The sequence below is a fragment of the Saccostrea cucullata genome, unplaced genomic scaffold (genome assembly GCF_032062105.1).
Source record: "Saccostrea cucullata isolate Sc308-1 unplaced genomic scaffold, CSIRO_AGI_Scuc_v1 ctg176, whole genome shotgun sequence".
NCBI lineage: Eukaryota > Metazoa > Mollusca > Bivalvia > Ostreida > Ostreidae > Saccostrea > Saccostrea cuccullata.
Genome location: NW_026939570.1, coordinates 359,428 through 431,516, shown reverse-complemented (window position 1 = coordinate 431,516; position 72,089 = coordinate 359,428). Strand labels below are relative to the sequence as shown.

Genomic DNA, 72,089 nt, shown 5'->3' with positions numbered 1-72,089 from the left:
CCACTTCACCACTCATATGACTAACCTGGAATGTTAGAATCAACTCCTTACTCAGCAACTCTAGAGCCAATGCTTTAACCACTGCATTATATGGGTGACTTTCCAGAGACATTAAGGATCCAACTCCTTACTTCGTGACTATATGCTCTGACCACTGCACCACATGGGAAACTTTAGTCTTCATTAAGAAAGGGCATTTTGTTAAAAGTAATCTCAGAATAAAAACTCATTGTCTCAAAATACTAGAAGTGTAAGAATCAATGAATGTGGGAAAGAAAGGTCTGAGAGTCAATAAAACCTATCTTATGTACCTTCTAGTTCTGGTTTGTTACGGCTAATGTGAACATCAGTTTGGGGTGATTCACTTATGTCAGAGAACATTAAACCACGACAAAGATTTGTTTTTACAGATTTCTGATTAAATATTTTGTGTAGGTTTGGCAGAAATTTATAGAGAGAAAACAATTTCCTGAAGTTATTATGGCTAAATGTCATATGATGGCAATAGGAAAGGACAGTAATATCTGTGTTTCTTCTTATGTGGTCTCCATCATAGAGAAGCGCTTTATGTTTTAACCGTGAGGATAACGACTTACACCAGATATATATTTGCGTAAATCAGTGATACTGATAGAAGACATATTATTCATATTTTGAGAATTCTGAAACCAGTGTCTGAATGTGAATATAAATCAAGAAAAATTGTGAATTCAAATAGCTTCCTAACCAGTTAACGTCATAGACTGGGTATAGGCTGGGATAACATCACAAAATTAATGTTTACAAATTCACTGTCTAACAAAGCAATGGTAAAAGACTGGTACTTTGGCTTTTGGAGAAAAATTGATTTGAACAAAGTTTTGTGGTACTTAGGGACAAAGTTATAAATCATCTAAATGAAGGGATTTATGTATTTCTTAAGGGTATGTATGTAAATAATATCCCAGTATCAAGACTGAACCAGTGTTCACGCACCAGAATCACACTGTACAGTTCAATTTACTTAAAAGCAAGGTTATGTAAGAAGGCATTTAATGGACGTTTTGTGGCCAAAAATAAGACTCCCATTTGTCCAATCAATAAAAGAAAGAAGTCGACTGCGATTCTACAATTTTGCTGATTAAGATGTTGCTCATTTGAATTTGGTAAAAAAAATTATCCAGACTGATTGCAGAGAATTGGTGCATTTGGTTTTCAAATAATTTGGATATCATTTTTAATTAATAATTAACTCATATTTAATTAATAATTAACTCAAGTTACAAATGTCTATTTTTCACTTGTACAGATGATATCAAGGATTCATTTATATACTTAATGGAAATTGTCACTTGTCAGTCTTGAATTTTAATTATGCAGACCATTAATATTTTCAATAAAAAAAATTTCATGACAATTATGCTAAGCATAAGATTCCAAGATAATTTGCTATGTTGGTGACATAAGAATAAAACTGTACTAAAAGATTCAACCAGTGAATAACTTTAATATCTAAATAAATATACATATATTATAGCAGTAGAATGATGGACCAGCAGTCATCATTCTGTGTGTAATCTTAAAACAGATTTAGCATGATATACGAAAGTCTCCGCGGATTTGAGGGTTACTGGAAGTATGGGCCTCAGCTCGACTCAGGAGCAAGCTGGACGTATTGTCTGAGTTTGACTCAGGGGTGGCCTCGTGACTCGGCCGAGATCTATAAGTGCTTCGCGAGCTTAGAGCACTAATACAGTCATCCATGTTAATACTACTGGTATCCTCAATACCAGTTTGACCTTGACCTGGGGTAAACTCACTTTGACCTTGACCTTCACCTTCTTCATGCTGTTCTTGGTGGTTGATTTCAGCTTGTGTCGTTAACCATTCCGCAAGGGCAGCCAGATGTTGTTGTCGGTAACGATCACAGTAAATGTATTTTGCCAAAATGTCAACATGGCGATCAAAGCAGATGTAGAGTATGGGCTGAATTGTGCCTTGTGTCCAAGCAATGAAGCTAAAGGCTTGGTACATCTTTGGTCGTTGTTTGAATTCAGAGTCAACAAGTATGAGCAAAAACAAAGGATACCAACACAAAACAAATGCAATTGTGCTGAGCACAAACATTTTAGCACGCTGACTTGAGTCTTGAATCATACTGCGGATGTTGCACGTGGAATTTAGGGGATTGTCTGTGATTGTGATGGATGAACGGACCAGCATGGAGACGCGATTAGGATGGTTAAGCTGAATCTCTTTGTACAGCTTACAGATAAAGTGGATTACAAACAGTACTGCCAGCGTAATGATGATAATCCACATCACATGGGCCACATAGCCCGTCTGCTTCCCTAACACAAAAGAACAACTCCCAATCTGAGGATGAAAATCAAAGTAGCCTCCTATCAATGTAGGTCCTAGATGTAAAATGGTGCTAGCAATATACACAAGTATAATTCCAAAAATAACACAACACAGAGAACCATGGGAATTTCCACCAATGTTCACCTCTCCAAAAGTGTAGGCTTCCGTGCACACCATAGCCACCATATTAAAGATGGAAGCCGTAATGATAAGCACATAAGAAGCTCCGAAGAAGTCGCAGTCAGAGGGTTTAATTTGTGTGATCAGATTGTTGGCTATTGGAATGCAGTAAGCAGCTTTTAGACTGTCCAAAAAACAGGCATGAACCAGAAAAGCGCTAGTCAGTTTTCTCATAGTCCGTCTGATGAAAATAAAGATGGCCACTAGAATGTTGAGAAGGAGTCCAAGAACAGCGACGAAGTACAAGTAGTAGGCCTCCTGATGGTAAGTCTGTAGTTTGGGGGTGTGATGTTGGTCCCCCTTGAGGAAGGCTGGTTCCCGGTGCTCGATTTTGCCAATGGAATTTCCGACGACAATCTGCTGAAGGCTGTGGTTGTACACCGACCTCTCCATTGCGTTCATTCATTCCGAGGAAAAATCCAAGACCTACAAAAAATATCAACAAAACAATGTAAATAAAAGGAAGCAAACATTCTTTGCTGCATGAATGCTAAGAAGTAGCAGGACATTTTCAGAACTTATTGTATACTGGTACTAACATTGCTAATCAATACTGAGACTAAATAAGACTGAGGTAAATAAGATAAACACAGTACCGCAACAGCTTGAGGTCTGAAACGAATTGACTGGCTTCTCCAATAGCGTATTGTAATTCTCCGTAATAGCTCTCGGGAAGGGAAGAACTTGTAACAGCAGAAAAATTGATTTAAATATTGATTTTGGGTCTGATTTTATCAATACACAACTGGCTCTATTTATTAAAGATTTCTATTCAGACCACACAGACGAAAAAAAACATTATGTATTTATTTGCTCTAATCCAAAATGCAAATACTACTAGAGAAACCATTGTTGTCTCTGAATGGAATATTATACTTAATTCTTGTTCAATGAATATTCTCTCAGTTGTCAAGTACGATTGTCCGAAATCTGAGTAGCTCTCCGGTTAATCAGGACGTTTGGACCGAGAGGAACACAATTGATCAGATTCCGTCATTGTAGTCCGCTGACAATCTTGTTACTGATTTGCTCGAATTTTTTTTTCTGTGGAGAAGGAAGTCTTAAGTAATGATCAGATCTTGATTGCAAGATGAGTTGAAACATGACAGCCAGAAAAAAAGGTTTAGATCTGTTGTTATGGGGTGGCACTGGAAAGTTGATGTGTTATAAACTTCACATCTAATGTGTACAGTTTAACTGGACAAGTTGTGAAATAAGTTTACATTTATCCAGACATGAATTGATCGATTAGATCAATAATCAATTGTAATCAAACACTAATCGATTGAAAAGAAAAAGAAGGAGTGACAATTTAAATTCTGGATGAGTAATTTGTCACATATGTTTATAGAATATGGAATATTAAATATGATGTCCCTGCCCTTGCAGAATTTGAGTTTGTGTTTTGTTTGGAGGATGTTTTCTCAATTATAATATTTTTTCAAAGTTTTATCTAAGTAAATATTTCTCTTTGATTATTATTTAAAGGTAATGCCAAAAGCCTTGAAGATTTAAACCTTAGAAGACAAATTATTTCAGTTTTTAATTCTAATCTCAAAAACTTAAAAGAAATTTTATTTCATCCGAATGGGTTGTTTACTTTTGATCTTGTCTAAACATGCAGTTCTACAAAAAGAATCAGAGAAGAAAAGTAACAGAGGAAAAGTGTGAAGAAGAACTTCTTTATGGAGATTTTTTGTTGTTGTCATTTTTGTATGAAATATAAAAAAACCCAACAGAAATCAAGATAAAAAAATCCATTGAAACAGTAGAGAATGGAAGCAGAGCAAATTTCTGAAAACATTAGAGGTGGGATCAGATGCCATGACAGAGTAAGCAGCCCCTATCAACTGTTACATATGACATGTTCTTCTTGTCATAATTGGCATAAGAGAAAAATATGTGGTCAAATCAGTAAATAATGGTCTAACAATGTTTATGAAAATTTATTACAGTGATGCCAAACACTATGAATGTAAAAATACATGCATTACTCTACTCGTAGTTTGGTCTGGATACAGATTTAGAAAAGTCTGGAATGCAAGGGTGGAGGTTAAATTGAAAGTTCTTTATTGCTATTAATAAGCATTAATATGTTGAAAGAACCTGATTTTGATAAAGATATATAAAGCTAAGACATGAATGTGGGTAAATGATTGACTTATATTCATGGAATTACAGATATTCAGATGCTGTTAGGAAGCAATTATAAGCCAACCTCCGTTAACTTGTTTGTATGATTTTGATAGTGTTTTCTTTCCATCAGCAATATGACTGATATCTCTGCAGAAGAGGCTGTAATGTATGATGACAAGGGCATTTCAGTTCAATTATTGATTCTAATTGGCTGTTAGCTGTAACGACTGTTTGCTTAATTCTGTAACAATGTTCCTGAAATGGGAATCAAAGAGATGGCAGAATCTTTGATGTCAGGTGTCTAATTCAGCCTTTTAGCAAACAGAATTTTGATTAACCTTGAGTGTAAAAGATGAAACATATGGAGCAAGAAAAATATTATATATCATGAATCTATCAAAAAAGATATCGTGAGGAATCTTTTTTGATCAGACAGAGGTTACATTTAGTTAGAAGCAGAGGTCTTCATGGGTCAGAGTTCAGTCATGCATGAAAAGATCATCAAAGCATTAATGGTATTAGTGAGTTGTACCGAGTCTGTCCTGTGTTTTTATAGCCCACTGTGAGATCACAGAGAGAACACTGAATGATCAGGTGTCTGGGTGTGCAGAGTATGTCCGTCATCCATAACGAACCACCAGTCTGACACAGAACATGTGAATACCATCACAAAGTTAACAATGACCTTGTTTCAACATTCAAAGACAATGATCTCAACAGAGCTTTTCATTGGCTGAGACTTAGAAATATTTAAAATGGTTCAGAAGCATAATATTTTTACCCTTACAAATATAATCGATAAAAATTGGGGGGATAATAAGAAAACTTAATATTTGTATGTCCATCATGTCTGCCTCTGCCATATTTGCCTTCAATGCATATTGTCTGGGCATGTTGTATTTGAAAAGAAAATTAGATGCTCATATAAAGGTTCCCTATAGCATATGAGAATGTCCTAATTCAAGGTCATAAAGTTGGGAGAGTAAAATTCTTGACCAGCTAGGCCATGATTTTATGATTAAGAAATGTTAGATCATCTTGCTTTGCAAAAATTTTTTTTAAAAAATACTATAGATTCCTCATTTTTCGTGAGTAATTATATTGCAAATGGGCTCTTCAACGTCAAATCGCGAAAATATTGATTCGCGAATGGACGGTTGATCAAGAGATTTTACATAGATTTCAACTACATAAAAATACAGGCGAGTAATTTTATTTCGCGTGTTGTGCTTCTCGCAAAATTATGCGATAATTAATTCCACGCATATATTTAGGAATCTACAGTAGAGTTTGTCATCAGTGATCAAAGCTTAGCATATTTTAACTCATCATACAATCTGCTTTGGTCTGCTTTGGTCTTATAAACAAGATCTTAACTTTTTTACCAGTGAATTGGATAGACTAAATTGTTCTGCTTTATCTTTGAATATTTGCTTCTTCTTTATCTTTGACTATTTGCTTCTTCTTTATCTTTGACTATTTGCTTTGCTTGACCATTGACTATTTTTTTCTGCTTTAACTTTGACTATTTGCTTTGCTTGACCATTGACTATTTTTTTCTGCTTTAACTTTGACTATTTGCTTTGCTTGACCATTGACTATTTTTATCTGCTTTAACATTTACTATTTACTTTTGCATAACCTTTGACTATTTGTCTCTGATTAACCTTTGACTATTTGCTTTTTCTTTATCTTTGATTATTTGTTTCATCTTATCTTTGACGTTTTGCTTCTGCTTTGCCTTTGACTATCTGCTTCTGCTTGACCATTGACTATTTTTTTGACTTGACATTTAACTATTTGTCTCTGATTAACCTTTGACTGTTTGCTTCTGCTTTATCTTTGACTATTTGCTTTTGCTCAACCTTTAACTTTTTGCTTCTGCTTTGCCTTTGACTATTTGCTTCTGCTTGACCATTGACTATTTTTTCGACTTGACATTTAACTATTTGTCTCTGATTAACCTTTGACTGTTTGCTTCTGTTTTATCTTTGACTATTTGCTTCTATTGACCATTAGCTTGAGTCTCTTTTTGTAACTAGTCAGATATTGATATACATGTAGCAGTGAGTTGAATTTGTCTTACAAAATTGATAGAAGTTAACAAACACATACCAGAAAGCACTAAAATCTCTTATAATTAATATCATATACTACAAATTGTTTGTTGTTTAAAGTGTTTGTAGATTGATAATAAGTATTAAGTTACTTCATTCAGCCTAAGGTAGTAGCTTAATTATTTCCTTGTCAGAATTTAGGCAGGTTGTATTGTCAGTTCCTGTTTTTGTTTGATTTTACAACAGTTAGCTGAATTAGTGGAGTGTGGAAACATTGCTGGCATGCTTGTCTGTGCTAAATGACATACAAACAGCTAAACTGTCTTCCCAACACTCCATGGAATCTCAAAACGTCTACAGCCATAGTTCTGCTCCTCCAAACTGTCATAATGAAACCCTCCTGCTGGGTTTGACAGTTTGTAAAAGCTAATTTGTTAGTAAGATTCCTGAATTCTTTCCTTACAACTTTTTTCCTACTTCTATATCCTCGAGGAGTTTTGAAGAAGCATTTTTAATTTAGCAAAGGAACCATTCAATTATCTTGATAATGGATTCTGCATGATAAACAGGTTTCCATATGACAAGTTAGAATTATGTGATATTTACTTTTACATAAATGAAATAATTACACAGCAGGCAAAGTATATTTTTTGAGTCAATTTAAACTTCAAGCACTTTGTTATTTTTCAACTGGAATATTTAATTTGTACTTACATGGAGGGATGTTTGAAATCAATTAGTAATCCCTGTTTTTAATGATCCCTCTCTGCGGAGATACATAACTAAATGTTTTTCACATCATCAAGAAGACTTTCTAATCTTCGCAGCAAAAGTAAATATTGCCTCAGCTTCAGGAGATAGTCCAGATGTGCAAATCGGATGATAAATTTCAGAAAGAATTTGGTACCAAAAAAAATATGTTGTAAAGAGTATTGATACTGTGCCCACTCGCTACAACATCACAAATTACTGTCCATTAATTAACCCTCTTCCAGAATTTCATTACAAACATATACTTTACAGTCGTAGGGTCGAAGAAAAAAGTGGAGAGCCAAAAAATCAATAACGTGGAAGCAGAACTCTTTTGTGCAAGAAAGCTTAGTTGTGTTTGTGCATTTATTTGTACAACCACGGGATAAATTCACAGCAAACCTTGGGATAATTTACAGCTAGTCTTCACTAGCAATTTCTTAAGGATCACAGGCATGGACAAGAAAAACAGATAATTGGCAGTTTTTGAAGAGGCTGATTAAGACTTTAGGGGCTGAATTTTAAAGAAATATATAAATATTATAATAGTGGTAATACAGCTCTATGTAAATAAAATCTTAATTAAAAGTTTTGTTTACCCTTCCTGCTTTCTGATAATGATGTTTGCCTGCAGAACTTATATGACAGGTTTTGCAGTTGTTACAGCTAACAATTAAGAGAAATCTCTTTTCATATTCATCACCAATTAAATACGTAAGTGATTCTTTAAAGAAAATCAAAGAGATTATTTTTCTTCATTGCATCCACTCACATAATGCTCCAGTTTCAAATGCAATTAAGTTAATAAACAGTAGCAGTGAAAGGACCCTAAAGAAATTGATTGAGTATTTGTATGTAACAGCAGTCGATTCAAACACACTGTCTTAAATACTGGATTGTCATATCCAATATGCCAATATGCTGCTTTACTGTATATTTATCCAAAGCAACCAACTTAATTTGACTTTTTTAGTGAGCAGAATTCGTTTTATATTTTAAATCAGTAGTAAACAGGGTATTGTAGGGATTTGATGTCACAGTGTCATGTGTATGGGGGATCGGTATCTTATTGCTTACCAAGTCCACAGATCATTGTACCCAAATCAATAAGTGAAATCAGGGGAAGAGGCCTCTTTGATTGTTACAATAGATTTCCATTGTAACAGCAGGAGCCCGGCGGTGAATGGAACATTGATTTAAGATGGAGTAGTCCAGACAAAACACGGGCTACCTCAGATGCTGACAGCGCAGTGTGCAGCTGTCACAGTGTGTGACTGTACCCACTAGTCAACTCTCGTCAGTGACCATTCTAAACCTATGTACTTTCATAAGTGGTCATGTCAACTGCATTACTATCTAGAGAGAACTGTACTCTCACAAGTGGTTATGACAACTGCATTCCTATCATCTATTTGTTTGAACATATGACAGTGAAGACATCATTTATCAGTCTGATAAAGTACACGTGACCTCAAGTATTTTAAAGGAATGATGAAGCAATGAATCTAGATATCTTAAGAAGATTTCTACCCCATTAGGTTTCTGAGTATGATTCAATATACATATAACTGCACTCATTAATCAGCTTGAGAAGATTATGGAATTCATTTAAAAGGAGCAATTTCTGCCCAAGTCATAAACAACTTGTTTATTTGGTTGAACATTAATGAGCTAAGTAGTTCTTTGGTTTGCTTTGTTTTAATTAGTTGTATTTTGTTTTTGGAGATGGAAGTATGATTGGAAAGTAGTGAGTAAACATATTATGGCATTTTTCAAAAAAAAAAGTGACTGAATTTTATTTTACCGTATTAAGGGAAGTCTGTCCCTTCCAATTTAAAAGTTTAAAAATCATTTTGTTTTCAAAATTAACTTTGATCCTTTGAAAACATTAAAGATTACATTGATTCTGTCCACTTTATGGATGTCATACATTGAATGCCTTTACTTCTGTTTCAGTAATTTAGAAAATGAAAAGCTATTTGGTGAATTATTCTGCTTGAGAAGCCAATGTGTACTGAAGCCTGATAATTCTTCTGAGAGTTATTTTGTCTAAGTATGAGTTGTTTAAAACTCTAATGGACAAATCTGGAAGGGAGTCAGGAACTCTAGATAATAATCTTATAACAGTTAAATTATCATAGGATAAATTTTCAAAATCAAAACATTAATTAAATCAGGCAATGTAATCAATTTCATGTATTTAACCTTGCAATATATAAGCTAGGTGTTAATTATTTATGAAAGAATGATTGAAAGTTTGTTTAACAAATTAATAATTTGATCAGACATTAATTATTACAGACATATTTTGAAAATTAACTTCATTATTTAACATTGTAAAGTTGAATTTTTTAAGCTTCAAAATAAAAAATTAAGTTAAAAATAAATATTAAACAAAATAAAAAAAGTTCAGAAAAGTTTGATTGAAAACTATTACTTGCAGTCAGTCATAAATGAAAAATAAATGATGGCTCTTTGAATAAGGTGATTTACATAAATGAATATCAGGTAAATAAATTGTGAAATAACTCACCCTTCTGGATTTTAAACCCCGATTTGAATTCTGACAATAATCTCACCTTCCCTCATATTACTGTGTCTGTACACTGGTACCATAGAACTCTTAAGAAGTGAATTGTTGGGGCCCTAGCGGGGGAAATATCACAGTATAACTCGGTATACCACCTGTAAGCTAAATGGACTGGTAAATTTTACAGATATGCTGAGGGATCAGTGTTATCAAAATTTAGTGGCCCATCAAAATTATTATCTTGAGTTTTACTTCTTAAAAATAACCAAGAATATCCCTTTGGTTGCCTCCACAGAAAATATGTGTATCATTGTACAATGCATATATTCATCACATGCAGAAGATACCAGCTGCTGAAACGAGGCCTTCAGAAGGGGGATTTGGACATGCAACACAAACAATAGCTAGACAATCGATGGTATGAATTGCAGTAAATAAACATCTCTGCAGACATTCTCAGCAAGGGAACGATTAAGAGAGGAATCGTCACGGATTTACCCCGTATTTTGTTTGTTTACATGCATGTTCTGTCTATTTAGTCTGAAGTAAGAAAATAAAAGTTTCAATGCAGTTGCATGTAACCTTGAAGACTATACCTTAATGCCTTCGTGTAACAGTACAAAGTGAAGACATTTCTCATTGGTAATGAATTCTTTTGGCATATACATGCATTTAACAGACATATTTCCCAACTATTTTTATGAATTAAACACAGATGAGATACTTTAATTGTGTCACTTATTTCTCGGCTCCCGTAGAAATATTCCCAGATCTCTCCCACTGTTTTAGAATGATAAAAAGATGTTAATAAAAGATTCTCAGGTTCTACAATATGCTGAATCTTGTTTGTTTTAGAAAATGATGGGTACAGTCTCATTTAGCTTGATTACTTCAATATTGTAACATCACAAATGGTGGATTTGTGTAAAAAAAAAATTGCATTTATTGTGATAGAACAGAAGAGTAAAAGGGTGTATCTAATTACCATGTAATCCCTCTTCATTAAATGTTGCTTTAACAGATGCAGGGATACATTTTCTTCCCTTTCAATGGTGTACCTTTAAATGTTACCAGGCCTCATAATTAGCCCATCCCTGATGAATAATTGGACCACTGGCTGATGATGAAAAAAATTAAAGTATTTCCATAGGAATTAAACTCTTAAATGTTTGGTTACCTAATCATCTTCAGAGACAATCTTTGAGTCCTCCACTAGACTTGCATATTGTAGACTACATTTATACTAAATTAAATTTTAAAAAATGTCAAATAAAATAAGAATATACTTTCATTCAGTGTCTTTCCTAGTGAATTGATTGTGAAGTTTTATTATATATGCTGCAACAAAAGGGCACTCACAGTTCTAAAGTCATAATAAGATTGTGTTATCATGATTGTACTGTAGTATTTTATGAAGTGATAACATACAGTGAAAGTTATATTACTTTTTTCTGTCATCTGTTTTACTCCTTTAGTGGTCAAGTGTTCTCTTCTGTTAACTAATCAGGTGTTGACTGTTGTGAGTTTTATTGAGGTTAATATCAACCAAGGGTTCTATAATACTGATTAGGTCACAGGCTATGGTGTAAGAGGTGAAGTCAGAGACATAATACTCATAAAGTAATTAATTTGGCAAAGCAGAAACCATCAGAAAGACTGTGATTGCTGTAGAGATATAAAAAATATTGCCATGTATTTGTTCAAGATGTAACCAAAAAAATTGTAGAAATGAGCTTCCTATTTGTTGAGTAAAACAATAGAGTTGCATGGTAGAGATGAACCCTGTTATTTTAAAGGAGATAACACAGTAATGTTGTAGAGATGAATTCTATCATTTTTAAAGAGATAAAACAGAATATGTTTAGAGATTAACTCTGTTATTGCTTGTAAGATAACTTTAATGTTGTAGAAATTAGCTATGTTATTGTTTCTTAAGATAACATTAATGTTGTTGAGATTAGCTCTGCTATTATTTTTTTAAATATAAATTAATGTTATAGAGATTTGTTCTGTTATTATTTGTTAAGATAACATTAATGTTGTAGAGATTATCTCTGTTATTGTTTGTTAAGATAACATTAATGTTATAGAGATTTGTTCTGTTATTGTTTGTTAAGATAACATTAATGTTGTAGAGATTTGTTCTGTTATTGTTTGTTAAGATAACATTAATGTTATAGAGATTAGCTCTATTATTGCTTCTTAAGATAACATTAATGTTGTAGAGATTTGTTCTGTTATTATTTGTTAATATAACATTAATGTTGTAGAGATTTGTTCTGTTATTGTTTGTTAAGATAACATTAATGTTATAGAGATTAGCTCTGTTCTTATTTGTTAATATAACATTAGTATTGTAGAGATTTGTTCTGTTATTATTTGTTAATATAACATTAATGTTGTAGAGATTTGTTCTGTTATTGTTTGTTAAGATAACATTAATGTTATAGAGATTAGCTCTATTATTGCTTCTTAAGATAACATTAATGTTGTAGAGATTTGTTCTGTTATTATTTGTTAATATAACATTAATGTTGTAGAGATTAGCTCTGTTATTGTTTGCTAAGATAACATTAATGTTGTAGAGATTAGCTCTGTTATTATTTGTTAATATAACATTAATATTGTAGAGATTTGTTCTGTTATTGTTTCTTAAGATAACATTAATGTTGTTGAGATTAGCTCTGCTATTATTTTTTAATATAAATTAATGTTGTAGAGATTATCTCTGTTATTGTTTGTTAAGATAACATTAACATTGTAGAGATTAGCTCTGTTATTGTTTGTTAAGATAATACTAATGTTATAGAGATTTGTTCTGTTATTGTTTGTTAATATAACATTAATATTGTAGAGATTAGCTCTGTTATTATTTGCTAAGATAACATTAATGTTGTAGAGATTAGCTCTGTTATTATTTGTTAATATAACATTAATATTGTAGAGATTTGTTCTGTTATTGTTTGTTAAGATAACATTAATGTTAAAGAGATTAGCTCTGTTATTATTTGTTGATATAACATTAATGTTGTAGAGATTAGCTCTGTTATTGTTTGTTAATATAACATTAATGTTGTAGAGATTAGCTCTGTTATTGTTTGTTACAATAACATTAATGTTGTAGAGATTAGCTCTGTTATTATATGTTAATATAACATTAATGTTGTAGAGATTAGCTCTGTTATTGTTTGTTAATATAACATTAATGTTGTAGAGATTAGCTCTGTTATTGTTTGTTAAGATAACTTTAATGTTATAGAGATTAGCTCTGTTATTGCTTCTTAAGATAACATTAATGTTGTAGAGATTAGCTCTGTTATTGTTTGTTAAGATAACATTAATGTTATAGAGATTAGCTCTGTTATTGTTTGTCAAGATAACATTAATGTTGTAGAGATTAGCTCTGTTATTATTTGTTAATATAACATTAATATTGTTGAGATTAGCTCTGTTATTGTTTGCTAAGATAACATTAATGTTGTAGAGATTAGCTCTGTTATTGTTTGTTAAGATAACATTAATGTTATAGAGATTTGTTCTGTTATTGTTTGTTAAGATAACATTAATGTTGTAGAGATTAGCTCTGTTATTATTTGCTAATATAACATTAATGTTCTAGAGATAAGCTCTGTTAGTTGCAGAGATTATCTCTGTTATTGCTTGTTAAGATAACATTAATGTTGTAGAGATTTGTTCTGTTATTGTTTGTCAAGATAACACTAAAGATGTAGAGATTAGCTCTGTTATTGTTTGTTAAGATAATATTAATGTTATAGAGATTTGTTCTGTTATTGTTTGTTAAGATAACATTAATATTGTAGAGATTAGCTCTGTTATTATTTGCTAAGATAATATGAATGTTATAGAGATTAGCTCTGTTATTGTTTGTTAAGATAACATTAATATTGTAGAGATTAGCTCTGTTAATGCCCATTAGGTAACAAAGAGTTGACTCATTAATCAACTGGTAACTCATCCAATATGTAGAAAGTAATGTATTTGATTTTCTGAACTCTCTTTCAATCATCTCTGTTAAGTTTAATTGCTGAGTATATTTACAATGTTCCCATTCTGAAGCACAAACATTTTCATTCACACGGTGTCATTTGGAGTGTTGCCATTAAATGTGTTGTCTATTATAAACAATCAGATCACTGAATAATTGTACTTCTTGTTTGCTCTCTTCACTGCCAAGGTATACAGTGAAGGATTCCTGGTTTTATAGGATACTAATTGCAATTAGTGTCAAGAACAGCCTCCCACTAACATGGTAATCACACATAGTGGAGAATATAACTTTATTTCAGAGTAAGAACACTATGCTTTTATGCTGCAAGTTTGAGTGATATGTCTTCACAATGAAGACAAATGTCAAAAATTACAAAATGTTGTCATATGTTTTAGATACTGCCCCTCCATTGAATCCAAGGTGCTGCTTTTTAAAGGAAGAAAACATCAGATATGGCTTGAACCAGAAGGTAACTAGCTATTGGGAGATGCCGATTTCTATGTTGTGGTGGTGGTATGTGGTGACGGTGATATTGTGTGTGTAGGGGGGGGGGGGGGGTACTTCTTCAACAGTTTTGGTCCAGTTTCAATAAGGCTTGGTACACAGGAAGGCTTCACCAAAAAACATAATTCTTTACTTATTTGTTTTTATGCCTCCCCATGAATATGGACTGGGCATGTAGTGTTTGCAATGTCCGTCCTTCCATCTAGCTGTCCTTCTGTCCTTCCATCTGCCCTTCCGTCACTCAGTTCAAAGCTCAGTTTCAAAGAAATTATAGAAGATATTTTCATCAAACTTCATATGCTGATAGATATTGATGACAACTGTGCAACTGCATCAAAATTTTTGACCGTGACATTTCTTTTGACCTTGACCTCACTTTTTTAAAACTTAGTTTTAGCTCAGTTTTAAACATACCGTTCAAGATGGTGTTATCAAACTTCACATGTTGATACATACTGATGAGAGCTATTCAAATGCATCACCATTTTTTACCTTGACCTTTCCTTTGACCTTGACCTCACTTTTCTTAAATAAGTGTCTTGCTCAGTTTTAAAGATACCATTTAAGATAGTGTTATCAAACTTCATATGCTGATACATACTGAAGAGAGCTATTCAACTGCATCATTATTTTTGACCTTGACCTTTCCTTTGACCTTGACTACACTTTTCTTTAATTTTTGTTTAGCTCAGTTTTTAAGAAACCATCCAAGATATTTTTATCAAACTTCATTAGCTGATACATACTGATGAGAGCTATTCAACTGCATCAACATTTTGACCTTGACCTTTTATTTGACCTTGACCTCACTTTTCCTTAATCAGTGTCATACTTTACATGCTAATACATATCGATGTAAGCAATTCAGATGTATCAAAATTTTACCTTGACCTTCACTTGACCTTGACCCTCAGTTTTATCAAATTGTGTTTAAGTCAGTTTTAAAGAAATCATACAAGATATTTTTATCAAACTTCATATGTTGATAAAAATTGACAAGAGATATTCAACTGCATCAACATTTTGACCTTCACCTTTCCTTTGACCTTGATCTCACTTTTCCTAAATTAGTGGCAAACTTTATATGCTAATACATATAGATGTAAGTAATTCAAATGCATCAACATTTTTTACCTTGACCTTCATTTGACCTTGACCTTACTTTTATCAAATTGTGTTTAAGTCAGTTTTGAATAATTCATTTATAATTTTTTTTCAAATTCATATGCTGATACATACTGATGAGAGCTTTTCAATTGCATCAACATTTTTTGACCTTGGCATTTTATTTGAACTTGACCTCACTTTAAAGAAATTAGTTCATACACTACTACATTTTCATGTTGCATTACTAATATACCCTCAGTGGGGCATTCATGTCCTATGGACATATTTCTAGTTGATTATGACCATGAGGACTGTCTTATTTCTAGTTGATTATGACCATGAGGACTGTCTTGTGACCCTAGTTACTAAATTGAAATATCTGTTTAACTCCTCCTACAGTTTAAATCAGATTTCAAAAAGACCTGTTACAAAAGTGGAATAAATACTTTTTGATGATGATAATGATTATATTTTGATAATTTGATAATGAAATGTATGGAGATAATGCACAGTAATCAAGCTCAAAAGTCTATTATTAAAACAATACAAAAATAAGAGCAGAGCAAACCCTGACTTCCAAAACATCAGACGGGGATCAGGTGCCATGGAGAAGTGAGCATCCCCTGCTGACCAATCACACCAGCTGTGTGCTCCTTGTCATGATTGGGCAATAACGTAAAATTCATCATCAATTCGATGAGTAAATAATGAACGAACAATTAATATGAAAACATCAGTCAGCATTTGAGTTATTGATAAATTTTAATTGCTGACAAGGTCATTGTATCGACCACAGAACTTAGGAAATGATTACTTTAAACGAGACTGCTGATATTCCTGTTTCATCAACTCTTCTTTTCAAGTACAAGATTTTGGAGAAATTCTGCTTCATATGAATACAAAAGTAGGTCTGCTTATAACGGGGCACAATTGGTACCCATAGGAATTCCAACAGATTGTTGGAAGACCTGGTCTCCAAAAACCACATAGATATTGTCAATCAGAAACTCAAGCATCTTTTTTGATGTCAACTTCAGAGTACTTGTGTTTACAATCAGAATGTTTTCTAACCAAATAATTTTACAAATGTCCAATGACAAAGTATTTTTGAGTTCCATTTTTATTTAAAAAAACACAGTCTTCAGTGATATCAAAAAGCTTGGACTTGAATTTATCATGCGGAATGGTTCTGTATAAAGTTGAAAAGTTGTAAATTATATTTTAATATTGAATTTTGATTTCAACAATTGATGTTGCCATGTTGTTATTTGTGGGATTTTTAGTATGTTTAAATTATGTTGTAATAATTTTTTTTAAAATATAAAAGATAAAATGAAAAACTGACAATATTAGGAAAACTGCATCTTGTACTTGTATTTTGTAGGTTTGGACAATGAAGTTATCTATCCACAGGGGATATCCTGTACTATGCCAGAGGAGCATCAACTGAGGCTAGTACGAGCTATCCCAGGCCTTGAGAGGGCAGTCTTCACTAAACCAGGTATCTCTATCTTCACTAAACCTGGTAACTGTGTCGCCACTAAACCGTAAAACCAGATAAATGTGTCTTCACTAAACCAGGTAACTGTATCTTCACTAAACCTGGTAACTGTGTCTTCACTAAACCAGGTAACTGTGTCTTCACTAAACCTGGTAACTGTGTCTTCACTATGCCATAAAACTATGTAAATGTGTCTTCACTAAACCAGGTAAATGTGTCTTCACTTAACCTGGTAACTGTATCTTCACTAAACCAGGTAACTGTGTCTTCACTAAACCAGGTAACTGTGTCTTCACTAAACCTGGTAACTGTGTCTTCACTATGCCATAAAACCAGGTAAATGTGTCCACTAAACCAGGTAAATGCATCTTCAGTAAACCAGGTATCTCTATCTTCACTAAACCTGGTAACTGTGTCGCCACTAAACCGTAAAACCAGATAAATGTGTCTTCACTAAACCAGGTAACTGTATCTTCACTAAACCTGGTAACTGTGTCTTCACTTCACCAGGTAACTGTGTCTTCAAAAACCTGGTAATGTGTCTTCACTATGCCATAAAACCAGGTAAATGTGTCTTCACTAAACCAGGTAAATGTGTCTTCACTTAACCTGGTAACTGTATCTTCACTAAACCAGGTAACTGTGTCTTCACTAAACCAGGTAACTGTGTCTTCACTAAACCTGGTAACTGTGTCTTCACTATGCCATAAAACCAGGTAAATGTGTCCACTAAACCAGGTAAATGCATCTTCACTAAACCAGGTAACTGTATCTTCACTAAACCAGGTAACTGTGTCTTCACTAAACCAGGTAAATGCATCTTCACTAAACCAGGTAACTGTATCTTCACTAAACCAGGTAACTGTGTCTTCACTAAACCAGGTAACTGTGTCTTCACTAAACCAGGTAACTGTGTCTTCACTAAACCAGGTAACTGTGTCTTCACTAAACCAGGTAACTGTGTCTTCACTATGCCATAAAACCAGGTAAATGTGTCTTCACTAAACCAGGTAAATGGGTCTTCACTAAACCAGGTAACTGTATCTTCACTAAACCAGGTAACTTTGTCTTCACTAAACCAGGTAACTGTGTCTTCACTAAACCAGGTAGCTGTGTCTTCACTAAACCTGGTAGCTGTGTCTTCACTATGCCATAAAACCAGGTAAATGTGTCTTCACTAAACCAGGTAAATGGGTCTTCACTAAACCAGGTAACTGTATCTTCACTAAACCAGGTAACTTTGTCTTCATTTAACCAGGTAACTGTACCTTCCCTAAACCAATTAATCAACCAGTTAATCACAAGCTATCCCAAGCCTGGAGAGGGTAGTCTTAACTATACCAGGTAACTACCAAGGCTGTATTTACTAAACCAGGTAATTATAGGAAGATAGCATGACTGTCTTCATTAAATCTGATGGGGAAAAATTGCTTTGGAGTAGAAGATGATTACATATTTTATCATTGTATCTTATGCAATGGTGTGGAATATGATAACATTTTATCATTGATGTTTTAAGTTACGATGTGGAATATGATTACATTTTATAACTATTATGCCCCCCTTCAAAGAAGGGAATGCATATTGCTTTGCTGCTGTATGTTGGTTGGTCTGTATGTTGGTACACCATCAGTTTCTGTTCATTTTCTTTCCAGAGGTTGCACATATTGAAAGATTTTTCATAAGAATATCTAGGTCAAGTTTTGTTTTGGGTAAGATGGATTTTTTTTTTGGACAGAGTTATGCCCCTTGTACTTGAAAAAATTCCAATTATTTGCAGTTTCCATTCATTTTCTATGCAGAGGTTGCACATTTTGAAATAAAATTTGTTATACAGATTTATCATAAGAATATCTAGGTCAAGTTTCATTTTGGGTACGATCAAGCCACTTTGGACAGAGTTATGCTCCTTGGAGTTAGAAAAATTCCAATTACTTCGGAAAGGGGGGCATAAGTGTTTTACAAACATCTCTTGTTTTTTAAGGTTATGGTGTGGAATATGATTACATGGATCCTAGACAGCTGAGGCCTACATTAGAAACCATTAAAATAGAGAACCTCTTCTTTGCTGGTCAGATTAATGGAACAACAGGGTACGAAGAGGCAGCTGCCCAGGTATGACATTTTTCAGATAGTATAATCACACAGGTAAGACTTGTCTGACTTTAACTATGTCAGATATACATTTCAACATAATGTTAGACATACATTATAAAAAAAAAATCACTGAAGAATGACATCAGAAATGTAGAAAACAAGTATACACTTCAGTACACAGATGTGACATAACTTCAATACACAGGTATGACATACACTTCAATACATAGGTGTGACAAACACTTCAATACACAGGTATGACATACACTAAGATACACACAGGTATGACATACACTTCAATACACAGGTGTGACATACACTTCAATACACAGGTGTGACATACACGTAGATACACAGGTATGACATACACTTCAGTACACAGGTATACACTTCAATACCCAGGTGTGACATACACTTCAATACACAGGTGTGACATACACTTCAATACACAGGTGTGACATACACTTCAATACACAGGTGTGACATACACGTAGATACACAGGTATGACATACACTTCAGTACACAGGTATACACTTCAATACACAGGTGTGACATACACTTCGATACACAGATATGACATACACTTCATTACACAGGTATACACTTCAATACCCAGGTGTGACATACACTTCAATACACAGGTGTGACATACACTTCAATACACAGGTGTGACATACACTTAGATACACAGGTATGACATACACTTCAGTACACAGGTATACACTTCAATACACAGGTGTGACATAGACTTCGATACACAGGTATGACATACACTTCAATACACAGGTATACACTTCAATACACAGGTGTGACATACACTTCAATACATAGGTGTGACATACACTTAGATACACAGGTGTGACATACACTTCAATACACAGGTGTGACATACACTTCAATACACAGGTGTGACATACACTTCAATACACAGGTGTGACATACACTTCAATACACAGGTGTGACATACACTTCAGTACATGGGTATGACATACACTTCAATACACAGGTGTGACATACACTTCGATACACAGGTGTGACATACACTTCGATACACAGGTATGACATACACTTCGATGCACAGATATGACATACACTTTAATACACATGTGTGACATACACTTCAATACAAAGATATGACATACACTTCAATACACAGGTGTGACATACACTTCAATACACAAGTGTGACATACACTTCAATACACAGGTGTGACATACACTGGTGTGACATACACTTCTTTACACTGGTGTGAGATACACTTCAGTACACAGGTGTGACATACACTTCAATACACAGGTGTGACATACACTTCAATACATAGGTGTGACAGACACACAGGTGTGACATACACTTAAATACACAGGTGTGACATACACAGGTGTGACATACACTTCAATACACAGGTATGACATACACTTCAGTACACAGATATGACATACACTTTAATACACAGGTGTGACATACACTTCAATACACAGATATGACATACACTTCAATACACAGGTGTGACATACACTTCAATACACAAGTGTGACATACACTTCAATACACAGGTGTGACATACACTTCAACACACAGGTGTGACATACACTTCAATACACAGGTGTGACATACACTTCAATACACAGGTGTGACATACACTTCAATACATAGGTGTGACATACACTTAGATACACAGGTGTGACATACACTTCAATACACAGGTGTGACATACACTTCAATACACAGGTGTGACATACACTTCAGTACACAGGTGTGACATACACTTTAGTACACAGGTGTGACATACACTTCAGTACACAGGTGTGACATACACTTCAATACACAGGTGTGACATACACTTCAGTACACAGGTGTGACATACACTTCAATACACATGTGTGACATACACTTCAATACACGGGTATGACATACACTTCAATACACAGGTGTGACATACACTTCAGTACACAGGTATGACATACACTTCAATACACAGATATGACATACACTTTAATACACAGGTGTGACATACACTTCGGTACACAGGTATGACATACACTTCAATACACAGGTGTGACATACATTTCAAAACATAGGTGTGACATATACTTTTAAATACAGGTGAGATATTCACTTCAAAACTGGTAAAACACATGTGTGACATAAATAAAGTTTTATTTTCAAAAATAAATGGATTAAATTCGTTTAATTAGAGGATTGCAAAAATCTTTTTACAATATCTTATCCTATAATAACAATCTCAATGAAATATGTTTAAAATTCTTTCTTAGGATAGAAAAGGAGATTGACCATTTAGTTTATAGTTTATAAAGTTAGATCTGATGAGAACAGAACAATATCATATAAGTTTTGCATGCAATCCATTTTCTGCTAGTCTATAAATGACACCATAAATCTCCAAGTTGTCTACTTTGGCTAGTCTGTGGATTATAGCCATCCATCTAAATCATCGATGCAATACATGTTGTTAGAAGTGAAGTATTATTATTAACCCTATCTTCTGTTTTATCTAGGGCATCATAGCTGGAATCAATGCTGCTGGTAAAGTGCAAGGAAAGCCTCCCTTTATGGTTGATCGAACAGAGGGTTACATTGGAGTTCTGATTGATGACCTCATTACACAGGGAACCAATGAACCGTATCGCATGTTCACGAGTCGCTCAGAGTTCAGACTTTACCTCAGACCTGATAACGCTGACAAAAGACTTACAGCAAAAGGTGTGGGTCTTAATTTAATTAATAATTTGCTAAAAAAAATTACTATATGAAATAAGAACTTATATTCTTCAGATTTTTTGCTTACCTGAGCCAAGGACTTAAGTTAGCTTACCTGATCAAATTATGTTTGTTGTCTGTCTTTGTTGTTTGCTCACCTCAGCCGAAGGCTCAAGTGAGCTTTTCTGATCAAAATTTGTCCGTTGTCTGTCGTTGTCATTGTAGTCGTTGTCGTTGTCGTGTCGTAAACTTTTCACATTTTCATCTTCTTCTCAAGAACCACTGGTTTGACCAAACTTGCCACAAAGTATACCTTGGGTGAAGGGGTGACATTTGTTCAAATGAAGGGCCACGTGCTTTGACATAATCTAAATGAGAAAAATTAATGGCATTTTTAAAAAATCTTCTTCTCAAGAACACTGGGCCAGGAAAGATGAAACTCAAGTGGAATCATCAGGTGTGTAGATTCAAATTTGTTCACAGGTATGACATACACTGGGGTGTGGCCAAAATGGTCATCAAATTTTTACATAGGAATGTGAAGGAAAAATCTTTAAAAATCTTACTTCTTCAAGAACCACTGGGTGACAGGAAAGATCAATACTCATGTGGCATCATCCTCAGGTAGTGTAGATTCACAGGTGTGACATCATGAAGGATACCAAAATGGCTGATCATTTCATAGGAATATATAGGAAAAATCTTTAAAAATGTGACTCCTCAACACACAGGAAAGTGAAACTCATGTGGAATATCACAGGTGTGTAGATTCAAGTTTGTTCAATCATGACCCCCGGGGGTATGGGGCCAAATGGCATAAAAGTTTTACATAGGAATTTATAGGGAAACCTTTTAAAATCTTCTTTTCAAGTACTTCAAACCCATGCTTAGTGATACATGTATTTATAGAAATTTATCCTCAGGTAGTGTAGATTCTAGTTTGTTCAAATCATGACATACACTTCAATACCCCTGGGTGTGACATACGTTTCCCCCCCCCCCCCCCAGTAAACTTTCAGTTCTGATGTGACATATACTTTTTCTAGCCAATTGCTCAGGTGAGCATATGTGGCCTTCAAAACTGGTAAAACACATGTGTGACATAATTTATTCCCAAAGTTGCATTGTATATTGATTTGAAATTTTTACTTAATAAGTTAAAATTTCTGAACCACACTTACAAATGAAATTTCCTCCTCAAGGACATTCATATTCAATTTAAGTGTTTTTAAAATAAACAAGATTCTAATTATAAAAAAAAAACAATAGAAAATTGCATGTACTTACCAGTCCATTGTAATAAAGAAAGTAGAAGACATGCAGGCATTCCATCTTTAGCAGATCAAAATGTACATCCTGTCTACTTTTTAGCTCACCTGAGCCGAAGGCTCAAGTGAGCTTTTCTGATCACATTTTGTCCGTAGTCTGTCCGTCCGTCCGTCCGTCTGTAAACTTTTCACATTTTCAACTTCTTCTCAAGAACCACAAAGCCAATTTTAACCAAACTTGGTACAAAGCATCCTTGGATGATGGGGAGTTTAAATTGTAAAAATGAGGGGCCAAGTCCCCTTCCAAGGGGAGATAATCAAGAAAAGACGAAAATAGGGTGGGGTCATTAAAAAATCTTCTTCTCAAGAACCAGTGGGCCAGAAAAGCTGAAACTTATGTGGAAGCATCCTTGGGTAGTGTAGAATCTAAATTGTTAAAACCCTGATCCCCGGGGGTAGGGTTGGTCCACAATAGGGAATCCAAGTTTTACATAGAAATATATAAGAAAAATCTTTTCAAATCTTCTTCTCATTTGACCAAAAAGCTGAAAATGTGAAAGCATCCTGGGGTAGTGTAAGAACTTAAATTGTTAAAATTTTTAGCAATAGATATAAGCCAAGGAAAATCTCAAGTGAACTGCATCACCAAAGTTACTCAGGTGAGCGATGTGGCCCATGGACCTCTTGTTGTTATTGTCATCATCATCATAAACTTTCCTTAATTTCATCTTGTTCTGCAGAACCACTGTGCCAGATTTAATCACACTTGGCACAGAATACCCTTGTATAAAGGGATTCAAATTTGTTCAAACGAAGGGCCAATCAAAAAGTATCCATAGATTATTTTAGGATTAATGTCCTTAGTACCTTTATTATTGCATCAAAGTTTTGCTCTGATGTCTGTATGTATTTTAGGTTATGACATTGGGTGTGTCAGCCAGCACCGCTATATCCGCACAGTACAGCAGTACAGAGAGGTGGACGAAGTTATTGATCGACTCAAGTCCACGGTCAGATACATGAGGCAGTGGAACAAACTCTTACAGCGGCCAGACAGTACAAATCAAAACCAATTCAGGTAAAAGTACAGTCAAGGTATCAAAATAAACCTGGAAATAAAAAAAATAGTAGTCATTGGAAGCCTCTCTCTTAAGTTTGTACATGTATTCAATTTGTACTCATTTCCATGGCTTTATTGGTAAAATACTGACAACTGAGGGTTGTTACAAATGTTGTAGGTTATGTGATATTTTAATGTTTGTAAAGTTTTCAGGAAACAGACAAATGTGTGTCTTCTGTGCATCCATTCATGTATTCACATTCATTTTCCTACAAATCTTTATTTTGTTGTGCATTATTGTCTCCCAGAGTCCCTTTCAGATGCTTTTTTGGGGATTTTACATCTCATAAGGTTTACTGATTGTAAATTTATATGAATTAAATTTCAAACAACCCTTTCTTTTTACTTCAAATATTTAGTTTTTCTCAAGGTCGTACTTCCAATTCAATGTTAACCCTAACCCTGGACTTGGGTATTTAGATTTTGACTGAATCCTTTTACTATATATTCTCATAAGATATTTGTTTTTTGTTACAAAAGATAACACGATTTATATCTTGACATAGGGCATCTACACCTGTGACATACATATATGTGTCAAGGTCATACCATTTCCATTGATCACAATGTCAGTTGACTTTGACCTTCAAAATGTACTATAGTAGTTATGACCTACAAAAGAAAACCACAAAGCCACAGGTTAAGGAGAATCCATTATCTTCTTTGTCTTGTGGTACTTGTGACACACTAATTAATACTGGAACCATTAAGCATTAGCAGCGGAATTCTTGCTGCTTTTTTCCAAAGAACAAAAAGTTTATATTGATACTTGAGTAAAATATATTGAAATAATGTATAAAATATAAGGAGAAAAGGAAATAACAAGTTCTAATCGTAGAAAAAATTAGCAGTAGTAGACTCAAAAAGACGACATTTCATTTCAGTGCCTTCCAATTGCTATCTATTCCTGGGTTTACAGTAGAATCCATCGCTAAAGCATTGCCAGAGATATTTGGTGACCTTCAGTTGAATAGACACATTTGCCACAAGGTCTTTGCAGAAGGTTTGCTTTTCATATATTGCACATTTTTTTCTTTTTTTAGATTCATTAAATTAGTAAATATTTCTATAGAATACTGAATTTCCCTAAAAATTTGTTTTATCTTTACTCCTCCAGTTAGTTTTTATTTTCAACTATAGATAATATGTACTCTAAATTGAGAAATCAAAGATTGTTGTACCTATGAGATTTAATTCAGCTGGGTAATGCATGTACTTTTAATGGTTTTGGCTCCTTTGACAATAGATATAGCCTTCATCCAAGACCAGACAATGGAATGGGCTTCAGAGTATACTCAGTATCTGTTAAGTGGGTTAGGAGGGCATGGAATAGGAAGTCTTTAGAGACAATTTTGCCTCAGCTTTTATTCAGTCTTTGAAGTATATAAGTGATATCATCATGCCCTGTAGGGTTGTATGCTCAGGAGATAGAAGAACAGATGAGCCAGATAGAAGAGCTCCAGCAAGAGGAACAACTCCGACTACCAGATTCTATTGATTACCTCGGGTATGGACCAAAAATACCATTTGTCCTATTGTACATGTTCAGTTTACTGTCAGTCATCAAAGTTTGAAGAGAGAGAGAGAGAACTAAAATTTTAGCCATTTTTTTATACTCTGTTGTGATTTTCATTCTTTTTTTTTTTAATTTTTTTAAAAAAAATTTTTTGTTCTTTATTTAGGAATGTTACTACCTTTTTGTTTATTGTTGATTTTGCAATGTCTTGTGAAAATTTTCATTAATATTCTGTTTTAGATTAAATGAGATTTCTATGGAGATAAGGATAAAATTGGATGATGCCAGACCAGCTTCTGTAAGTTTCTATGGTATCAGGGTCAACTTTGTGAAATGCTTCATACATTATAACATGAACATGTGGAATATGATCACTGCATAGTCTTGCTTTGTACATGTACATAAAGTTTGAGAATAAATATATGTAAGAAATGAAAGGACTGTACTTGTACTAATTTTACTGGAATTTATTTTTCTTTTATTAGAATTTTATGTCTAACTACCGGTATGTTATGAAGAAAATTTTACACAGTAAATAGAAAGAATATAATTTATTATCAACATAAAATTAAAGATATGTTTTAAAAAGTAATATTTGGTATCAAACATATTAAATTCACATCAAAAAATAATGATTCAGAAGTGATACTCTATAAGGAAGAATATCACATTGTTTGACAACCAGTGCTCCTAGAGAATTGGTGGCCTGCTAGAAGAGCCAAAGGGATTTAAGCTTTCTCCAATCAAAATCTTTCTTTGATAATTTTTACGCTGCATATTTTTTAGTTTTATGTGTGATTGAGTTAAATACATTTTAAATTGTATATTTCAGATTGCAGCAGCCAGTAGGATCCCTGGTGTAACACCATTAGCTCTGTTAAAGCTACTTCAATTTGTCAAAAGGACTACACCTCAAACTGCGAGCCTGTTGTGAATTCATGTTTTTATCATTTATGAATATTTTATCTTGAATATTGCTTTAATAATAAATGTTGAAACTGTCAAAAATTGTGTTTTTGTGTAGCTTGTCTTTCTTGATGGTTTCCTAATGATGTGTAATTGTGGGTTTTTAGCTCACTTCTTTACTGTCAGCTCCTGCAGTTATGTTTTTGGAGCAGTTTTCTTTTTCAAGTACTTTAATATATGCCTTCTATTGATCAGAGATGCATAGATAACAAATATGCTTCTAGGCTGTTTCACTGTACCAGTCAGGTTCAGATACTGCATTTTCTGTTAAAGAAGTTAAAGTTTTTGGAGCAGGCCTCATTACCAAGAAACTATAACCCTATAATGACCAAACTTTGATACATCAAAGAAAGCACACTACCAGACAAACTTGCTCCTGGATCTGACCTACATTTTTCAGATGAGTGATGAGGTTCAAGTTTTGGATAAGGTTCATTCTAAAGTAACTAAAAGCCCTAAGTTGACCAAACTTGCATACATGTACAATACATCTAAGGATGCACACTAACAGACTTGCTTTGGATGCTGAATGTCTCCTACATTTTTTGGATGAGTGACCACATATCAATTTTTGTACAAGCTAGGGTAAATCCAGCATTTTATTCAAACTGTGTAGATCCAAACTTACAATGAAATTGGGTCTATGGTGGACACTTTCAGATGTGATTTGAGTGCATGATTTGGCCAACATTTTCCAGGTGAGTGATTACCGGTAGGTCAAAGTTCATTCCAATGGAACTTCAAGTCCTACCTTAACCAAACTTGCACAGTGATGCATCAAGAAATAAACATTACCAAATCAAGATTTGACCTACATTTCCCAGATTAGTGACTAGGATTATGAAGCAGGTACTGGTACATTCCAGTGTAAATTCAAGCCTTACCTTTGATGGATGATGCATTCAAAATTCTCCTCAGAAAAGTTCAAGAAAGTTTGAAACAAAATAGAATCGTTCCTAATGTAGATTCAAGTGAGTTCATTTCTTTGCCCCAGGGGTATGAGGGTGCCAGAAAAGGAGATTAAGATTTAATGTGAATATACAGGGAAAATTCTTTAAAAAGTCTTCTTATTAAGAACATCTGAGTCATGGTTAGTCATATTAAATTGGAAGCATTATTTCAAATGTAGTCTAGATTTCAGATCTTAGCACCTGGGGATAGGGTTTGGCTATAGTAATATTGAGATCTTTATTAGTTTATTAATGTTGGGTAAAAAATAGGATTCATGACACTAATGGCTACAGTTAATGCTTACCTGAATCACTTGGCCCTGCTTTTTAGCTCAAGATTCTGAGCCAAAGGCTCAAAGAGCTAATGTTATGGCCATTTGTGCGGTGTGTGGTGTGCGTTAACTTTTTAGAATATGGGTCATAACTCAAGAATCCCTTGGCCAATCATTCTCAAATTTGTCACAGGGTATCCTTGGCCCAAGGGCTACCTTTTATACTTAAACTAAGGTTGGGACCCTAGAAGAAGGGGAGATAATCAGGAAAATAAAACTAAAAGTACTGGTTGCTAAAAAGTCTTCTCCTCCAGAACCAGCGGGCAGATTTTCACCAAACTTACATACAAGGGTCGGGATATGTTGAAGATTAAAAATTGTTCAAGGCATGACCCTGGGGCAAAGGGCGTGGTCTCAAGGTCATTTCAAAGTTAACCAAAATTTAGACTTAATAAAAACGTTGATATTTTGCTAACTATAAAGACTAGGATCATCAAATCTTATAAGTTGATGCATCTTAGGACTTTACTTCATGTTAACACAAAAGTAGGTCACGGTGACCTACTTTTTAAATTTTACGGGCTTTGAATTTCAAATTGATTTGGTGGCATATATTGGACACTTTAAGGCCTATGATCATCAAACTTTGTCAGTTGAGGCATCTTGGGTCCTTGAACAAGGTCAACTTTAAAGTAGGTCACTGTGACCTACTTTTTGAATTTTATGGGTCATCTTTTTTAAAACATTTAATCCCATTATTTCAGACACTGAGAGATTTAGAATCACCAAATCTTGTAAGTTGATGCATCTTGGGGCCTTAAAACATATTTATGAAAAAGTAGGTCACTGTGACCTACTTTTTGAATTTTGCAGGCATTTGTTTTCAAATTGTTTAAAAGGCATATTTTGAATACTTTCAGACCTATGATCATCAAACTTTGTCAGTTGATGCATCTTGGGTCTTCAGAAAATGTCGACCAAAAAGTAGGTCACGGTAACCTACTTTTGACATTTTATGGCTTTATTTAAGTATCGTAGGTACTTTTTGGCTTAGAATCATCAAACTTTGTCAGTTGATGCAACTTGGGTTTTCGGAACCTGTCTATCATAAAGTAGGTCACTGTGACCTAGTTTTGAATTTTTGAATTTATGGCTATATTTAAATATCCCGGGTACTTATTGGCCTAGAATTGTCAAACGTTGTCAGTTGAGGCATCTTGGGTTTTAAAAGTAGGTCACTGTGACTTACTTTTTGAATTTTAGGTCACAATGACCTACTTTTGATTATCTCAGGTACTTATTGGCTTAGAATCATCAAACATTGTCAGTTGATGCATCTTGGGTCCTCAGAAAATGTCGACCAAAAAGTAGATCATGGTGACCTACTTTTGACATTTTATGGCTATAAATGGCTATAAGTATCTCAGAAACTTATTGGCTTAGAATTATCAAACTTTGTCAGTTGATGCAACTTGGGTTTTCTGAGAATGTCGACCAAAAAGTAGGTCACATTGACCTAGTTTTGACATTTTATGGCTATATTTAAGTATCTTAGGTACTTTTTGGCTTAGAATTATCAAACATTGTCAGTTGAGGCATCTTGGTTTTTTGGAGAATGTCAACCAAAAAGTATGTCATAGTGACCTACTTTTGGTTATCTCAGATACTTATTGGCTTAGAATCATCCAACATAGTCAGTTGATGCAACTTGGGTTTTTGGAGAATGTCAACCATAAGAATGTCACATTGACCTACTTTTGAATATTTCAGGTACTTATTGGCTTTGAACCGTCAATCTTTGTTAATTAATGCATCTTGAGTCCTCAGAAAGTTTCAATCAAAAAGTAGGTCACTGTGACCTACTTATGGTATTTTATAGCTATACTGAAATATCTTCAGTCCTAACTGGCTAAGAATCATCAAACTTTGTCAGTTCATGCATCTTGGGATATTTAGAGTTAGGGGCTTCAAATAGAAGTGATAGATTGTACAATTTATCAGAAGAGCGATTCAAGGCCCTTGGGCCTCTTGTTTTTTTTATCAGATTTTTCTCATTTCAACATGTATTCTTGTGTAAAATTTTGATTGCCTTTCATGGCCCCACCCTATAAAAAGAGGCCATGATTTGAACAAAATCAATCTACATTGCCAGGGGTGCCTTTGTATCATGGCTTTACTGTTATTGGGTATTATAGGAGGTTTTTTTTTTTTTTTTAAATTGCTGTAAATTTTATGTGTAAAACTAGGATCATCTATTGAGACTTCACCCCTTACTGTTGGGTTAAGGTTTGAGAAAAGTTTTTTTATTTTATTTTCTTTTTAAAATCCTTATTAAAACTTTGATTGTCCATTGCTGCCTCATCTTATCCCTGGGGTGTGATTTGAGCAAAGAACATGGGGGGACAAGGCGGGCAGAATGCCTATAGCGTCAGAAAATAAGAAATCATATTTAGTATGTGAATTGAGTATTTAAATTAACTTCTCATTATTGAAACTTATGAAATTATGAGAAAAAAAAGTTTTCTGAGAGAAAAAAGTCTTATAATTTGTTTTCTTATGTAAAAATATTAGATGGTATTCATGGGATTCGAACCCTTGCAATAAAAATATCGTACTGCTTTGAGACTAACGAACTAACCACTATGCTACACAGTTCATGTTGATTCTGGGCTTAATGGACTTATGCGAAAGTTTTGTCATAAAAGTGTACTTTAAAGGTAGAGTGGGTCTTCGCTCCATGTTTTTGTAAACCATAATATATATATTATTTTATTGCAAACTTTTAGGATTATTTTTCAAAAAAAATGGAGAGAAGACCCACTCATATTAAAAAAACAATTATTAAAGTATGAGAAAATGATTGTTTTTGTTCCTTTTTAGTGTGTGTATGCTTTTTCATAGGCATATATTTTCAGTCTTTGTGGGATTTTTGTAAATTGTAGAGATTTTACATTTAGTATACTTTAGTATTAGATGAAATATGAATTAAAATATGAATATAATTGAGATTTGATTTTTCGCACTATAGGCACTTCTCCCGCTTTATCCCCCCATCTTCTTTGAATCTATGATCATGCAAGATAGGCTTTGCTGTCCTTACCTACCCCTGATGATTTAAACAATTTAGAACCTACACTTGAGAAGTTGAAATGTAAAAATTAAATAGATGGACAGACATACAGATATGGAGGCCAGACAATGGAGGTTCAGAAAAGATCATTTTGAGCTTTCAGCCTAGGTGAGCTAAAATTTGATAAAGAATGGGAAAGCCGTAAAGAGTCACATTAATGTTGAAGCATCCCTAGGCCAAAACAGATGAATAAAGGTGATATAAAAGGAGATCAAATTTTCCATGTAATAGTTGAAAGATGTCTTTTGGGGGAAAATGTTATAAAAATCACCTTTTCCAGAAGAGGAGTGCATGTGATACATGCAGTTAAATCTGTAGTGATTTTTTTTTTTATTATTTAAATCATTTCCCCTTGAGGAAGATTTGAAGCATTATTTGGGGATCAAAATTTTCACAGAAATAGATTGAGAAAAATCTCTTTGAAATCTTGAAATATAAAGGAGTGAAGTTGACTCAGGTTGGCAATGAGGTCCATAGACCTCTTTTTGTGTGTGAGGGAGGGTGTGGGTGTGTATTTTTTTTGGGGGGGGGGGGGGGGTCAGTAACAAGCCTGAAGCATATTCTTTAGACCATCTGTACATGTCAATAATTAGATAGAATATTTAAACTCAAAATTATTTAATTCCTTGAGTAATGGAATTATTTATTTGTTAATTCATTCATTTTATTTATTTACTCATTCATTCATTCATTTCTTTATTTATTTACTTTATTTTATTTTTATTCATTAATTTATTCATTTATTGAATTTTATTTTATTTTTATTGATTAATTGATTAATTATTAATTAAATTATTAATTAATTAATTTATTTCTTTTATTTATTTATTTTTTTGGTAGTTTGTTTGCCAATATATGATAATTTGTTTCTCTTTCCACTGAATATAACTCCCTCAAAAATTAGCCCCCCCCCCCCCCCCCCCCCAAAAAAAAATAATTTGCTCTTTCCAATTTTGTCCGGAAATAACAGTTATGTTCATTCGGAACTTTTAATAATAAGGGGATTCATTTATACAACATCCGGTCGATCCCATAGGATGGAATTTCGTTAAAAATTTTAGTAAAATTACTCATTTATACAGGAATTTCATTCAAGGTACGAATATCTGCATTTGTAAAGAGATAACTAAGGTGTTACTGCTCTCAATTAGGCTCTATCTTTGTCTCTTCTGCCTAATCGTAAGATTCTCGAACATGTATTGAACTGATCACTGAGTGATTGACTTGATTTGAGTGATTGCCTGATAAACTAAAGTAAGGGTGTTATGCATTTGGGGTATTATTAGAATCTCTACATCAATAGATGAGATGTTGCCATGTTGTTTATAGAAGCTGAGATGGAACTTACAATTTGACAGCTTTAAAATCCTCAGAATGAAGTATACCCTTTGACCTATGCAGTTATTAAGATTTGTTTAATGTCCGCTTGAGCTTTATAAATAATGTTAGCATCCGTTATTTATGAAATATGATCACGAATTTTATAAGTCAATTGAATGAAGGATACACTTCTGAAATATTGAGGTAAGGAAGCACTGGGCTTATTCTCAAAGCATTTGTGCACCTCAGACTATTCATGCTATGATGTTTCTTTCAGTGGTGTTTAAACTTAGTATTGAATGTTTGTTTATGAGTTCTGTACTTCAATCATTTAATGATAAAGCCAATACAATTTTATAATTGTCTTTTAATGTTTGTTAGCTTGTTAAAAAAAATAACTCGCAGAAAATTGCTATGAATACATGTTTTATTTTGGTGATTTCCCTAGAAAAATATATTTAACTCACTAAGCAACAACATAAAATCATTTCAGTACTGTTGTTAAAAATGATGTAGCTGACTGACCAGCAATGGCAACAGCTGATACACAATCGGCGAAGCCTCGGAGTAGCCGTCGGAGACTTCATAATCCACAGGTGGAGAACGACTTCGCTCCAGGAGATGGGGAGCCACCTGCCAGACCCCCACCTCTGCAGCGGTCCCAGTCCCAGAGAGAAAGACCAACAAAGCAGCTGGACTTCTACCAAGCCATGCTGGACTTCAAAGTATGTTTACTTAATTTCTAGACTTATGAAATTATTGGGAACTTTCACCAACCCCCTAAATTACTAGGCCTAAAATATTATTATTAGGAATAAAAGAAAAATAAAAAGAATTCATCCTTCGTATTTTTATGTTCCTGCACACTTAATGCAGTTTTAACTCTTTTATTTCAAAATCCAAATTGTTAATAAGCTCAATAGTCCAATGTTGGTTCATTAAAATTATACATTATGTAATAAATGGAAAATCATCTCTGAGTCTTACACATTTGCTGTACTTTATTTCAATTAGGCAATGTTCCCAACAATGGATGCAGATGTGATTGAGGCAGTTCTGAGGTCTAATGATGGGGCTGTTGATGATACTATCGATCAGCTACTGACTATGAGTATTGATGGAGTTGACAAGGACTTTGTGGACATACCGCCAGAGCTCCTTTCCCCTGTATGTTCAGAGCATGAGGTTTTTACTAAATTTTAGCTCAGGCCAAAATAAAAAATACCTTTGTTTCCCCTAACGCTATTAAATCGAGAAAATAAAAATTCAAGTTTTTTTTTAAACAAGTTTTATAAAATACAATTTCATCAAATTCAGTTTTTATCAGAACGGCCGACATTGTTCTACTGTGATTTTCAAGCATTTGTTGGAAACAAAATGACGTCCAGATGTGATTACAGGCCAAGGGCATTAGCTCTTCATAAAACAATTGCGACGTCTCAATCTTATGCTTTTAGCCAATTGGACTTCTTTTCTCTTGAAACAATTCGATGATAAAATTTACCATGACTAATTAAGTGTGTTTCGGAGGTGTCTTGGTGTCTCTTGGTGTGAGTGAATAAATTTTCGAAAGGGACGTTAAACAACAAACAAACAAACCTGTCTTTGAATGATGTGTTCACTAGGTGGGCCCCTCGACTGGACATAAATTTTTATGGTCCTCTTTGAAGGTTTTAAAGGTTACTTCTGAAGAAAGCAAAATGCTGTCTCATGACCCTCAAAAAAGTACATTGATCGTCTATAAGCTCTGAACGCTGATTGAAGGTTTGAAAAAATATGCTTGTTTGTCTGGTCTTTGCGTATTTGAGAATCTTGTCCATTTTGTTCAATTTATATAAATGTAATGGCGTGATATTTCACAAGTTCAGTTGTGAATTAATTAATCATGAATTTTGCTTTTAAACGGCATATGTACGATACTTAGCATTTTGTTCACAAATTGCTTTCTTTTGTACTTTTCTTATTTATAAACGTAATTTTCCATTAAATTTTAGAATGTATTTTCAAAGCTGCTGTTAGAAAATAAAATTGTTTACCTACCTACCGACCCAAGTTGAGAATTTAGGGTCGGGTTAGGGGAAACAAAGATATTTTTAATTCCGGCCTCATGAGAACAAAAACAGTTTAAACATGACATTGTGTTTATAAAGCTGTGAAATCTTTCATTAAGAACTTGTTGATTGGTTTTAAAGGTGGAAGATGGCTGTCCAACCTACCATGAGAAGCGAACTGAAGATTCTCCTCCGTCATATACCGAAGCTGTCCAATCAAATAACAGTATCTGGACCACGCCCCTAACGCAAGCAACGAGTAAAACCTCTCCAACTCCGCCAAAGAGAAGCCCTATAAGGTAATGACATTGTAATGTAATGACAAACTTGCTTATATGTCTGCATAAGTATTATAAAGTACAACTAACATTAAGTGTTGATGACAGCACTAATTCCTCAGAGCTACAGGTGAAAGTTAAATTTACATAATGATGCTCCTTCAAGTTTTCTGTCAAACTGCACTCAGCCACTATATTACTGTGATGGTCATTGTATTTCCTCTTAATTTACTAGATCAAACACCACCCCTACCCCAAAGACTCACAGTCATGGACATAGTAAATCATCGTCCCATCATCATAGTCGGTCATCGCATCATCATCACCATCATCGCAGGAGCCACCGGAGTCGACAGAATGATGACATGGTGGACTCGCTAGCTCTCTCTAATACAGAACCAAAGAGACCCCTCCCCACCTCCTCAATAAGTCACAGCACCCCCGTCAAGAGTGGCTTCCGAAACTGGAATCCCCCCATGCTGGGCACCCTCCCTGACGATTTCCTGAGATTAACAGTGCCAAAGTCTCCAGATCCTCTCTCCCTGGAGGGATTTTTACCCCACAACTCAGAGAGAACTCACCACAACATCAGTAGGAGGAACAGGCACACCGAGCGACTGTCAAACAGCAGCAGTGAACACAAGAAGAAAATATCACGGAGTCGCAGTGAGCGAGCTCCAGAAAGACCCAAGTGGTCCCATGGAGGTGAAGGTTTACCTGTGGTGCATGCTGGGAAAAGTGTGGACGTGTCCCCAGGGATGTCCAAATCATTAGTAAGCCTATTTATAGTAACAAGAATATTTTAGGGTCTCAGTAGGTAAATTTTCTTAGACCCATGAAAGCTCTCTTTTTATGCATTCTATGGAAAGGATGTAGAATTATATGGGGCATTTTTTGCTTTGTTTTCTATGGAGAGATAAATTTTTAGAATACAGTACTCTTGTCATATATTTACATCCTAGAAAACAGGTGTAAATACTGCAATTTTCATACAAGTCCAACCTTCCTGCAGAAAGAAAAATTTGTTTCCTTGATTTCTCATTTTAAAGATTTCGATAAGAAATACTGAAATTTTACAGAGATTTTTACAGGAGTATGTTTAGATCTCTCAAGGTTATTTGAGATTTACTGTCTCTCTACGAAGATGAACATCATATATAGAATTTATTTGTTTATTGATGTTCATTTAAGTAGGATTAACATTCAAAGAGACTTTCATTTTACCGCTTAATAACATTTTACATTCTATGTTTGTAGATAATTTCCTCCCATGAATTCAGTCAGGACATGCTTGATGAGAAACTGAAGGAGAACGAGCGCCGGAGAAGGAAGGCCGTGAAGAACGTAGACCTAGAAATGTCCCAGTACTTGGAGGACGAGCGGCTTGCCATCGCTCTACAGAACAGCGAGTTCTTACAGGAGCTCCGGGGAAATGAGGACTTCATGAAAACTCTAGAAAAAGGTAAGGAATTAATGTGTATTACAGTTGATAGTGTACAGGGTCATTTAATTGCTAGAGTGACACTGGAAAGCTTAAGGAAGTTTTTTCTTGTTTTGAGGAAATATTTTCTAATTTGTCTATGAATTTTTTTGTGTATCATAAAGGATGTTTTTTTTAAATTCAGTCATGTACAGGGAATAATGTTTACTTGGTCTTGACAGATTTTCATTGAAGAATAAATTCCCCACATTTTTTGACATGCAGTGATCAATGAAATGCCTTTGCAAGGAAGAAGGATGTTGGAGATTTTGTTAATTATTTTTCAGATCACAGGGACATGGCTTCATTTGAGCCCACTATGCTGCCTGCCCTACAGCCAAGGGAGACAACAGGTATCCAGTGATCACAATCACCTCAAATTTTATTTATCAAAAAAAAAAAACAATGAATTTCATGAAGAGAATAAAAATACAGAGATTGAAAAGTTGGTATGACTTTCATAGTTCCTAGAAAATGACACATCATAAAAATTTTTATCTCATGGTAAGTTCATGAGAATAAACACTGGAAGGTCATGCCATATTTATGTATTTGCTTATTCTTCATTTCAGCTACAAATGGTTATGGAGATGACAGACAGACAAACCTGGAAGCATTTCCGTTTACCCAGAATTCCCCAAAACAAAAGGATGAAGACGCAGAACTGCGGAGACAGCTCAATAACATGGGTGGAGGTAAAGAACTGACAACTGGTGAATTTTATCACTAAGTTGTATGTGCTGTGTATTAGCTCATAAAGTATTGGTACATGTGGATAACTAAAGCTTCAGAAAGATAGAAAAAGCTGAAGTCTAAAGATGTTTTGTGTTTTTATAGCATCCAAGAAGCAATTCATGGCACTAGCCAAGAAGTTTTTCTCCAGAAGGAAGAAGAAAATGACTTTAAAACAAATGTATCCTTAAATTGTCTGTGTTTGGTGTTTAATTTTATATACATGTACACTGTACTTTTCCTAGTTATCACAATTTTACAGAAAGAAAATGGTATATACATGCATTGACCTAATTTTGGGTTGATTGTAGAATGTGTATAAATGTATTATTGACCTTAACTTTGAACCAGTCAGAAGGAGAAGCTGGCGCCCTCTATGGTGAATCTGCTTGATAGCGATGAGGAAGACTTTGTCCCGGATGAGGACTCAAATCCATATAATCAAAAGGCCGAGATAGAGCCACTGGTAAGAGCTAGTCAAACTGACTAGTTAAGTCTTATTTCAGAGTCACTCTGTCTGTAGGGATGTAGGAGTAATGGTTTATTTCTGTAGAGATGTATTAAGTACAGCTTTGTGGATGTCTTCATTACTGTAGAGATGTGTTTATGTCTGTTTAGATGTATTATATAAGCTAATGACGTGCTTATTTCTATTACAGCCAGACAGTTTACTGAGGATACCTAATGTACGGACACCTGATCATCAGCGGACCAGTAGTATGCCTGTCTATCACGACAACAAAGCCACAGACTTTATATGACAGCACCATCTAGACAGCAGAGAGTCGATAAATGGTGAACCATCAGACTATCACGGCAACAAATCCACAGACTTTATATGACAGCACCATCTAGACAGCAGAGAGTCGATAAACGGTGAACCACCAGACTATCACGGCAACAAATCCACAGACTTTATATCACCTCACTATAGACAGTCTATAAATGGTGAACCACCCGGCCAGTTTTAGCTAGAGACAGTTTTATTTCAGGGTACACTATGTCCTCCAAGCAATAAGTATAACCTCTTATTCTGAACAATTAATGCAATACATGTCTGTTATCAAGAACAATAGATTGTTTACTTCATTTTGAACAATTGCCAGTTTTAACATGGCTTTAATTGATTCTGTGTACTTTTTGTTACTGTCTCACAAGTGTATTTTGACAGTTTCTGTATTTTACTCTTAATTTTGTAAACATCATTAATTAATCAAGCAAGCGTCTCATGGTCTTTTTTCAATAATTCATCTAAAATACTGTATGTGCATTTTATGAAGAATTATTTTATATTACATTGTATAGAAGGATTTTTGTCTATTGTTGTAAGAGAAATAATATGTTATTTACTTATCTGAGTGACTTTTAAATGATTAGCAATTATATCAAGTATTCAGTTATGTATTTTTTGAGATTGATAACGATCAGCACTAAATGTTTACTATTAATTTTATCTTCTTGCACAATTTCCCAGTGCCTGAAAAATCTAATACAGTATTACACATCTATCATCTGTGGTCTTTTAATTGAATTGGAAACCAGCTCTCTATAAGTATCTATATTTTTCATTATTTACCAATTTTATATCTGAGGGCTTCATTAATACTTGAATTTGGTGAAATTTTTCAGTACAAAGACTTTTTACTTTCCATGAAAATTTAGAACAGCATACAGTAAACTTTTCTGTCACAGATCAGTGGGTATTACAAAATTATCCTCCATAAATAAGGTTGTTAGAATTAAAGGAAGCTAGCAGAGTGTTTCAAGATCTTGGAGCTTTAGTTTTACTGTTATATTGGTGCAGTTGTAGTTAGGAAGATTTAAAGTAATAAGTTTCCTTTAAATTCTTTAATGGTTTCTCTTGCTTTCTAACTGATCCTCATCTTTGATCTTTTCTTATAATTCTCTTCATAAGGTGCTTGTATACAATCAAATCAGTTGTATCTTTTGTACATAGTTAGATATTATATTTATTATTTGTATGTTATTTTTGTATCGTTATTAGTTTATACACAGACTTTGGGGTGCTGTATAAAACACTCTGATAAAAAACTTAAGTTAGACAATTTATCTAAAATTGCTTTAGACTTTTAATATTAAACTTTCAAATTGCTTTAGACATTGAACTCCCCAAATTGTCTGCATGGAGAATCACTCCTTGCCAATTACATTAGTGCAGTTCTGAAATAGAATAAAATTATTTGTTAGTATCATGGACAACTGAGTTCTACTGGACAGTAATACTAAATACTTTCTTTACTATATTACAAGCAGGGTAGAATATAACGAAGCTCTTAATGAAATTACTGATAGGGTATTTATATTATGATGCAATAATTGTATATGTAATTTCATGTTTCATTAAATATCACATACATGTACACTGCATGCTACGGTAAACATAACCTGTAGTTTTCATTGAACAGCAATTCAGTGTTTTTTTAGTCTCACAAAAGTCATTTTTTTAAAGAATGAACATGTCATGAATCTGATTGCACCATGATTTATTAACAACATCATATATTTTCAAATGTGATATCCTTTATCTGAAAAAAGAAGTTTCTTAAAAGAAAATTGGCTGGACTATAATTAACTAAAAATTATTTTGATATACGATGAAGAGTTTAGAAAGCAATGTAAATGTTCAATGTGTAATACAATTTTTTTTCTTAATAATTGGGATAAATTATCATTCTGTAATACATGTATGTACAGCTCCTTGCTAACTTTCCTGATGTACTCTGAGCAAATCATTTAGGACAGAAATACATTACACAAATGTATAAAAAATCATCTGTTGTATTTACAGTAAAACTCGTTTAGTACGAACACGGATATAGCGAATTCACGGATATAGCGAGGTTTTTCTGGGTCCCCGGCAAAATTCTTAACAAATCTTTGTAAAATTTTACAGTTATAACGAACTCTGATATAACAAATTTACAGATATAGCGAACTGATTTTGAGTCCTGTTGAGGTTAAATGTAATAAAATTTACATCTTTTATAACGAACTTTCAAAAATTATAAAAAATTGGTAAATTGAACTGACTTTATTTCCTTTTAGCATTTGTATATGAAATACAATTCATGATAAAACCTAAGTTATCGAAGATATGTTTTGTTATATTTGCTTCCCTAACATATTTGGTAGTAATACTTGAAGCAAAACATGCATATTGCGAATTCGCTATAACAGTTATACGTTTATACGGATGTAACGAGTTACGTATAGTGAATTAAATTCGGATATAACCGAGTTTTACTGGATATAGTGACACTGCATAAAAGGTCATCCACTCCCTTTATCTGTATGCAGTAACAAAGAATTGTTGTGAACAAACAACTGGAAATAATTTAATTCTGTTTGTATTCTTGTCTCTCATAATTTCCAAAAAGGAACGCATAACATTTTGTATAATCTGGTTTGGTATACACACCCCCTTGACAACCAGCTAAATACTCCATCAATCCCCTCATTTCACTTCGCATGAAAAATTCCAGATTTAATGAATGTACCTTTAACTTCAAACAGTTGCTCCTCATGTAAACAAGCATCATGGTTGCTTTATGCCTCCCCTTGCTTCCCATCACTTCCGTAACAAAGAATTATTTTAAAATTAAATTATAAGTGAACAAACAACTGGAAACGTACAGGAAATAGTCATTTACACTTTGTAAATACCACACCACAAATAATATAAATGCTAATGCAATATCATGTCTTATCATTCTCATTTGCCTCCTCAAGTATTATCATTTTTAATAAGTTATATTTTAACAAATTATAAATCGGTTTTAAATAACCCAGTGTTTTTTTTTATTTATTCACTTTGTCAAAGGATAGCACTCACTTTGTCATGTGTAGGGCATATTCACCTAATGACTAACCTTCATTTCCAGATTAAGCTTTAGTAATACTGTATATGTTATAGGTCTTATTGTCAAGATGTATAAACTGTATGTATTGAAGTATATGTGTATGTACTACTATCAGATGTATATTTTGTGTGTAGGAAATTGGAAAATATGATGATCTTGTACATGAAATAGGGCTCTTCATGCAGATTTTACTAAACTTGATGCCAAATTTTCTAGCATTAATCAAAGCAGTGTGATCTACTATCCTACATAAACAATCTGTACTCCTCATCTGATGTAGTTTTATGTCACTCTGTAAAAATACTCAACATATACAACTGTACGACATTTTAATTTGATCAGCACATACTGAATGAGTGTTGTGCCTTAAGTTTATAAGAACCTCACATATTATCTAATTAAGGTGAAATTTCAAAATTACAGATTTAAACAACAGAAACTCAAAGAGAATACGCGTCTTGATCTTGAAATAAGTAAAAACTTTTTTATTGTATTGATGACTTTTAGGGGGAAAATAGACTAAATCCCGTGATCACAGATTTTTGCAATTGCTTTTCTGCATTAGAGAAACCAGTTTTCAGTTTCTTCGAATTTGAAAAAGATATAATTTATGTGTTTTTATACAGAGTAGGAAATTTGTTGATACTTAACATACTACTGTCTTGTTTTACAGTAAGATTTTATTTATAATTGAAGCATGGAGCTTCCTGTGACCAAGTATTGTCTTTAAGGTGATGACTATTGGTTGTACAGACTACCTCTGTAACGTGTACATTGGTTATGTTAATACTGCGTTATTGTTATCTAGATCAATATGTAACCTGTTTATTATGTGTGTAGATAATAAAGTTAATTTGATCATTTGGGTTTTTCTTGCAGTATTTTTGTGTGTATTACAGAACAACTCACTTCTTTAATCTAAGAGTCCCTGGCCCTGGGGCAGGAATTCCACTAAGTAGAGGCAACTTTTCTAATCATAACTTAGCACTTAGCTTGTGTGCAAAGTACAAAAGAGTGTAAAGATTTTTAAAGAATTTAAGCGTTTTTTACCATTTTATTAATAAAGCTCACATGTTCAGTCGCTAATCATTAGACCATGAATTTCACAATTGAAATAGCTCTCTGCATACCATAACCAAGTTTTTCTGCAAAATATATTGGTCAGGAGAAGTTTTTAAAAAGATTTACTAGTATGCATTTTTCCATTGGCCATCCTTGGCTGACTCTGCTACGCTCCATTCAAACCTCGGATGTGATTGGTGGAGAAATATGCATCAGGTCGATACATTTCTCCACCTGAAACTGCCTTGTCGCTCATTTCATATTTCGCTCTGCATAAAGATTCTTATTTTGTCTAATGCTTCCTTGCAAATAGGCTTTGATTACAGCCTTATGTTTGTAGGCTTTGAGAGCAAGAAAAAAGTGTTGGGCGTGCCACAAATTAACTCAGATTTCAAATGTATGAAAGAAATTCAAATAAGATCATGACTAAATCAGCAAGATGGTAGAACACCTTTGACATCCGAGGTTTTGTGCAAGGTACGAGCCACATGAGTGATGCATTTTCACTTCATGGCCATAGGACTATGAGCTCAACCCTAGCACCAGAACCCCGGGGCCACAATTTCGCATGGTCTCGATGCTTAAAATTATAATCATGTCATAATCATGCTGACTATTTTACTGTTTGGTGCTCCTGAGTAAAGAAATGCTCATTATAATCATGTTATAAACATGCTTACAATTTGACTGCTCAGAAGTTTTTATTAATTTTGATGGTTTTTGTCCCAGCCCTCTTCCCCTCTAGGGACAGGGACCATGACTTATATATTTACACCAGAGAGGAAGATAAAAATGTTCAAAGCTGAGTGACTCAAGTTAAACAGAGTTAAAACAGAAACCTGGATCACTGTGTCATATCAATAAAGATATCTTTTTTCCTTAGAAAAACTTAATTTGTGACATGTCTTCCCTTTACATGTTGATATGGCTAACATGCCGATAGTAAATATTTAATATATTAAAAGAATTACAAACAGAAAAATGTTTTCAGCATTTATTTCATTTTCATTTGACCCTTTTTCCTAGCCAAAACTTTGGTTTTTGTTTTAGAGTCTTTGTAATATCTCCGGCAGATCGGCGGATATTTTTACGCTCTTTGTGATGCTCCCTCGACTTCTGTTGTCGACTGATCTCTCGTTCACTCTTTTTAAAGGTGAAGGTCAGCTCCCTGTTGCCTAGAGATCCAGATTTCGAGATGATGCTGTCATCCTGTGTATCCTGTAGTCTCTCTGCCAAAGACTTCTTGGCTAGTTTCTTATGACTTGTTCCCCTACTATCAAGTTCAACACCATCTTTAATTTCATAGAACTTTGGACCGTTTCTCTTTTCCAAATTTTCTGCCCGCCTGGCCTGAGCTGCCTCTATGCGTAACTTCTTGTGCTGTTCTTTGAGTTCTTTTGTCCATGTGTGTTCATCATCTGAACTTTCACTTTCACTATCACTCCCTCTTGTTTCTTCCTCGTCACTGACTTCAGCGAACTGTTCCATCTTGGCCTGCTTCTTCCTGCGAACTTTATCCAGCTTGGACACCACAGGATTGACCAGTTTATATTCCTCGCTATTCACATTGATCTGGAACTCGGGGTTGGAGAACATGGCCGAGAATCTGTCGTCCTCCAACAAAGACGTAGTTTCCTTGACTTTCTTCTTGTTGGTTCCTATTTCTTTAACATCCATCAGTTTCTCTGCTAGGTCTCTATTAACCTTCGGGAGTTTCTTCAGTCTAACTCGATTGGCTCTCTCCTGGTCAATCTTTTCCCGTATCTTGTTCTTCCTGTACTCCTCATAGGCAAATGGTTCAGCAATGGCCTTAGCCTTGTTGTAAAGTCTGTTGTCCATGAAAAAGCCATGCATGTAAGCTCTTAGTAACGTTGATCCTATTAAGTGGGACAGACCAAGTTCCTCCAACTCTCTCCTTGTTACAAATTTGTAATCATCATACACAATCTGAGCCGTGCTTTCCTCCAATTCCTCTGTCAGATTGTCTAGAAATGAACACCATTTTGGAGCAGTTCCTAATGTTGGTATGTAATAGGACAAGATTTTTTGGCCTTCATTAGCCATGAAAAGAAGTCCAGAGTTGGGAAGAAGACAAAGATCATTGAGGTTTGTGCCTGGTTCAATTGAAGTGAAAGCTTTTCCCGTTTCACGATCCCACAACTTAAGGATTTTTGTGTCCATAGACAGGACGAGATTAAGTGATTTTTGAAACTCGATTGATTTAATGGGCAGTTCATACTGATGATCCTTTACAAGCAGAGGTTTGCTAGACCGAATGTCATACAATAAGATATGTCCCGTGCTTGTTCCTACAGCCATATTCAATGCATCAGCAAACTTCAGTGCAGTCACATTTGGAAGTTCCTGAACATCTTCAATATGATTGGACAGTGTAATGTCTAGGATTCCTGCACCTTTGCGTACTCGTGGGTCAAAGCATTCCACAGTTCCTGACGCTGTCCCACAGGCTAACAGTCCATGCGAGGGATTTATCTCACAACAGTTGATGTCTGGTGATTTAGTGGTGAGGGGACTCAGAAATCTACCCTGCTCTAAGTTAATTCGGTAAACATCTGAGCCAATTCCACCAATATACAAGTCACAACTTGGGAAATGATAGGCCATATCTCTCCCATATTTTGGTATTCTCAATCTGTAATACCTTCCAAATTGGGAATGCAGTTCTATGTACCTATCACACTGAAGAAACACTAATTTCCCATAATCTTCTCCTAGAAATTGGAACTTGACAACATCAGAATCAAGTCCTCTTTCAAATTTGAGTGACATCTGTGCGGTATCGAAGCATTTGATTCTTGGTTTGTAAGTTCCTGTGGCACAGATGTATTGTCCATCCGGTGAGACTCCAACACAGTGACTAGCTGTCGGCATGTCAAAGTCCTGTAGAAGCTCGATTCTTCTCCTCACATCAATGTCCTGCTTCTGTAAGGAGCGCCTCTGTCTGAAATAGAAATAAAATATACGAAAATTAGGCCTATTACTGGGCATCTCTTACTCCATTTTCGCTAAATCAAATGATATAATATAAAATATATAATGCTACCGAAGTTCATAGTTCCAAATATGGCACTTACAGTAATATACAGATCTAAGTGTAACAGGTCCAGTACAATCTCCTGATTTAGCTATATAGCTTTAAATAGCTATATAGCTTTATTAAGCTATTCAAAATAGCTTTATTTAGCTATTTTTATACAGTTTTTCACAAAAATATTTATTGCTGAAAATAAACAAAAAGTCGCATGTATTTGACTCTTCATATTTGTACTATGGGCTATCAAAACAACAACCAAAATCAAAGATAGTTCTAACTTTGCAGCTTTTGAATACTTTTAAGTAAAAGAGAATTTCTATTGTTAGAATAACTGTCCACTACCTTGGGTGCCTTGAGGCATGATTGCTTCTCATTGTGCTGAACTGTTACCAATCAATTATCTTGTTAAACATAATAAGTCTCCATTATAATATCATTGCAGAAGTAACTGTATCAATTGCTTTATATAGCCCCAAAACTTGTAGAACTTTGAATACAAAGTCTCTCAAGGAGACGTAATTTGATGAGTGGATTTTACATACATTATTTTAAGAGGAGTTCAAAGTTGTATATCATCACTGCATCAAGGTGCGCTTTTTTGTACATACTGAGAAAATTACATCTTTGAGAAAAAAGTATAGTAAAATAGCTAAATTAAGCTATACCGAATAGCTTAATAAAGCTATATAGCTATTTAAAGCTATATAGCTAAATCAAGAGATTGTACTGGACCTGTGTAATGTGTTACTGTGTCTAACATAGCCTACCTGTCCGACAGCCATTCTGGGAGAGATTTTCCAGCGCTGAGATTATAGATCTTCACATTATTTGGATTTGAAACCTGCATTCTGTCAGCTTGCTAAGTAATAACTCACTTTCTCGCCCCGTGAATACAAAAAACTAGAACTATCGACATGAACATGAGGAACATGTGTTTACAACGTAAACCGGAAATACCCAAAATGAACAAAATTTTCTATTCCGGATAATTTTGAAATGTATATTTTTATTTTCTATACATCTAAAAATATTTACGAAAAATGCAATTTAGAAGAAGAAAAAATTTGGATTGGTTTAGATAATTTTGTAAATTACTATGGGATGGGCACAACTCCAAACAAACGAAATTTTACAGAGTCTTTCCTTCATAATAAACAGTGATTTATAATAAATGCATCAAATGCCTCACCCTCCTCTACTCATTAATTAAAAAAAACAAACAAATCTAATGCTCATAATTTTAGATAGAATTTATTAGTAAATGTTCTACCGAGCCTCTTCAGGAATACTGTACGTGCAACAATATATTCAAGAAGTGGTATAATTCATATGTGAATACTTAAAAATCCCAAAGAACTTTTGGAAAATTTGAAATCTCAAAACTTCACAAAAATCGGCAATATAAAAATTTACGACTCTTCAACTTTATATACAACCCTTCCGCAAGATAAATTAAAGTCCAGGCTTTTTCACATCATCATGATCACTGACAGAGCTCAGCTTTAAAAAAATGGAACTCATAAACAATTAACCTTGTCATTGGTCATTTGCAAAAGTTATTTCTTTTAAAAATCCTTGTATTTGTTCAAACAAATACTCAAGATTCATGACTTTCTGATTGACAATATCTATGTGGTTTTTGGAGACCAGTTCTTCCAGCAACAAGTTGGAGTTCCTACAGGTACCTATTGCGCCCCGTTATAAGAAGACCGGTTTTTAAAATATATTCATATGAAGTAGACTCATACCTGGAAAGAAGAAAACAAGTCCTGTTGCCTTCAACTCGACATAAATTAAATATATCGACGAAGTTTTGTCAATTAACAACTTTTTTTTGCCCATTCTAGATCTTATGTCGATTCTTATATCCTGGTGAGCTTGAATTAAAAGATACAACCGAGTCTGACACATTTGTTTCATATTTGGATATTTTTCTAAAAGAATATGTTAATGGTTCTCTAAATACCGGGCTTTATAATATATGTGATGATTTAGATAATTTTCTGATGATTTAAATAATAACTTCTCTTACTCATGCAGCAATACCTTTATCAGTTATTTGAAAACAAGTTAATGAAACAAGGATTTCAGCAGTCTTGTTTAAAGTCGTCATTTCGTAAGTAAGTTCTATGAGCGATCGATACAATGACCTTGTCAGCAAATACAATCTATTATTAGGCATAAGCCAAATGCTAAATGACGTTTTTCATACTGTCTAATTATTAATATGTTGAGCTTTTATTTTCACACTGACTTTTTGTTATTTCCCGATCATGACAAGGAGCACACGGCGGGTGTGACCGGTCAGCAGGAGTTGCTTTCTCCTCCATGATATCTGATCCTGATCCCATCTCTGATGTTTTAATATTAGAGGTCCGGGATTGATTTGTATTGTTTAATGGACTTTTGAGCTTGAATACTGTTCGTCATCTTTATATATATTTCATGTACGCAATTTCAGGATACCCTACGAAGGAAAAATTGACAGAAATCGTCTTTTAACTTGACAATTTTCTATAGGAATAATAGTCAGTCGTCCCCGTTATAGAGTTACCTTTCTTATCAGAGGTCTATGATAGAAGTCATTATGTATTACTGGAAACATGACGTAAAACAATAAACAGCTATAAGCGATGGCAAACTGTGAACCTATGTTAGACTAAAACAAGAGGCCCATGGGCCACATCGCTCACCTGAGAAGCTTTAACCATTCTGTTCTTTACCAGATTTCCCCCTTGTAATACATAATGCATCCCCACCCTACCCCACTAATCATAATTTAGACATTTTGAAATCTACACTACCCCAGGATCTTTCCATGTGCACATAAGTTTCAGCTTTTCTGGCCCAGTGGTTCTTGAGAAGAAGATTTTCAAAGATTTTTCCTATATATTTCTATGTAAAAATTTGATTCCCCATTGTGGCCCCGCCCAACCCCTGGGGTCATGATTTGAACAATTTAGAATCTACACTACCCTAGGATGCTTCCACATAAGTTTCAGCTTTTCTGGCCCAGTGGCTCTTGAGAAGAAGATTTTCAAAGATTTTTCCTATATATTTCTATGTAAAACTTTGATTCTCCATTGTGGCCCCGCCCTTCCCCCTGGGGTCATGATTTTTATAATTTAGAATCTACACTACCCCAGGATGCTTCCACATAAGTTTCAGCTTTTCTGGCCCAGTGGTTCTTGAGAAGAAGATTTTTTAATGACCCCACCCTATTTTTGTCTTTTCTTGATTATCTCCCCTTGTGAGGAAACTTGGCCCTTTATTTTAACAATTTAAATTTCCCTTTACCCAAGGATGCTTTGTACCAAGTTTGGTCAAAATTGGCCCAGTGGTTCTTGAGAAGAAGTCGAAAATGTGAAAAATTTACGGACGGACAGACGGACGGACGGACGACGGACAAAATGTGATCAGAAAAGCTCTCTTGAGCCTTCGGCTCAGGTGAGCTAAAAAAGGAAGAGATAGCTATCTAACCAATTGTAATTCATCTACGTTCATTTACTCTTACTTTTGCTTTCGGAAATGCAAAAAGAGGGATAAATGGCTTGTTTCCATCTTCTATTGTTTTCATTATATGTGTTGGTAAATTTGTCAATTTTGTCAATAAAAATTGTTTAAACTAAATAATAACTCACTCAAGTCATGAAATCATGAAGTGCTTGTAACGTAAAATAATTTATGGAGATAACGAACAGTATTTAAGCTCAAAAGTACATTGAAACAATACAAATCAGGAGCCGATCAGCTGACCGGTGCACCGGCCATAGCCATCTTGTGCTCCTTGTCATGATCGAAACAAACGAGGAAAAAATCCAACGAGGGAGTAATGGCCTAACAATTAGTAAGAAAAAAGTTGATCAGCATTTGTCTTAATGGTAGGTTGTATCTGCTGATAAGGTCATTGTATCGACCACAGAATTTAAATGATTAACGAAATGATTATTTCAAAACTTTCATTTTCTTGTTGCATTAACTTAATTGTAAGTGACTGCTTCGTTTTAAAATTGTTCGCACGTAGAGTACGTAGAGGATGCTCTTGCATTCGAATCAACTGACCGATCGAGAGACATAAACCCTATATACATGTGATAAGGATATATTGCTACAGAAGTAAGGGAAGTTGACGATTGAAAAGTTGGAAGTTATGCCTTTTTATCATAAAGCTTTATTGTCAGGTTACTATTAACGTTTTTTTTTTCGTGAACAATACTTTTCAAATATGAAACAGATGTGTCAGACACTGTGGTGTCCATCACTTCAAGCTCACTGGGATATATCTTATGAATGGAAGCAACTATTTTTAATTAATAATGCGTCGTCGATATATACATGTATCGAGTTGAAAGCAAAAGCAAGTGTTTTCTTCTTCTCGTGTTCAAGATTTTGAAAAAATTCATATGAATGCAAAAAGGTCTGCTTATAACGGGACACAATTGGTACTCATGGGAATTCTGACAGATTATTGGAAGACCTGGTCTCCAAAAACCACATAGATATTGTCAATCAGAAATTCAAGCACCTTTTTAAATATCAACTTTAGAGGACTTGTGTGTACAATCAGATTGTTTTTATCAAATAGATTCCTTACAAAGATACATAGCGGGTTCGAGTAAATGTTCAACCACGCCTCTTTCTTCACTCCTCACTAAGATATTAACAGTAATGAAGGAGAAACTTCAAGAGTACTGTGCAACAATATATTCAAGAAGTGGTGAAAATCAGACGTGGATACTTAAAAATTCCAAGGAACTTTTGGACATTTTGAAATCACAAGATTTTACCATTTAATAAACTGCTTAAAAACTTGACTTTTCAACTTTATACACAACCATTCCCCACGATAAATTAAAGTCCAGGCTTTTTGATATCATTGATAGCTCTTTTTTTCAATAAAAATGGAACTTGTACTTACCTGGTCGTTGGTCATTTGCAAAATTATTTTGTTAAAACACATTCTGACTGCACACACAGTTATTCTGAAGTTGACCTGAAAAAGATGCTTGAGTTTGAGCCACAACATCAACGTAAAGAGATTACATTTAGAAGGCTCAAGAATATCAACATACATGATATGAGTAGAGATATCAAAAATCAACTACAAGATGAATCCGCACGAAATGAGAACACGTCTGTTGACCATTTAGTACAAAGGTACAACGAATGCCTCTCGCATATTCTAGACACACATGCGCCTCTTGTTAGCAAGTCAATTCTTATAAGAGCTAACACAGAGTGGTACACAGACGAGCTCAGGACAGCGAAACAACAGAAGCGGAGAACGGAGAGACTTTGGCGTAGATCTAAACTGGAAATACACCACCAGCTTTTTAAAACGGAAAGTAAGCAAACAGGCCAATTACTACACAAGGCAAAAGAAGAATTCTATTCTGCTAAAATTCAGGAATGTAGATATGATCTGAAAAACTTCTTTAGGGTGACGAATTTATTGATGGGTAAGAATCAGGAGAGTCCCCTACCAACATCATCATCAGATGAAGATCTTACAAATAAATTTTCAACGTTTTTTATAGACAAAGTAACATCCATCAGAGAGACACTTAAACAAAAAACAGAAAAAGAAGACAGCTACTAGTATTTAGACACAGACATACACTATAATGGGCCTCTATTAGCTGCTTTTGAACGTACCACTGAAGATGAAGTACGATCACTAATAATGAAGGCACCCAGTAAATCATGCGAACTGGATCCAATTCCAACAAAGCTACTGAAAAAGTGCCTGGATCCGGTAATACCGCTTTTCACAGAAATGGTTAATGCATCTCTCGATCAGGGAATTTTTCCGTCTGCTTGGAAGGAGGCCATAGTTCGTCCATTTCTTAAGAAACCTGGACTAGATAAGGAAGTGTTGAAAAACTATCGGCCCGTATCAAACTTGAGTTTTACCTCAAAAATATTGGAGAAAGTTGTGGCTCGTAGGATGGATGCCCACTTGGATGCGAATTCTCTTCGCGATCCACTTCATTCGGCATATCGTCCCAGGCACTCCACGGAAACGGCCCTCATCAAGGTCCACAACGATATTGTGACAGCCCTGGACCAACAATCTTCAGCAGTCCTTGTCCTTCTGGATTTATCCGCTGCTTTTGATGTTATTGACCATAAGATACTGTTCCAACGCCTAACTGTGTCTTATGGTTTCCGTGATGGAGCTCTTGAGTGGATCAAGTCTTACCTCAAGAGCAGAAAACAATGTGTCACAATTGGATCCGTCCGATCAGAGTTTAGACAGCTGCCTTTCGGTGTCCCCCAAGGATCTGTACTCGGACCGAAATTGTATTGCCTCTTCTCCAAACCCATTGGAATCATATGCCATCGACATGGAATGATATATCACTGCTATGCAGATGATACACAAATCTACATGATCATAAGACCACTGGAAAATTGGGACAATTATTTCTCTCGACTTAAAGCGTGTCTTAGTGAAATTGGTTCATGGATGACATCAAACCTACTCAAACTAAACCAAGAAAAGACCGAGCTAATAATCTTCACCACAAAGCAACACCAGAAGTACCTGCCAACATTACAACTAAAATTTGGTGATAATATCATTGAAAACGTGCCATGTGTAAAAAATCTAGGTGCATTTTTCGATCAACACCTTACTATGGAAAAACAGGTATCCTCGGTCGTCAAGTCATCCTATTTCCAATTAAACAATTACGGAAGTATATGGCGCTTTCTTACAAAAGAAGCCTGCAAGACCACGGCGAACGCCGTTATCACTGCCAGATTGGATTACGGAAACTGCCTTCTATATGGGAGTTTCAAAGGCCATAATAAACGGATTCAAAAAGTCCAGAACACGGCAGCTGGTTTACTTACAAGATCATCGAAACGGAAGCATATTACACCTATCCTAGCTGATCTTCATTGGCTACCCGTTTCTTTTCGTCCACAATATAAAATCTTGACATATGTCTACCAATCCTTACACGGGTTAGCTCCATCTTATATCAAAGATCTTATAATGGAATACAAGCCTACCAGATCACTGCGATCTGAGTCAACATCACGGTTAGTTGTTCCTAAGATCAGGACGAAGACATATGGCGAACGTCGACTTGGTTGGGCAGCAGCATTTTTGTGGAACGACCTTCCTAATGACATAAAGCAGGCCCAGTCCCTGGATATTTTCAAAAGACAATTAAAGACACATTTTTATAGAATAGCTTTTTAATTATCAGGTGCTCAATTTTTAGCAGCAAATCATAAATCACAAATGATGTTCCTTTATTGAGTTTTATTAATGGCGTAATTGTATTTTGTGTGTAATTTTTAGTATTTTTTAATGTTATATCCGGTAATTTCGAACACATATATGAGTATGGGTTAATATTTTATATAAGTTTTCATAGCTTTTAAATTATGTTTACTTGCGTTTTATTGTACAGCGCTTTAGAGTTAACATTAATATTTAGCGCTTTATAAATTCATACATTATTATCAATTCATATATTATTTCTGATTGACAATATCTATGATGTTTTTGGAGACCAGGTATTCCAACAATCTGTTGGAATTTCCATGCGTACCAATTGCGCCCCGTTATTAGCTATTTTTGTATTCATATGAAGCAGAATTTGTGCAAAATCTTATGCGTGGAAAGAAGAAAACACTTGCTGTGGCCTTCAACTCGACATTTCGGTATATCGACGACGTATTTTCAATTAACAAAGATAATTTCCATTCTTATGTAGATACGATATACTAGTATCCCGGTGAGCTTGAGATAAAAGATACCACAGAGTCTGACATGTCTGTTTCATATTTGGATATTTTACCTGAAATAGACGTTTTTTAAAATGGTAATCTAACAACCAAGCTCTATGATAAACGTGATGACTCTATAACTTTTCTATCGTCAACTTCCCTTACTTATGCAGCAATATACCTTCATCACCTTCATATGGAGTTTATATATTTCAGTTGATTCGATACGCAAGAGCATTCTCTACGTATGATAAATTTCTAAAACGAGATAAATTATTGACAAACAAGTTGATGGAACAAGAATATTAACAGTCTCGTTTAAAATCATCATTTCTTTATTTCTATGGTCGGTACGATGACCTTGTTAGCGATTTAAATACAATTTATCATTGAGTGAGATGCTAACTGACGTTTTTCATACTATAATTGTTAGTCCATTATTTATACACTGAATTGACGACGGATTTTTCCGTTATTTCCCGATCACGACAAGGAGCACACTACGGGTGTGACCGGTCGGCAGGGGATGCTCATTATTCCATGGCACCAGATCCCGCCTCTGATGTTCCGTGTTAACTCTGCTCCTATTTTGTATTGTGTTATGGACCTTTGATCTTTTCGTTATATCCATGTGTTTCATTAATTTAAATTTGCAAATGACCAATGACAAGGTAGGTAAAATTAGCCCCAGCAGCTGTCGATGATGTTAAAAAGCCTAGACTTTAATTTAACGTAGAATGTTTGACAGGAGAGTTGAAAAGTCGTAAGTTTTGATGTTTATTGATTTTGGTAAACCTTTTTGGTAATTTTTTCCCAAAAGTTTCTTGGAATTTTTAGGTAGTCACATCTGATTTTCTTTTCTCGAATTTACAGATTTGTGAAATTGATGAGCTCAAATAGCGATGGAATTAATCGTCAATCAAAATATTCGTATGATTAAAATTATATTTCAGAGCAAAAATATTTCAAGAAATTATCTGTCAGAAATTTTGAATGGTTTAAAATTTGTTAAAATACTTTCCATGGCAAAAAATTTCAATATAAAGTTTATACTTAAGTATTAAGATAAAAGGAACGTGAAAGTGTTTTCTTTGATCCATTAATAAATGCCTTGCATCACAGTTATAACCGCTTAGCTGTTGTAATAATCCCCCTATTGATGTTTTTGCGAGTTTATTTGATTTTATACGGTCCGGTTTGTTTATTTAAAAGGATACGTACGCCGACAAGTATCCGTTAGGCTGTACAGTAAATACCTCGCCAGTCATCGTAAAGCACTTGTATTCCATTGTCGAGCTGATTGGCTCTACCAAAGCGAGAAGCTTTCTTCTTTCAAATTAAACGCGGACCGAATCCCGGAGCGTCAAAGCGACAAGAGCCTCCGAATTGTTAACGTTAGTAATGTTTTATTATATAAAAAATATCAAGAATTCAATCTTTCCTGCATTGGATAATAAAAAGCATTAATTGAATTTCGTTTCAATTTTTTCACGTTAAGTGTGCGTAAACACTTCATAAATTCTTTTCCATTTGATAAGCCGTGCTACATGTATTTCTAGGAGCTATAAATTTTGAATACCTGCAATTGTTCGTGAAGGTTAAGTAATTTTTGTGCTTCCTTTGGATCAGAACATCACGAATTCCTGAGGGGACGCAGGGACATTTAATTATTTGTGAAATTATTAGAAATGGAAGACTTTCGATTCTCTCATATTATGGTGCTAAGTGCAATACTTCTCCAATTCCTTACTGTTGAGAACACAGTTGCTTTTAAGGACTTACTGGCTGATCCCGACCCCTACTCCAGCGTGGAGACGAATGAAGAGGTAAGTCATCATTTTTTTGTTAATTAAAAATTAAGTCTTTAAAACCAATGCAATTAGAATGAACTTAAAAAGTTAAAATTCGTAATTCGAACACGGAGGAAAGATAGCGAAGGGCTAGAATACTTTGGACTGAAATAAAATCTTTAAAGATTAAAACATATCCGCGTATCGTGATGGTAAGAAAAAGTTATCCGTGCAATTCGAACACAGGTTGTACCAGTGGGGCCGGACAAATTCGGCACACCCCTCCTTACTTCATCAGACAAAAAGAAATTTAAGATGAGTGCATAATAATGAGATTGTGTCATAATAGGAAACATCGCCAAGGAAAGTACCAATTTACATCATCAAATTGAATACCCGGTGTTTTACAAAAGGGGTATGTAAATTTCATCCTCTTTTAAAGGCGTGTTATAGGCTATTAATGGGAAAACAGACGATTTGTCTGCCATTTTCGTCTTCGTTTCTTGCATTTAAGAAATCTGATTGTTAAGAAATGCTTTGCACTTCGACATGAGAAATGTAAAGTTTCGCCGACCTGGCGACTTTTTGAGCATAAAACATTTGTTGTTTAATTCCAAATTGAAAAAAAAGCAAATATTGAATGAGTGATTGAATTCAGTTTTGTGAGACCTGAATGAAAGGGTCGGGGTGACTTTTTAAAATTTAACACATCTACCAAGTTTACGGGGGAAAAGCGTCAAAGCTACTATGGTAATAACTCGCTTATCTCTGTAGCATCTCCGATTTTTAACTTTTAGATAACATCAAAAATGTACAACCCATTAACCACAGTAATATATATGACCAAATTCAATTATTATTTTTTTTTATATTAACATTCAATTTAATTTTAGCAAGTCATAGAAATTAATTTTTAGCAGTGTATGTAATGTAGTTCCGCCAATTAAGTAAATGGCATTTTTAGACTGCTGGGAAAGAGAGTTACCTATGTTCGATTGGTGAGAAGTGATGCGCTTCCGGTATCTTGAACATATCATCACAGTTCGTATACAGGAATTTGATCATATAGTCTTACACCAACATAGGAAACTGAGGCTATATAACTAGTTTACCATTCCTATCTATGGCACGCCAAATTCACAAAAATGAGATAAACATAGTTTCACAGTCGATAAACTAGGTTTATCGGTTGTAAACTATAGTTTACGGACTGTAAACTATAGTTAACAACGTTAATCTATATTTTACATCTGTAAACCATAGTTAACGCGATAATCTATGTTTCACAATCGTAAACTATACTCAACACTGAAAACAATCATTTGCGATTGCAAAACATAGATTATCTGATAAATACAGTTTCACGATTTGTAAACTATAGCTTACAAACCGTTAACTATAGTTAACGATCTGATAAATATAGATTCACGATTTGTGAAACTATGATTAACACCTAGCTCTTAACTATAGTTTACGATTGTAAACTATAGTTTACAAACGTGAATCTATGTTTATCAACAAAATCTATTGTTAACTCTTATTACAGACAGATAAACTTAGATTATTATTCGTAAACTATAGTTAACAACCGTTAAATATAGTTTTACAGATGAAAACTATACTTAACGAATCGTTAACTATACTTAACGAATTGTTAACTATAGTTTACGGTTTGTAAACTATAGTTTACAGTCGATAAACCTAGTTTATCAAATGTGAAACTAGGTTTATCTCATTTTTGTGATTTTGGCGTGCCATACCTATCACTCGGAACTTTTAGATTAAAATCTGTAAAATTAAGAAAAATGACTGGAAATTTTGACTTTATTAATGTTTCTTGATAAACTACATGTATATTTGTTTAAAATCATATTAAAGAATTATATATTCCATTTTCATTATATTTCATTATCTATAATATATACAGATTATTCTACTTGTTATATTTTATTGATAAAGAAAATATAGGTTCATTGTATTTTATAAAATTGAGACTGTGGTGTTTTTAGAGAAATCAGAGACCACTATCATGAAAAAGGTCATCGACTTATTTATTTGAAAGTGAAATATAACAGGATTACTGTAGTTTAACAATGCACAATATAGGTGGCATTTCTTTTCTATTTTTGAAGTCTTTGGCATCGGAGTAAACGTTATCCTTAACACACGTTTAATGTTTGAATTTTCTGCCGAATCATGTTAGACTGTAAATACATGCACGGAAGTCATATTATCTTTTTCTTGACATATTCCTAGATTTGTCAGAACATGTAGCCGTGATAGATTGGGAGCTCATCACGGTTCAATGAGCTCAGGCTCTTGTACGAGATACCGATTGATAATAAACAGACACATCGATCTTGTAAGATTTCCTCTCAATGCACAAAAATAACAACCGTGAGAAGAGTGTCGCCTCCCTCTTCATTTAAATCGTTCAGTTACGTTTAATTAAATCTCTCTGAAATCCCTTAATTCTCAGATACATGTAGGATGAAGCAGAGAAAAAATGATGCAAAAACAATGAAATGTGCTAATTAAATTGCCCGAAAAGATATATTTAAAAGATTTGATTAAAACCTAAAATATTCGTATAATCTTATCGTCACAAAATGAAAGGAATACAATTATCCCAAGAGAAGCAATAGGGACTTCCAATCAATTCATTGTCCATAAATGCCAACATTCAAGAATCTTTCGTTTAGTCATTGCAAAAAATGTATATAGATATCCATTGAAGGAAGCTCATATTATCTTGTAATGTAGGGATAACGAACACTGATTGTCATAAATCTACCGGTAATAAACAAAACGAATCGGGAAGACGGCAAAATAGGGACCCCAGTAAACACCAGAGGTGGGATCAGGTGCCATGGAGTTGTGAGTATCCCCTGCCGACCGGTCACACCCGCCGTGTGCTCCTTGTCATGATCTTATAAATTGATCAGGTACTAATGTACAAAGAGAGCGAAGCGGACCGAAAACCCTTCGTTTGCGAAGACGTCATCTGTTGGTATTCCACTTTTTACATATTTTACCAAGGTTTTAAATATTTTTTTGATATACAATTTATGTGTACTTTTTTTTTGTTCTTTCGGCAATCCTCAAGTATCAATATTTTGGAATATACATGTTTTTAATGAATATTTTATCAATCTTCGGGTAGCATCGTAAAGATTTTACTTTAGACAACTTAGTATGAAGTTGATATAGTGGATAATCATTGATTAAATTTATATGAATGCCCAGGCTGGGGAATTTTTAGATATTACTTTTTCTTGAGAGAAGACGGAGAGGAGGATCTCGAAATCTTTCTGGTCAAGAATGAAGAGTTACATTTTAATAGTCATGGATAAATTTTTCGTAATTAAAAAAAATCTCTTTAATCAGAGTGCTATTTTGTTCATGGCCTGAGCTTTCTACCTAGTTCTGTACTTGTTTGCTGTAGAGTATAACAATGAACCAGTCCAATTTTTAAACTGGAGATAGTTGGCAGGTTTTCACTTGAGTATTTTCAAACAGGAAATCCATTCAGTTTCGTGTTGTATTCAGCGATATTTTACACCTACTTTTGTGTATCTTTGATCAAGCCGTAAACGATCAACAGATTTTATTTGCAACTGTTTCTTCTTTTAGAGTTGGCGACATTGTAAACAAAATGTAAAGAAATAAAAGACCAATCATTTTCTCATTGTTTGGAGCTAAAGCGAATGGCGAAAGTTTTATTTGACAGTTTAAATATATACATATGAATGTAATTAAGCTAATGCGCTATCAATAACCTGTAAATACAAGTCATATTGAGTTCGGGAGCAGATTGATACGATAATACAATATCCATGTAGGTCGTATAACTTGAATACAAGTATTCAAATTGAACAAAGTCTGTGAACGTTTAATACACTGTTTGGGTCGTCTGCTTGTCTCAAAAGAACAATACCCGGGTCCCGCCTCGGATTGAATGTCCCCCATATCATTTGATCACCGCTAGACAGACTATGAAAATACCTAGTCATGGCACCTTTGCAACGTGACGCCCTAAATCTCCACCCTAACCCGTACTCCGGTGTAAAAAAAATCACTCTTGTTGATAGAAAGATTTTTAATCGTAATGGACCATCGCCTCTCTTGATCAAATGACGTGAGGGATATATGATATATTCCACATATATTGTTTTAAATTTCAGTCAGTTCGGTATTTTATAAACCTAGCTGCTGGAGAAAGCTGTTAAAGTACTTTATGTAACTTTCCAATAAACATGTTTTTCACTTCAAGGATTATCCATGGGTCACATATTAACTAATGCCACTCACAAAGGGTGTACATATACCCTTTTTGAGATAAAATCTAAATTTATCGAAATTTAACCCTGGTACATGTATCTTTTTCATGACCTGGAATCAAGTACAGCTCAAAAGCACTTCATACTAGCCAAAGATATATATGGCACGCCAAATTCACAAAAATGGGATAATCATAGTTTCACAATTGATAAACTAGGTTTATCGACTGTAAACTATAGTTTACAAACCGTAAACTATAGTTAACGATTCGTTAAGTATAGTTTTCATCTGTAAAACTATATTTAACGGTTGTTAACTATAGTTTACGAATGTTAATTTAAGTTTATCTGTCTGTAATAAAGCGTTAACAATAGATTTTGTTGATAAACATAGATTCACGGTTGTAAACTATAGTTTACAATCGTAAACTATAGTTAAGAGTTGTTAATCATAGTTTCACAAATTGTGAAACTATATTTATCAGATCGTTAACTATAGTGAAGAGTTGAAAACCATAGTTTACAAATCGTGAAACTGTATTTATCAGATAATCTATGTTTTGCAATCGCAAATGATTGTTTTCGGTGTTAACTATAGTTTACGGTTGTGAAACATAGATTATCGCGTTAACTATGGTTTACAGATGTGAAATATAGATTAACGTTGTTAACTATAGTTTACGGTTTGTAAACTGTAGTTTACAACCGATAAACCTAGTTTATCGATTATGAAACTAAGATTATCTCATTTTTGTGAATTTGGCGTGCCATAGATATAAATTGTATTTTGTCTTTTGTGGATTCGTCCATCTTGTGCACGATCCCAGATGAATATAGCTTAATATAATATTTTTTTAATTGTCCACTTTTAGATGAAGAAAAACGATTGGATCCAAATTTTCATGGGCAAAAATCCTATATTAATTTTGTTTAAACATTATTTTGATGAATATAAATAGTTAGATAATTCTTACTGTTAAACCTTTGCCTCAGTTTGAAACCTTTTACTTTTTTGATTGATGGTATCTATTATGAAAAAAACTTATGGTTAAGTATGAAAATTCATGTATTATCGGAAAAAAGATAATAATAATAAAAGATTCAATCAAAAGGCTTTTAAAATGCAAAGACTCTGATAAAAAATTATGAGAATAGGCCTTAATGCTATTATTGAAAAGTGGCAAAGTCCTTGTGTAATTATGTAGTTCAAGCTCCATAATCCATTGAAACAACCTTAAACACATCAGAGGTGAGATCAGGTGCCATAGAGGAATAAACATCCCATTTCGTACCCTTTGTCATGATCTGGCATATAGAAAAATCTGTACACAATTCAGTGTTTAAATACCGTAAACCTAAAAGTTCAGTCAGCATTCCACTTTACAGTAGATCTTAAATTTGTAACTTTGGTCAAGACTAGTGATTTTATGGTCAGGGATAGAATCCTTTTATATCTATATATGTTTGAATTGTGTACTTGATTATTAAATAAATGCTAATGTTGATTACAATTCAAGGCACTATAAATATGTGGCAGAAATCTTGCATCGCAAAGAACCTCTCATTTTCTCTTACCGGAAGCACTTCTATCGACAATAAAAAAGATATGGAAGATTTTCTATCTATATTTCGGTAATTGTATACAAGTAGAAAACTGAAGAAGTCAATAGGATTAATGATTAAGTTCTTCATATTTATCTATTCAGTGTTAAGCGAATAAAGCGTGTCAGCGTTTAATTTTGATAACGGAAAGGGAACGTGAGTAAATTTCGCAGACTTTTGTATATCCGTGTTAATGACCGTATATCCTGTGGAATATGATCTGACAGCAGAAAAATTAATGTCTACAAAATCTACATCACTGGATTATACAATTTTGTATGACATGGTAATTATACATCCCTCTTTCGAGATTTGCAACCACACCTCAGATTCAAAACGATTCCGAGGCTATTTATAGTCTTTCTGCAATTGTTTCAATTGTATTTAATTTATGACATTGGAAATATTCGGCTTATTTATACATTAATTCCTGCTTGAAGATACATGAACCACAAGGTTAAATTTATTAAATTAAATATTTTTGTCAAATAAAAAGGAACGAACTGCAGACTTGGCAATGTTTTATCTATAGGTAATTGTAAAGGAAAAACACCTACAGTCTTGATTCTGTCAAAATCATTAATACCAGAGTGTACTAGTATATTTCTCTCCCTTTATCGTACCTAAGTTACTGGAGGAGATTCTAGAATTGACATAAATATAGTTTATTCATCAAAGTGAACATTGTCAGAGTGTCTCAGATCTATATTTAAAGCTCACATTAAGCGATTGAGAGGCAAAATGAAAACTACAGCTATCCTTCTGTGTTCAGTAATTCAAAAAAAAAAATTAGGTAGATTACACAATCAGTATGCACTAGTCCCTGCTGACAAAGCAGTTAACAACATTTTCTTAGTTTGTAAGACTTATTATTCAAATTTTAATTTAGAGGAACTGGGATCTGATTCTACAAACGACAATTCAAATTATACTCATAGTTCCCTTTCTAAGGAGAAAATTCTTCAAAATCATGTCAGTTTTGAATATTTTTAATATTCCCAGCAGCCAAATTGAATTTGTATTACCATATCTATACTGAATTCCGAAACTTCATAAAAACCCTTACAAACAAGGAAACATAGCGGTTCCAGTAAATGTTCTACCAAGCTTCTTTTTTACTTCTCACTATTTAAAATACATGTATTAACAGTAGTGAAGGAGATACTTCAGAAGCAACAATATATTTGAGAAGTGGTTTAAATCAGATATGGATACCGGGTACTTAAAAATTCCAAGAAACTTTTGGAAAATTTGAAATCACAAAATTTTACCAAATTCAACAACAAATAAACTTGTAACTTTTTAACTTTATATACAATTAAGGATATGGAGAAAACGAACGGTATTCAAGATTAGAAGTCCATAAAACAATGCAAAGTAGGAGCAGATCAAACACGGACCTCCGAAACATCAGAGGTGGGATCAAATGCCATGGAGGAGTGAGCATCCCACATGATAAACTGAAATCCAGACTTTTTTTAATATCATAAACAGCTGTTTTTTTCAATAAAATGGAACTCGTTTATTTGCATACCTTGACATTGATCATTTGCAGAATCATTTTGTTAAAAATCATTCTGATTGTACACACAAGTACTCTGAAGTTGAAGATGCTCGAGTTTCTGATTGAGAATATCTATGTGGTTTTGGAGATCAGGTCTTCCAACAATCTATTGGCATTCCTATGGGTACCAATTGCACCTAATTATTATAGCAGCCCTAATTTTGTATTCATGAAGCAGAATGTGTTCAAATCTTATACGTGAAAAGAAGAAAACACTTGCTGTTGCCTTCAGCTCGACATTTAGATACAAGTATATCGACGACGTATTGTCAATCAACAATGGTTATTTCCATTCTTATATTGATACGATATATCTCGATGAGCGTGAAATAAAAGATACCACAGAGTCTGACAAATCTGTTTCACATTTGGATATTTTACTTAATCTTAACGTTAATTGTGGTGAAACAACCAGGCTTGGTGATAAAAGGTATGACTCCAACTTTTCAATCGTCAACTTCCCTTACTTGTGTAGCAATATACATTCATCACCTGCATACGGGGTATATATTTCTCAGTTGATTCGATACAAAGAGCATGCTTTACCCATGAACAATTTCTAAAATGAGTTGATTTATTGACAAACAAGTGATGAAACAATAATATCAAAAGTCTATTTTAAGTTATCATTTTGTAAGTTCTATGGTCTATACAACGACCTTTAAGTCAAATACTGACTGACGTTTTTCAAACTAATTGTTAGACCATGATTTCCCCCGAATTGTCAACGGATTATTCCATTATTTTCCGATCATGACAAGGAGAACACAGCAGGTGTGACCGGTTGGGAGGGCATGCTCACTCCTCCATGGCACCTGGTTCGATCTCTGATGTTTAAGACGTCCGTGTTTGCTCTGCTTCTAAATTTCTACTGTTTTATGGACTGTTGGGCTTGAATACTATTCGTTATCTACACTTATATGTCATGAAAGAATGAAGCATAAACTCTGTTTAAAAATAGTTACTAGTATTGCAAGCCCAAAAAAATTATGTTAAGAAAAACAAACAATTTGAAGCTTTCATAAGCAAGAAATTCTATCATGGAAATGTTTGATTATAAAATTATCATATTTTGCTAATAAGTGAAAAAATATCAATTGTTATTGGGGTCATCTCAGCTGAGATGATTACCATTGGTTTATTATGTTAGTATTTCATATAAAACAAAATACATTAACACTTTGAAACAAAAACATTAATGCATTTTTTTTAAAGAAAGGTTTTAAATAGAAAGTTTTTAGCCCCAAGTTATTAACCTAATGGATGGAAGAAAACACTCTGAAACCTTATTGCATATTCACTGGACACAATGTTTATTAGTTGACTTGGTTACTGTTAGAAAGGTCAAAGACATTCTTGAAACGGTTGCCTCCTAAGAATAAGAGAGCTCGGATCAGTTTGCAGGAAAGTCGTTTTCGACTCAAAATTTGCCTCTAGGATGAAAAGAAAGTTTTCAAATTTTAATGCTTATCCATAGGGCACCACCTAACATACTCCTAAAGGTGCATTGTCGACTCCTAAGAATATAAGAAATTTGAGAAAGAATAGAAAGTGACAGTCGCGCCGATCAGGAAACAATACTAAACCCGAACGCTCTATAGAAAGTGGGAGAAAAAACCAAAGACGTTTTAAAATTCTGCTCCCTATTGATCTCCCATATTAAAATTATGTAACTTTTTTGCACATCTACAAAACTTCACCAATCATATTCCAAAAGATAATTTAGCTACTGCGTAAAATAAAAAAAGAGTTCTAGTCAAGTTTTCGTTTACAAAAAAGTTTTTTGGCGACTCCCAATCGGCCCCTAGTGTGAAAATGAAAATTCTGAAAACAAATTGGCTTATGACCAGGGACCACATCGGGGCACCACCAGTCGTATCTTAAATGTATCATATTGCAAAGTGTATAAAATATTTGGTTAACCGTAACTTAGGATCAATAAACAAAAAGAGAATATCTGATATCGAAGCATCTTAATCTTTGAAAGAGTGTGTCAAGTACTGTATAATAATATAGTGAATATTAGATCTACATGTTGAATTCTATATACAAAACCTGCCATCAAAATTCAGGCTGTTCCCTCTATGAATTGGTATCTGCTTACTCCAAAACCTTCTTTACATTGTATTGTTGGAGTCTTATCTTATAGTTTGTTAAACATGTGTATTGACAATACGAGAGTCGAGTGAGCTATAATACAACTATTATAATTTCACAAACCAGATCATCTTCATTTTGATGAATAGACTGTGTCATGTATAACTTCAGTGCAATATTTTTATCCGTTTGAAGCGCCCAGAATATTTAATTAAACCAGTTTTTCCCTCTTTTTAAAAGTTAAAAAAGACACCCTCTGTATAAAATTAAACCAATTTTTAAATCAGCCGATTTCATAATTACTAGTAAGTAATCAATAAAGTACCCGTATACAAAGTATACCGGCTATTTGATTCGATTTGTGGTTAATCTGTGACGTCATTTCAGGAACCCCGGAGTGGACGCAGGCGGCCTGTCGACAGTAAAGATAGCTGGTTACAGTTCATACGTAGAGGGTCACGACCCGCAAAGCAGCCAACCAAGAAACGGAAAAATAAACGCCTGCAAAGACTGGTAGGAATTTTCGTCCTGCATTTGACTTCTTCTTTCTTAATCATTGAATATATTGTATTTCAAAAGAAAAAAAAGCAACAGCTCCAAGAGTGTTCATTCCCAAACGAGGTTTAGATGAAATATACTCTATATTAGAAAAAAAGATATGTTATATTATCTTTTTTGGTCTGCATCCTATTTGAAAGCAAGTGATTGTATACTGTTGTACATTGTATTTTATATGAAGCTATTACAAACACAGAAAACTTGAATTGATTTAACCAATACAGATTTATCAGTTATCTGGATCATGTGTTTCAGGGATGCCCCACGGGACCTGCCGGGCCACAGGGTCCACCCGGACCCCCGGGACCAAAAGGGGCAAAGGTCACAATACAGGAACTGATGACGGAATTTCTGGATATCGTTAAAGGTTTGATTGGCCGATATATAAATGTAGTGCTTTTGTAGGAAAGATATAATGTTAAATTTGAATATCTCTCTTTTGAAAATCAAAATTTTAAATTCTCCTTGTCTTTAAGTCATTGTTTAGTGAATAATCTTTAAAGATTTGTTTCAGAGGCTGCAGAAAGAAAAGCAGAGGTCATTATTTCAGAGAAAGTAAGATCACATATCCTGCAGAAACTTTTCCTATCTTTAGATTTAAGCATTAAAACCTGATATCAACATCGATGTTATAATTATTGTGCTCTTTAATTAAACAATTTAAATTAAGACAAACTGTTTACTTTGTGTTTGTTAGTGTGGGACGTGCTCTTCGACCATAAACAATAGCAGTGCAGAAGATACTTTGTTTACAAATGACGTCATGGCTTTGCCTAGAATTACATCTGGATTTCATCTTCGTCTTAAAAAGAATGTCATCCTAGATAGCAAAACCTTCATGGAACTTGATTCTTTTCATCAAGTAAGCGAATCTCTGTCATCGAATAGGTACAACAAATCTTTTCCTTCCATGATTTCCTGTTGTTTATAACGTTTAATGTTATTGTTTTGTTTTTCAGCCTTTTGCCGCCGGATCTTTTCAGAGGGGAAATGCTTTTAACATCAGAAATGGTCGTTTTACGGCCCCCAAAGCAGGGATATACCAGTTTTCCGTAAATTTACATATGCGCGTGAAGCGGAATGGCCGGAGATCCAAACTTAAGAGGAAAGACGCCATAAAGACTCAAATTTGCATCAATTCATTATGTAATAAATATGTGTAAGTATTCAAAACATTCATCAATCTGTGTAATATCAAATCGAAACGAATTCTATTTGTTGTCAAATTGAATTCAATCCATGGCATTGTTTGCTGAACAAAACGCCATAATAAACCCTTCTTACAGTAATGGAACGAAGAAACGAAATTTCTAAACAAATATAGTTTTATATAACTTCTTAAGATATAATTCGTGTCGTTAAAAATCGATACTTCTTGATTTGGTGGTTTAGATTAGAAATTTAGCAGATTTTTCTTTTCTTTCTTTTTTTAAATTTGATTTTATTTATTTGGCGACATTGAAAACAAAATTAAGAAAACATACAACAGATCTAAAAGAAATGATACACCAATCGATTTGTTATTTTTATTTTGGTCAAAATGTGAAGATAACGAACATTTTTCAACTTCAGAAGTCCATTAATAAAATATAGATCAGGATCAGAGGAAACAAGGAGCTCCAAAAACCTCTGACGTAGTATCAGAGGCCGTGGTGGAGTAAGCATCCCCACAGACCCGTCACACCCGCCAAGTGCTCCTTGTCAAGATGGGTTTACGGAAAATTCAGAGTGGGAATGTAAATAAAATCGCATCAAAAACGTCAGTCGGCATTCGACTCAATAATTATTTGGAATTATTGACAAAGTCAATGCGTCGATGATAGACTTGTCGAATTCTTAAACGAGACCGTTGATATTCTTGTTTTATCAACTTGTTTGTCAATAGCTTGACTCGTTTGCGAAATTATTCGAGCATGTTCTTAAATTGTGTATTACATCAACTGGAAAACATAAACTGAGTATGCAGGACATAAGGATATATTGCTACATAAAAAGGGAAAGTTGACGATAAAAATAATTCAAAGATCAATATCCTAAATTTGTAGGCAATTGTAAATTGTTGAAGTTCTTTTGTTTTTGGTCACTCCCATAATATATCTATACAAGTTTTTTTTCACTTTAAAGTACACTACTGAAAAATCCTACCACAAAATAAAACATTTTTTCTGGTTTAAAAAAAATTGTTTTAACCTTAAAAATTAACAGCTATTTTAAAAAAGAATTTTTTTTGTAGTAAGTAGTTTTTAAAGCGAACATTATTTAGCATCTGTAAAACAATGTATTGACTGCAATTGCAAATGCTAAGAAAGAATCAAAAATTATTTTGAAATGTTTAAGTTTGATAATTCAAGGTATTTTTTTAAACACCTTTGTACTAATTAATATAAAGTAGACACTGTCATAAAACGTCATAAAACGTTAAGACTGCACTGAATCATTTATAAAATTGTCCTCCTTTATATAATATATAGTATCTTATGTTGATATTTCATACAATACAAGTTTGAAACAGAGATTTAGATGAAGCATATCTATTTAAAGAAGTTAAGAAAGTTTACATGTTAAAAAATACCCTTGGTCTGCAATTACGCCTTTGATTGAAAAAAACCCTTTAGTATCTTAATCTACCTGACACAATCAATTGTTTTCTGAAACTTCACAAAATAAGATACTGACGGGTTCCAGTAAATGCTCTACCAAGTCTCTTTTTACTCCTCACTAAGGTATTAACAGTAGTGAAGGAGAAACTTCAAGAGTACTGTGCAACATTATATTCAAGAAGAGGTGTAAATCAGATGTGGATACTTAAAAATTCCGAGGAACTTTTGGGCAATTTGAAATCACAAGATTTCACCAAAATCAACAGCTTAAAAGCTTACGACGTTTCAACTTTATATACAACTAAACCCTACTCTAAATTAAAGTCCAGGCTATTTGACATCATTGACAGCTGCTTTTTTAATAAAAATGGGATTCGTAAATTTACTTACCTTGTTATAGTTGGTCCTTGCTTAATTATTTTGTTAAAAAGCATCGTGATTGAATGTACAAACAAGTACTTTGAAGTTGATCTTAAAAGATTCTTGAGTTTTTGATTGATGATATCTATGTGTTTATTGGAGACCAGGTCTTCCACCGATCAGTTGGAATTACCATGGGTACTAATTGCGCCCCGTTATTAACATACATACTTTTGTAATCATAAGAAGCAGAATTCGTTCTTATATATGAAAAGTAGAAAACATTTGCCGTGACCTTAACCTCGACATTTATTTACATCGACGACGTATTTTCAATTTACAATGGTTATATCTATTCTTATGTTAATACGATATAATACGGTTAACTTGAAATAAAAGATACCACAGAGTCTGATACATCTATTTCATATTTGGATATTTTGCTAGAGAACTATGTAAATGGTAATCTAACAACAAAGCTTTATATTAAAATCAAAAATATTTGTATGTGTAGTCTTGAACAACAGCAGATATGTCGTACATTCTGTTTGCCATCTTGGACAAAGATGGCAGCTGGTAAATGTGATGACTTTTTGTTTGTTTCTCCGTTTGTTAGGCCAGTATAGGCTAAATAAATCTACATTGAATTTTGTCACTCAGAATGATCGTTATTTGATATATACACACACGCTGAATCGACTTTATCACACTTCAGTATTTACGCGATACCCGAAATAACTGGATTTGAGATGACGCTTATAATTTAGCTTTTAGCGTGCAATAACCTGATATGAACACTTTTCCACCACTTCTGTGTAGGAGTGAGACTTATACTTCACAGTCTGGCACATCATCATGTTTTAATCAAAATATGATATTCGTCAAATTTAAGAGCATAAACAGAATCATGACTTACATATTAATTTTCATGACAAAAGCTGTAGGAAATCGGCACTCTGTCATTTAAGTTATATGAGTACAAGTGAATATTAACACGGGTACAACTAAACACACACCTTACCCTCAAAAACAGTGAGAGAGAAGGGGTTGGGAACTCGGATACAAAAGGAAGACAAACAAGAGAGTAATTGTTCCTTTCATTTAGTTTGTACAGCCACTGACCTGATGATCAAGACTTTAAAATTAAAAAGGAAAGTAAATATTATCCCCCTACTCCTTTTGTGTACCGTGTATACACTCTCGGCTGGTAACAAAACCTATAATTATCGATGGTAAACAGTTTGCCCCCGACTAGTTTTCCAATCATTTAACAAAATAATTACAATTCATGTGAAAGGAAGTGCAGCCAGTGCTAAAAAATTATAAGCATGCTGGCCAATGGGAACTTGGTCAGGAACTCACAATGTCATGAAGAAAACAGACATAATATTTTCAATAAATATGGCATATATAAAACTGTTTGCAAGGGAAACATTTTGAATGCACTATAAATATTTTTTCACTTACTGACAAGAGTAACTATTTTAAGAACTGAATAATTGATACGTTTGTTTACAAAGGAAATATTTTTAGACAAAATCAGAGAGAGAGAAAGAGAGAGAGAGAGAATTTCATAACAATTCTTGTGTCAAGCAATGGCTTGGAGAACGTTTAAATAACCTTTTCGTCCTTATGCATCCGAACGAAGTATACATATACATGTAGATCGAAAAACATTAGAAAATAATTACGAATTTAATATACTATATCAAAAATCTGAATAAGATACGCTGACTTTCATATAAATCATTTCAGCTTTTCATGGGCTGTAAACAAAACAATTGATGAAGTACTCTTAATCCTTATTACTTTCGTTTACTTATGTACATACATAAATTTAATACAAGCAATTTGTCCCTTTTCTATCCGTCTATTTAAAATTATGTGTACACCGAGGTTCTGATTGAATTTCAATATTTCTAAATAGTAATTATTGTTTTCCACAAATAACTGCTTTATGTATCTATTACAGGTCCCTTAGTCATGTGATTGGAATGGAGAGTAATAGTAAAATTTTCACGGTCAGCTTTTCAGGATTTGTGCAATTAGAGGTAATTAATTACAACTGAAATACATATAAAATTAGAAATCAGAAAAGAATATAGTTACTGTTATTGAGGTTCATGTACACAATATTGAAATATTTAAAAGTATACAGATATTCTTCAATAGTTTATATATTAATTAGCTTTGGAAGAATATCTTTCATATATATAAAACTCTCTTTTCAGCAATCACAGTATGTCTCCGTGTACGTTGATAATGCGTCAAAAATGAGTGCTGTAGTGTTGAAGAACTCGGATTTTACTGGGATAATGATGGGAACATGAGAAAGTCTTACTCAAATTTTACAACGTGTTGATCTTCAAAGGTGTGCGTGCGTTCGTCATTGTGGACGCTACCCTTCACGTCATTAGCATCCCCAGCTCTAAGTAGCGTCCTGTGACACCTACTCAACTACAAAAACTATTAAAATTTGAGATTTACTTGTTTTTTTTCTTATCGTATAATTTATTGTTTTTGTTTTAATGTATGTACTTGCTCATGATGATATTTTTATTGTAATTATAATTTGTTACTAGTTTTGTTTCCTAAAAAATAAAGTTGTTTATAAATAAAGCATCGTGTGAGTCTTCAAATTTTGGATCTACATACAATTTGATACAAATATATCGAACAATATACTGGGTAATAAATGTAGTCAACTTACTCCAAAAATGTCTTTTATAATAGGAAATAAATAGAAAAAAAATGACAAATAGAGAAAATAAAATGCTTTCAACTAATGAAAGTATTCACTTTCAAAAAATTACTTTAAAAAATTGAAAAATAGAGCTGATTTATATTCAAATTTGAAGAATTTAACAAAACTTTAGTAGGAATTTTTCAATGCCTTGTTTTATGTTCATTTTGGGAAAAAAATTAGCCATGCAATCGTAGCTTTTCATTTTTCTTTAATTAAAAATATAGAAGGAATACATTTCTATCGGCATTCCGTTTGAATGTGACACAACATGTTTAAGAAAAAAAATTTCTTTGGTTAAAAAGTGAACGATTGATTTTCTATATAAAGAGCTGTTAGTTCATGTTTACAATTAAATTCTGCATGTCAATGAGAGCTTTCTTTGATTTGTTTTATTATTTGGGTGAGGACATTTGTCAAAATTACTAGAATAGATCAATAGCTATGAAATGAGCCGTTTAAATATCTGGAGACCAGATGTGAATTTCCTCGGAAGTTGAATAAAAGGCTGAAATAGTTTTGCACAGGAAAATAGGTTAGGAAGGGAGTGTTAAAAAGGAACTACGGCTTAAATGAATGATTGCCTGGGATACATAAAAAAGGATTTCTCTATAAAAAATAGTTCATGTTCAGTAGTTCATTGGAAATCTTTTCCTTCCAGTAAATAAATTCAAAATAAGAGGCATTCTGTTAGGATGGATCATTGTTGCGTACTATAAGCCTATACTGGAATCAATTAATTTCCTAAAAATAAGTCTCAATGTATCAAAAAGTCTCTGTTCATTTCCGTATTTATTCCATACATTGTATCACTGCCCTAATTTTTCGTAGGAAATGGGGTAAAATATATAATATTAAGTTGATTAATGTATAACTTTGCGCAGACTTTCTTTAGATGGCAAATTTTTTTTAAAGAATGATTTCTTAGTTATATTTTCCTTTTTATCTTGATATCCGTTTATTTGGTGATAATAAACACTGAGTCATCTATAAAATATTGAAATTCGCATCTCCTGGGTTTCGATTGCAGGCTTCGGGGTTGAGAAAACACAAGAATCACTAAAAGGGACTTAATATTTTAGGTTTTCCCTTTTTATTTTAAAAGACTTATCAGACATAAAGATTCCCTCGACTATCTGATGAATTATTTTCATATAACAAGAAAATTTCCCATTGTGCAAAGGGAAAATACCAGTTTTACAAGTTGAAAAAACTTTTGATTTCTTAATTTGATGACGATATCTAATGTAATGAATTGGATAACGGTGTGCATATTTTAAAAGTATACTTAAAAATGAGCTAAGTATGACAATATATATATATATATATATATATATATATATATATATATATATATATATATATATATATATATATATATATATATATATATATATATATTGTAAAATGAAAATTACGTATTGCACATCTACAAGACAACACCAATTACCATCCAAAGATGATTTCGCTACTGCGATGTATAATGTATTTCTCGGAGCCAGATATCTCCAAAAACGTTCCATCCCAATTAGGCTTAAAGAAGTGAAAAGGAAATTAAAAAAACAAACGAAACCTAATTTTTCAACTCCTATTTGGTCCAAATAATGAAGGTGAACACTCTTATTGCATATTTACTAGACATCTTATCATATTCCAAAAGATACTTGTAAATTGCTTACTTCGTTAGAGGAATTGCAGCAAGAAATGTGAAAGACAGACCCCCAAAACAAAAATA

At 33.9% G+C, this 72,089-nt stretch overlaps 5 protein-coding genes across 6 annotated transcripts in view; 3 read left to right on the top strand and 2 right to left on the bottom strand.

Annotated features, from left to right (window-relative positions):
• Window positions 1-26,861, top strand: part of LOC134253295 (protein MTO1 homolog, mitochondrial-like) — a 37,329-nt gene extending 10,468 nt beyond the window's left edge. The window contains exons 8-16 of the mRNA XM_062735811.1: window positions 14,401-14,474; window positions 17,001-17,117; window positions 19,102-19,232; window positions 21,732-21,936; window positions 24,117-24,279; window positions 25,206-25,324; window positions 25,732-25,828; window positions 26,078-26,135; window positions 26,670-26,861. Coding sequence (XP_062591795.1) covers window positions 14,401-14,474; window positions 17,001-17,117; window positions 19,102-19,232; window positions 21,732-21,936; window positions 24,117-24,279; window positions 25,206-25,324; window positions 25,732-25,828; window positions 26,078-26,135; window positions 26,670-26,771 — 1,066 coding nt within the window. The 3' untranslated portion in view covers window positions 26,772-26,861. The remainder of the gene's footprint in view (window positions 1-14,400; window positions 14,475-17,000; window positions 17,118-19,101; window positions 19,233-21,731; window positions 21,937-24,116; window positions 24,280-25,205; window positions 25,325-25,731; window positions 25,829-26,077; window positions 26,136-26,669) is intronic.
• On the bottom strand, window positions 1,467-10,117 carry LOC134253302 (sphingosine 1-phosphate receptor 1-like). Of its 2 annotated transcripts, none has more exons than XM_062735819.1 (2): window positions 10,000-10,117; window positions 1,467-2,949 (listed from the first exon to the last, which is right to left on the bottom strand). In XM_062735819.1, exon 2 carries the CDS (start codon window positions 2,923-2,925, stop codon window positions 1,570-1,572), a length of 1,356 nt encoding a protein of 451 aa, XP_062591803.1. In that variant the 5' UTR covers window positions 2,926-2,949; window positions 10,000-10,117; the 3' UTR covers window positions 1,467-1,569. The 2 variants fall into 2 exon arrangements, with proteins under 2 accessions (XP_062591803.1, XP_062591805.1); XM_062735821.1 differs by lacking the exon at window positions 10,000-10,117 and adding an exon at window positions 7,431-7,799.
• Window positions 26,862-32,152: 5,291 nt separating the features above from the next.
• On the top strand, window positions 32,153-40,203 carry LOC134253333 (myotubularin-related protein DDB_G0290005-like). The gene is made up of 11 exons (XM_062735865.1): window positions 32,153-32,251; window positions 32,969-33,200; window positions 33,490-33,642; window positions 34,668-34,825; window positions 35,040-35,577; window positions 36,062-36,266; window positions 36,572-36,637; window positions 36,857-36,979; window positions 37,122-37,197; window positions 37,368-37,482; window positions 37,676-40,203. The coding sequence occupies exons 2-11, from the start codon at window positions 33,006-33,008 to the stop codon at window positions 37,775-37,777; spliced, it is 1,731 nt and encodes a 576-aa protein (XP_062591849.1). The 5' UTR covers window positions 32,153-32,251; window positions 32,969-33,005; the 3' UTR covers window positions 37,778-40,203.
• A 2,737-nt stretch (window positions 40,204-42,940) lies between these two features.
• LOC134253343 (nucleolar protein 10-like) lies at window positions 42,941-45,955 on the bottom strand. The gene is made up of 2 exons (XM_062735875.1): window positions 45,782-45,955; window positions 42,941-44,921 (listed from the first exon to the last, which is right to left on the bottom strand). The coding sequence occupies exons 1-2, from the start codon at window positions 45,859-45,861 to the stop codon at window positions 42,965-42,967; spliced, it is 2,037 nt and encodes a 678-aa protein (XP_062591859.1). The 5' UTR covers window positions 45,862-45,955; the 3' UTR covers window positions 42,941-42,964.
• An 8,028-nt stretch (window positions 45,956-53,983) lies between these two features.
• On the top strand, window positions 53,984-70,228 carry LOC134253301 (adipolin-like). Its single transcript, XM_062735818.1, has 9 exons — window positions 53,984-54,154; window positions 54,390-54,586; window positions 64,481-64,606; window positions 64,907-65,018; window positions 65,166-65,206; window positions 65,349-65,513; window positions 65,611-65,810; window positions 69,584-69,662; window positions 69,843-70,228. Exons 2-9 carry the CDS (start codon window positions 54,449-54,451, stop codon window positions 69,939-69,941), a joined length of 960 nt encoding a protein of 319 aa, XP_062591802.1. The 5' UTR covers window positions 53,984-54,154; window positions 54,390-54,448; the 3' UTR covers window positions 69,942-70,228.
• Window positions 70,229-72,089: the final 1,861 nt, after the last annotated feature.

What these genes read in the sequence shown, in the direction of transcription:
- LOC134253302 (XM_062735819.1), bottom strand. Translation starts at nt 2,925, where the DNA reads ATGAACGCAATGGAGAGGTCGGTGTACAACCACAGCCTTCAGCAGATT.
- LOC134253333 (XM_062735865.1), top strand. Translation starts at nt 33,006, where the DNA reads ATGGCAACAGCTGATACACAATCGGCGAAGCCTCGGAGTAGCCGTCGG. An exon ending in CAGGGATGTCCAAATCATTA is followed by an intron (nt 35,578 to 36,061) that starts GTAAGCCTATTT and finishes CTATGTTTGTAG; the next exon opens with ATAATTTCCTCCCATGAATT. An exon ending in AAAATGACTTTAAAACAAAT is followed by an intron (nt 37,198 to 37,367) that starts GTATCCTTAAAT and finishes ACTTTGAACCAG; the next exon opens with TCAGAAGGAGAAGCTGGCGC.
- LOC134253343 (XM_062735875.1), bottom strand. Translation starts at nt 45,861, where the DNA reads ATGCAGGTTTCAAATCCAAATAATGTGAAGATCTATAATCTCAGCGCT. An exon ending in CCAGAATGGCTGTCGGACAG is followed by an intron (nt 44,922 to 45,781) that starts GTAGGCTATGTT and finishes TTTCTATTTCAG; the next exon opens with ACAGAGGCGCTCCTTACAGA.
- LOC134253301 (XM_062735818.1), top strand. Translation starts at nt 54,449, where the DNA reads ATGGAAGACTTTCGATTCTCTCATATTATGGTGCTAAGTGCAATACTT. An exon ending in ATAAACGCCTGCAAAGACTG is followed by an intron (nt 64,607 to 64,906) that starts GTAGGAATTTTC and finishes CATGTGTTTCAG; the next exon opens with GGATGCCCCACGGGACCTGC. An exon ending in CAGGATTTGTGCAATTAGAG is followed by an intron (nt 69,663 to 69,842) that starts GTAATTAATTAC and finishes CTCTCTTTTCAG; the next exon opens with CAATCACAGTATGTCTCCGT.